Here is a 72,089-nt window from a genome sequence, read left to right on the forward strand (position 1 = left end):
ACATATAACATTCCTTCAGATCATTTCTTCTATACCTCTGAAGTGGAAAGGGGAAGTTTATAACATTAATGTATGGAAGTGAGAAGTTGAATGGTCTCAGGATCACTATTTGTCCCCATTATGTTCAGCTTGTGTCACAATCAAAGACAAGTGGAAACAGAGAAGAGTAAGGTATTATTAACAAGAACTACCAGTTTAAGAATTATAGCCCCACTGTACTCTACTCAGAGAACAAGTGGGGTTCTTTGTGATTTGAGATTGGGGCACTAACCAGAAAGCTGGAAAAATCTGGAAATAAAAATACTTGGCCTGCTCAGGTTGCTCCTTCTTTAATTGTGGTGGATAGCTCTGTAAACAACAGGAGCTCAGTGCATGCAGCAGCATGAATTTCTACTCATTTTTTTGATGCTACAAGGTAAGTGTAGAAGAACATGAGCTATGCTGAGAGTTGAGAGACTCAGGAAGGAGGCACTCCTGAGAAGACAGGTTGCTGGGACAGTTCTGGGACTTTCTGAAGTTTGTCAAGTTACTTTAACAGAGTATCTTCTAATTTTTTCACCTGTAGATTGAGAACTGCAAAGGGTAATCAACTGAGGCCAATTAGAAGTTTGAAATGTCATAGCTAGACATTTAAGAGGTGAAATTTCTCATTGTATTTCTTGCTGCAAAGACCAGAATGAGTTTGTTGACAGCCGGCTGAACATGAGCCAGCAGTGTGCCCAGGTGGCCAAGAAGGCCAACAGCATCCTGGCTTGGGTCAGGAATAGTGTAGCCAGCAGGAGCAGGGAGGTGATTGTTCCCCTGTACTCGGCGCTGGTGAGGCCGCACCTGGAATACTGTGTCCAGTTTTGGGCCCCTCAATACAAGAAAGACATTGAGGTGCTGGAGCGTGTTCAGAGAAGGGCAACAAGGCTGGTGAAGGGTCTGGAGCACAGGCCTTATGAGGAGCGGCTGAGGGAACTGGGGTTGTTTAGCCTGGAGAAGAGGAGGCTGAGGGGAGACCTTATCACTCTACAACTACCTGAAAGGAGGTTGTAGTGAGGTGGGTGTTGGTCTCTTCTCCCAAGTAACAAGTGATAGGATGAGAGGAAATGGGCTCAAGCTGTGCCAGGGGACATTTAGATTGGATATTAGGAAAAATTTCTTTACGGAAAGGGTGGTCAAGCATTGGAACAGGCTGCCCAGAGAGGTGGTGGAGTCACCATCCCTGGAAGTGTTCAAAAAACGGGTAGATGTGGCACTTTGGGACATGGTTTAGTGGGCATGGTGTTGTTGGGTTGATGATTGGACTGATGATCTTAGAGGTCCTTTCCAATCTTAATGATTCCTCATTTTTACTTTCATTAAAAAATAATCCAGCCACCACGCCAGGAAACATGAAATTTTTACTTGACTCTTAATTGGTTTAGTGGTGGACTTGGTAATGTTAGGTTAATGGTTGGACTGGATGATCTTAAAGGTCTTTTCCAACCTAAACAATTCTATGTTTCTATGATTCTATGATTCTATGATAAAAAGCTCTGAGAGGAATAGGAGTGTAGCAGCGACATTCTGCTAAAACTTGTAATATTATATCACAGAGCTGACCCGTCACATCCATCAGCTGATCTGACAGTGATGGTTTCAGGCATGGAGTTTTACTGAGTTCACACAGAGTGAGTCTAGAGATGTTAATACTGCCATAAGCTATATCAAGTCATTTGCAGGTAGGATGAATGCAGGTCTAAGTAGAAAAAAAGTCCACCTACCATTTAACCAGATGTCCATGCTCTTAACTTTGGAAACCATGAAGTGCTATGGTTATGTAAGACATGACCTTATTCATAAAATGTCTAGATACCTATGCCTAGTTATATCTTTTACCTATATTGATATATAGGAAATAGTCATTGTCTCTGCCCACTGCTCTTTGCCCCATGTGTGTCTGTTCTATAATGAGAGGTTGGTCCCAGGTGTGTCAGTCCAATACTGCATCCATTTCCAGTTATTCACCTCAACAACTCACTCTGGTTTGGAGGAAGAAACTACAGCAAGATACTGCCATTACAACTCTTATGAAATTACTTTCATAAAGATCTGAAATGATTTATAGACTATACCTTGGAATTGTATACACATGCAAACACTTCCATATAAATGGCAGAATTTTTTTCCTTGACATGAAAATTGCAAACTCCTGGGCTGCAGTCCAAACACCAACTCTCCCTGGAGCATAAAGACTGCCGCTTCACCCTTCTGCCTCAGTTGTCTCGTTTACAGCTCGGAATTACATTTTCCATTTACTTCTCAAGAGGCTCCCAAGGACCGACTAATAAGTATAGAAAGGTATATCAGATACTCAGTGATTTTTATATGGTTACATAAAGCTCTGAATAAAAGCATTATGTAATAGCAACTGTTATTATTAGAATTAGAATTAAAAGCTAATACTGCATTTGGTTGTGTAACTACTTCATAATCAGAATGTGTGTTAATACAGCTTTTATTTTTTTCTCAAGACAAAAATGCTATTCCAAGTTATTGACAACAGTATTGTTTGGAACTTTCATCAGCTTCACTAGTTAAACAATTCGTAGCTGATAACTGTGAGGACATGGAAAACAAAGGAAAGCAGTGCAGTTCTTATGGGAACAGACAGCATCTTCCTCTGGGTTTGAACAAATCCACACACAATGATCATGACCTCTGGACGCTTCAGTGCTATAAATACCAAATCATAAGTCAAAGCCTAAACTTCTCAAACCTTCTCTGCTGTTGTGTCAGCAGAATAAAATGTTAAGCCTTCTGTAATAAGGAAGAAATTAGTCAATCAGGGACTAAAAAAAATGGTTTATGTGGTTAATGTATGGTACTAATTTAGGTTGCTGAAGCTGGCAGCAAATGCTGCTGCTCTAAGGAGGGTGGTACGAAGTTTCAGGTTGATCCCGTGGTTCCCTCCCACCACCTTCCAACATGTATATAAATTGTCAGCTCTCCAGACTCTTTGCCAGTTTTCTCTTCTAGACTTGCCAGAAGCAACAGAGGACTAAAGATGAAGATCTTTTTCTTATTCACCTTTTCCACTTTTTTGTTTTCTGCTTTTGAACAAGCAGCTGCTTCTGCTCACTATGACAAGATTTTAACTCATAGTCGAATAAGGGCACGCGACCAAGGGTAAGTAACTGGGTTTTATTTCTCTTTTAAAAGGGAGCTTGTTAATCTTTATTCTCCCCTTTCTTCTCGCAGTATATTAAATGTGATTTTTCACTATGAATTCTTACTATCATTCAAGTAGAACTTCCTTTCTCAACTAATTTTACTAGAATTGTTCCTAAATAAAAAGCTTTCTAGGGAGTTTCAAAAGGAGAGAGATTAACATTAAACTTCACAAAATGTGGAAAAAACTAAAATCACCACTTCTCAATGAATAAAATACATGTGGCTTAGAATCACTTAAGTTATTTACAGTTCACAATGTAATGGGACATCAGATATGTTTAATATATGTTTTCAAATGTTTGAATAGAGTTGACACCTATGCTACAGTATTTGCTGTCTTTATTCCATTCTAAAATCATGAACTCTATTTAAATGCTTTCTACCATGAGAATATATACTGGGAGCCCTTTGTAAAACTTCTGTTCCTACTAGAGCAATGCAGCAAGCTGCTCAGCAGGGTACCCAAAAGACAATGCTTACAAGCCAGGCTGCTCAGAAACATGAAAACAATTCGGACAGCTGGTGCCAGAGAGACACATGTGTCTAAACATATTTTCCTTCAGTCTTCTTAAGTAAAAAACATTCTGTGAATAAGAACTTTTTACCACCCTAGCTTCCTTTGTTGAATTCCCTCTGCCTGCTACACACATACAGACACACACAGACTGAGCTTTCCAAATAAAAAAGTTCACTGGCTTCCCACTGATGTAAAATATATGTTCTAACTTTTGAACTTATTAATTTTTTAAATTTAGAAATATAAAAATTAGTGACAAAATGCCCTTGTACCATGGAATTTGCCCTTAAGAAATTCCTCTGCTGTGCACTACCACGCTAAGGAAAAAGTATTCCTTGTTTAAAATCTGTGACTCCTTTTATTTACATGCCAATTTACCCTTTGGTCCCCAGTAATTCCCAGAATGTTTACTTAGGTGCTTGCGGTACTCCAAATGGTTGGTTATCAAAATAGCTGATTGATTTACAGAAGAGAGGGTTTTCTTCTACAGAAAGAACAAGGCACTTTTCTTCCCCATCTCCCCATGACCTCCAGCTGCACAGATGTGTACAAGACAAAAACTTTAATGAAAAAAGCCTGATGGTATTCACAGCTTGGTCCCTGGTGGCTGGTAATTAATACACTTCGCAGGGGGAAGGGAGAAGCGTAAGGCATATTGAGACTTGACTAGGCACAGCTGGCGATCACTGCCTATCAGAGACAGAGGGTCAAACCAGAATGGAGGGGAACCTTCTGTCCCTGCTGGGAGGGTGGGCTTGCCAAGGAACCCAGCTGGGACCTTGCACCATGCTTGCTTGAAAACACACCTGCCTTGGGAACTGAAGCCAGATGTTCATTTCTTACTCAACAGAAACGGTATTTGCTGCTATTTTATATAGAACTTTTCAAAAAATATACAGAAACTTCTTTTTAAAATGTTTCTTACTCCCACCCATAGCCCAAATGTCTGTGCCCTTCAGCAAGTTATGGGAACAAGAAAGAAATACTTCAGCACCTGCAGAAACTGGTATCAGGGAGCCATCTGTGGAAAGAAAGCGTAAGTATGCTCTGTTTCAAAACTATTCCCCATTCATTGAGATAATATAATATACGATTAGAAAACTCTCCTTTTCTCTGAGACAAACTAACTGTTTCAAATGCAAACACAGGAAGAATTCAGTTTATAATTTTACAGGTTTACAGCTTCTCTTAGCTGCTTCTAAAACCACCTAGATAACTGATCCAATAATTATTGCCAGAAATAATCACAAAAGGAGTGAAAAGTCTGAAAATGACAGCATAGTATATAGTCTTTTTTTAAGTTTAAGAGGCTTTGAAGTCCTAGTTTCAGCAGTGCTTCTCTGAGTTAAGTATTCATAGCTCTATTTTAAACATAGAGATATGAGGTTAAATGACCTACCCAAAACCACAGAGGGACCTAATAGGCCACTTGTGAATAGAACTCAACACTACCGAGCAGAGCTATATGCTCAGATTACACCTCTCCACAAATTAAAAAAAAAAAAAAAAAAACAACGGTCGTGGATACAAATTAAATCTGGATGAGTTTGGCATTCTTTTAGAATCTGTGTGTGTATTTCAAATGTAACTTCTTCTCACAATGCAAGTCATTGTCTTCTCTGTGATGAAATGTCAAAGTCACTACTGCTTCATCAGCCGTAGAGCAGCTTCAGAGTGTGAACACATACAAAACACCCAGTCCTGAACTTAGTCTGCCCGACTTCTCTCACTTAGAATGAAGTAATTTAACAGAGACTGACATTGTTTACCCAATGCAATAAACTGATGTTTTTCTCATGTACCACATTTTCTCTTGCTGTTGTGCAATTACTTGGATAAATTTCTCAGCAGTTGTGACAGGAAATCATTATTTTTATTTTCCCATTATTCTCTTACAGGGTCCAAATAGGTCTGGGGTGACATTTTCAGTAAGGCTTGAGTGAACAGGGAGTCCAGGCTTCAATTACAACTCTGTCTTAGGGTATTAGGAATCTCATAGCGAAAGCCTACAAAACTCTTCCAAGTGCCCAAGTAATATTTAAGTACACAATTTATATAATCACTGAGAGAGTGTATGCCTTAAGACATAAAAATGTTAAGTTATATTGATACATGGTGCAAATTATACGTATGAGGAACTTAACTCCATTTAAAGTAAGATTTGTATTTAAAACTTTTGTAATGAACATCAGCCACCGGTTTAGATGTTAATGCAATGTGGAATAAAGTTTTTTTGTTTCTGTGCCAAAGGCTCCCTTAACAGAGGTTAATATGGAAGAAAAATATTCACAGTGTTAGCAACATAAGCCAGTTGAAGATGCCTCCCTTTGTAAACAAGCTCTTAAATTATTTTGAAAATGTTTTTCTGATCAACAATAATTCACTAAATAAACTAGAAAGAAGAGCTTGAACAAGAAGTGACTGATAATTTGCATTTGGTTATTCATATTTTTATTCTCCTGATTGTCAAAGTCACAAGTAAATACAATCCATATTTTCTAGTCCATTCTTCAAGTTTAAAAAAGTGTTTCTGAATATAGACACAATGATAAACTCTGGGGAAAAAAAAAAAAAAGATATATTTGACTTTAAACAATTACACATAGGTCATATTGAATCCAAGTGAGCATTTATGAACAGAATATTTTTAAGTTAAAACTGCAACTATAAGACTATGTAAACTTGTATAAAATTCAATGAACCGTTCTTTACAGAAATTAAAAAAATTCTGTGTTAACAAAGAATTAGATGCAGACACAATCTGGGTTTGTGCTGGGGAATGGGAGTGGGGGCACAAAAAATGGTGCAGAGTGTGCATGGACCACTAGCAGTGCTAATACGGCTACAGTCTCTCATGTTCTCTTCAGTGCATCTACATATATGACAATTTCATAATTAAAAAAGTATCCTTTTCCTGTTTATTTTTTCATTTCTTTTCAAAGCCAGTTTTACATTTTGTTTAATTTTTTTTGGCTGTCCTGGCTGACAATTATATTCATAGTTCTTTTTGAGCATGATCCCTATACTTACTAATGTAAAACTGATTAAGACTCCCAAATGACTATGTAAGAAAAATGCCTCCAGTAACGATTTTTGCACTGTTAAAATTGGACATGTAAATCAGATAGTAGTCAGGCAAGGACCTGAAATGGGCTTGGATTGCAGTTTCTACTGCTCCTGTTGGGTGCCAGAGGCTTTGCATTTTTTGTGATTCCTGAAAGCTGCTACATGTCGTAACACAGTGTTGGAAAGGATCCTTAGGAAAAAGACTGAGGGAAGATGTAGTAGGAGGAAGTTTTCTTCTACTTTCTTTCTGCGAAAATGTTTTCAGTGCTCTGACAGCACACCATAAATTAACGGAGCTGAGTTATACTTCCAATACCGTGAGACACTGATTCCAACACACAGTCTTGCCTTTCAAGCACTGCAATGGCTTTGAAGTCTCAACTCTAAAGTCAGTCTAGACATGAAGAATGGTACCATGGCCCCACCAGAGCCAAGGAAAAGACCTGATTTTCATGGGCCAAGCTGTCACCCTAAGCTTTCTGCTATTGTAAATTTTATTGGTTACTAATTACTTACTTAAGGAGGCAGAAGAAAGTAACAGCGGTAAGTTAGAGTGGACATAGCACAAATTATAATGACCAGATGAGCAATCTGATTGTTCTAAAACCTCAGAAGTTTCTTTGGAATGTGATTGACTGTCTGGAATCCTAACCAGAGTCTCCCATTTTGACTTCGGCTTTGTTTTTATAAGCAAATCCAGGCAGGTTAGAACTCATTTTTCATACAAATTGCAGATTTGTATGCATTTCATGATGGTAATAATGATCGATTTCCAGTCAAACTAGATTGCGTGTGGTCATTTGCCCCACCTCTACCTTTAGTTTGTTCAGGACCTGTAGGTTTATAGTTTTTACCAGAATCTTTCCTTCTCCTCCAGGTGGCATTATAATACTGGCTTCCCTTTTCCTTCAGTGGACATGTTACAAATCATCCAAAATACTTAACCTTTTGAGTAAAGTCTGCCATGCCACTGACTTTGGCACTACATTTTATTCCACTGCAGACACATTGGGAAGAAGAATATTTCCTGAAAATTACTTAGACTGAAACTGAGATATTCTCAAAGCCAGTTTTGGAAAACAACCTACTCCTGTGGTTTTATTCCTAGATAGATGTCATGTCTTCCCATGAGAGAAAGTCTGCTCTCAGCACATATCTGACAAGGAATTCATCACTTTGCTGAGCTCCAGAAGTAAAACGAGTTGTGCAGTGGAAAAAAAAAAAAAAAAAAGAGTTTTCAGGAAAAATGGTTTGAAGCAATAGGCAGTTTGGACTCATTGAAAGAAAGTCAGGTGGTGACTTTTTTCTCTTCACTGACTAGAATTTAGAGGAATATAAGCCGTAAAACATTTTACAGAGCCTGTGTAAGGTCCTAAGCAAGAAGTCTGCTACAGCCAACCAGAGGAAGACATTGAGCAGTGGGGCTGGGTGGATTTGGGCATAAGAGTCTACACAGAACTACCACCTATCTTCTCCCTCTTCTTTCAACACTCTTACCATTGTACAAGCACTCACACAGCAACGCTAGAGGGGGAAAACAGTGTGTATGAGAGTAAGTTAAGTCATGGAATGCCTGAGGGGTTTTTTTGTGGCTGTAATAAAGCACCTGTTATAACTTACTCTTAGCTGTTACTGGGAGTTTTATACTCTATGTACTCAAAACAGAAATGCAGACATGACTAAAGAGGTTACTGTAATACTGTAATAACAATCCAAAGGACAATGGCTCTTCTCATGTTAATATCTGTTAACAAGTCCTCTCTAACTTGTATATATGATCTATAAAATATTAATTTAAGAATGCTTTTATCATTTACACTTCCTATCCACTGCTGTAAATTTCCAATTGGGATGCAACTTAAAGATTTGTTAAAATCAAAGTCTATTGGACCGGAAGTCCAACTGTTTCTCTGCAGTTTCTCTGCATTTTATCTCCATGCCAGCAAGGAGTAGAAACAGATGAGTTGATCTAAATAAATTAAGCTGATCTGAATAAACTGAAAACTGGCTCTGTTAGCCAAGAATAATAGGGACATAAGGTGGTGTTGCTCTACCCCTTTTTCCTTTGGATGGAGGTCAGAACAACTGTATACTAAAAAATCCCCGACAACCAAACAAAAAAAACCCACCCCAAAACAAAACAAAAAAACCCCACCAAAACCTCCAAAAACTCAGGAATCCAGCATTGCTTGTTGTCTGAGTAACTGCTTGCTTTGCTTGGGCACCATCTTATATTGAACTAGTAGGGAGATACAGATGAGGGTAACTTACGGTGTGAGATGGTACTTCCCCTGTGCACTATGTCTGTACATGAGTGGTACTGAGGAACTGCACTGAGTTTTACCTGGTTCTAACCTCATATTGGGATCTTCCATACAGACCCCTTTTCTTCCATTCCATCTTTCTCACTACATTTTGAGCACAGCTGATACATGACCTTCTAACTGCAGGTAGATGTAAGGGAACATAAATACTGTAAGTAGGAACTTACAGTAACCCTTGATGACTGAAAAAATAGCCTGGGCTGTACATAACAAGTTACATGGTAAAAAAGGCACTGATCTTGTAATGCTTGGCTGAAGAAGCATTTTCTTTCTTAACTATGTTCTTCAGCCAATTTTCTGCCTTTCATTAATTGTGTCATTGTTGGATATGATAAGGACACTAAACTTGCCATGTCTTATTCTATGCTTATAACCCAGCTTCCTCTTTCCTTTTTCCAAAATCCAGTTAAGACTGCAATCTTTCGTAGTTGCTCATGGGCTGAGGGGGAAATATTTTGTATTCCATGGAAGGAAAAAGTATTTTCTCATGACAAAGCAGTTCACACAGTTGGGAGAACATTCTGACTCCTATTCTGCTACCCAGTTTTCTTTATTTTTTTTTTTTTTTAAATTAGATTCTGGCAGGGATTCAACAAGTAGGAAGAGCATAAGGTTAATTTCCTCATTAGTTAGAAAATCTGTAGCCTAAGCTGTATGCTATTCTTGCATTCCCAAGAAATAGCCATTCAGTGAATTGCTTTAAAGATAGAGATGTATTAAAAAGAACTATACAAATACTTTCAATATATGGCTTCTCAGTTGAAAAGATGATGGCAGAAGAGTGAATATGTAATGTGTGTATATGTGTATGAGGGAATAGAGACAAAGTATTTTCACAGCACAGAGAAATGAAAGACTATGTATTTTTTTAAAAAAAATCTTTAATCTTCACCAGCTCTATCAGATTGCTGTCAATTATGGAATTATAATCCTCACTTTTAAAATCATGCTTTGTAATCCTAATGTTCTTCCAGTCTACTTTCATTTTTTAATCTCTTCAAGTAGTTTGGATGTTGAAGGTCTTAAGTTCAACTTTTCATTTGAATAAGCTGTTCATTTTGATGTGTTTGTGCTTAATGTTTTGTCAGCTTTAGTTTATGAAAAATGAGAGAATTGTACTCAGCTGCCACCAAAGAGCCTACAAACTAAAAGCTGGAATGTAGTGGTAAAGACTCAGCAAAAACCTTCAAGGACTTAGTGTTCAGAACTCTAGCACTGCCAACATCAGGCACACCTATAAAAATAAATCTATTATGTAAAACCATGACAGCAATTTTCCCTTGTCATTCATAGTGTACCATAGTTTGAAAAGTAATATCAGAAGTCCAATGTCTTAAAGTTTATGTTTTAGAATTTGGCAAGATTGTATAATTTGTTGGCATTCCCTCTCCTGAGGAGCCAAAATCAACTCTGCAATAACTTCAGTGAATTTGCAATTTCATGTAAGAGAGGAGAATTTGTCAAGCAGATCTATGGTAGTGCTTTTATTTCTGTCATATTAACTAAGAAGACATTATGTTTTGTAAGACCATCAATACTAAATTGAGTGTTACAGAACAGAATTATCAGTTAGCCCTGTTTTGCTGTTATGTATAGCTTACACGTATTCAAGAATGAGAATATTGACCTCATTATATAACAGTTCCTGGTCCCCAGTATTGCTAAATTCTACGTATGCTGTGATGACATACTCTTTTAATTCTGTTTTTGATTTCTTGTAGTCTGGTTTTCATCCTTACTGCATTTACTAGTGAACTTTCCCTTGTGTCCATCTGTACAGTCTTTAGTGTCTTCCTTCTCTAGAACTTGCTTTATGTCTGTTCTTTTTTAGTTTTCTCTCTCATTCCTAAGCTTCTTCAAACTCTTCCTTGAAAAACTGAGGCTCTACCACCCTACTTTATATCACCACACAATCCACAGGACCTTGTCCTAAATACCTGTTTAGTTCCTATATTCAGTATGTAGGTGACCTCATGTAGTTTTGTCATTTTAATTTCTGTTCAGTTCATTTAATTTTTTTATTCTTCCTTTACAACCCTGCTGTCACCAGTTTCTCTCAATATCCTCACTTTCTTTAATTTTCCCTTTCTTCAATCCCACCTAATCTTTTCAAAACTGACCAGTTAAATTTTCTTCAGCTGCTGTTCTAATCACATCATCTTTTAATAACTCTACATGAGTTCCACATCCCTTCCATGTTCTTTCCTAGCATTTAAACTTAATGATGGCAGTCATTCTGTAAATTCAAAAGCCTTGCATTTAGTAAAATACAATCAATTTGTAGTCTATACAGAAAAGGTGGAATGATAAAAAAAGGATGAAGATCTGGAGAGTGTGTACTTAGCAATGAAAAATTAATAATAAAAAAATGAAAAATTAGACTCAGCTAAAATTAGTATACACTTGTCCTGTATACTATTTAATTGTGCTTTTGTCTATATCCCACAGAACTGTCTTATATGAGTGCTGTCCTGGCTATATGAAGATGGAAGGTACAAGAGGATGTCCAGCAGGTACAAGCTTATTTTCATACAGATGAGTCAGTATATGAGAAACATTACAACACAGGGGACTTTCAAAGGTGGTCATCTTGAGAAATGATTGCATCTTTTTAGGAATTACTGCCTGGGAATACACAGCTTCATTTGCATACAGCCAATACAGTTAAAAATCAGCCAGCACTGAATTTGATCATGCAGTTGAAGTTGCATTTCCCAGCTCCTTCCAGTTGCTGGATTGGAGAGGAAAGATAGTGTCTTCAGTTCCCAAAGCTGCCAAAGAAGAACTTTTACTCCTATTCCCATCATGTCCCAGAAAAACCTAAAACATACCAGCAAGGTCAGAAACCCAGGACATGACATGTGGCATATCTAAATTCTGTTTATTCCTTTTCCTGAGAAGACTTGAATCTGATTTACTAAAAGAGTGTTATAGGCTTTAAATAAACTAAGGAGGAGTGAAAATGAAGACAGGAATTCTTGATTTCTCCTATTTGTGCTATTGTTTTTTGCATAAATAAAACTAATTGCAGCAGGGAAGAGTAATCTGAGAAGAAATATATTTCACAACTTCAGACCCCTATAGTGAACTAATCCTTTTATATTCAATAATAGTTAGGCATATCTAAGGCACAGTTCAGTTTGTTTAGATTAATTAATTTCATTTTAGATGTTTACATTAGGATGAGGTCAGTCACACTGTAGAATTGCCTGTTCCTCTCCATGACTGTAAAAAGAGCCAACAACTAGCTCGCGTGCAGATGCTTCACTTCTAGATGCCTAGAATTAGGACATATTAACCCTGTTCTCATGTAGGAGTGTTTTAACTGTGAGACTATGGCCATTATTACTATCTTGATGAATCAATATATGCACAAACCACACACTGAAGAATAATAATTCTGGTCCACCATGACCAAATGAGACCCAGTCTATTGAAATTTTTGTCTTTATAGATGGAATTTACTCTTGTCCTCAATGGATAGCCTCCCATTTTAGGTTGGGTTGGCACAAAACAAGACAACTCTTCTAACGAAAACATTACAATATTCAGTTTTGTTTGATCTAAATTTTCATTAAACAAACAAACAAACAAAAGCAGATGTATTTGGATGATTTTTGAGTAGGTTGACAATGGAATTTTACTCCAAGCACATTGTTTTAATATTGATTTAAACAGTTTCAGAAAGTTGATACTATTGTCCAACCAGAAGAAACAAAGTAGGTTTGATTGTGAGAAACTGAATTACTTTACTGTATTCTTATCTCATGTTTATTTTAGTTGCTCCTATTGATCATGTATATGGTACACTTGGTATTGTGGGAGCTACCTCCACACAGCAGTATTCTGACATGTCAAAGCTGAGAGAAGAGATTGAGGGACGAGGATCATTCACTTTCTTTGCACCAAGCAATGAAGCCTGGGAGCAATTAAATTCAGTAAGTGTGTGTGTGTGTGCACACGCGTATGTGTTGAAGAGTGTTTCTCTTTCACTTAATGTTGTTTTAGCTGCAACAACTAGTCTATGATGAGGTAGACTAGAAACAATATTGATATCTTAGATATAAAAGGACATTACACAAATTATAATAAAACAATTTTCATGTTTAACAGGCATTGCTGAGGCTAGAGAGTCTGAATTTATTTTCAGGAGTACTAAACAACAGTCTTTAATTTTAAGCATATGCATGAGAAATACTAATATTGTTAGTGTTATTAGAATAGTTTTAGGGAAACTGACAGGAATTCCAACAATTGCCTGTTGTAGAGTATAACTGCACTTTGTCAGTGATTCAGGTGTCCTTCTTTTAGTAATGTTTTTAGTAAAATAAATATTGAATCAAAGTTCCTCCAATGACTTGTCTGTGATGAGACCTCTTGTCTGCCATTTGTGAGCATATCAGACTAATGCATCGTTTAAGTAGACACAGATTGATAGGTATCAAAGTCATACCTCCTAACAGGAAATACCCATTGTTGAATATATCGAAAGCATATGTTAAGGTAAAGCAACATGTACATCTTTCTGCCTGAAAGAATGTTTTGAAGTGTCTAAGTAATTAAAATACTTTCTTCTTCAGGAAACTCACAGGAATTTGATTGACAATGTAAATATTGAACTGTATAACGCTCTCCACCACCACATGGTAAATAAGCGCATGTTGACAAAAGATCTTAAGAATGGCATGACTCTGGTGTCCATGTATAATGACCAGAAATTGCTTATTAACCATTATCCTAATGGGGTAAGTCTATTCTCTTTTTCTTTTTCCCCTAATATAATTTTTCAGTTATAGCTATGACTCTTTCCTTTATTTCCTTATATAGCCAAGAAAATAGGCTGTAGAAAGTTTAACATCTAGCAAGTCAGTTGCCACTGACAAAAATAAATAAATTTTTTCTTGAAGAGATTTTGTCTGCTGTGTAGACTATCACTAAGAAGGAATTAATGAACACGTGCTGTTTGCTGTTTAGAAATCAAAGTTCAAACAAGAAGAAACTTTATTCCTAAAAGAAAAAGCCTTTTGTGGCCAAAATATATGATCCTAATAAATATGAGAGCAAAATCTACGATTAATCTTCATGTGTTTACAAAATAATATTAAATCAGATCTTTTATTTGAATTAGAGTGCATAGTAGAAGCATTTAAGATTATAGGAGACACACACCCATTATTTGGCTGGAAAAAAAATCAGGTTTATAAATATTAGAAATCTCCCAGTCAAGTCACTCATCTTTGTTGCCTTAAATGCATTGAAATGTTTATGTTGGACTACAGTTTGCATCAGTAAAAACCAATACAATCACCATATTAACCAGATATGGAAAACAAATCTGAATTATTGCAATAAGAAATAAAACATGGATATGGAATCAATGTAGCCTGAATAAATCTGCTGCTAGCTTTCCAGGAGCTTAGTCAGCCTTTCAAATCTTGCAAGATTTTACTTAAAATTTAAAATAAAAACTGAAAGAACAACAAACACATTATGTACATTACATATGTTGCCAATCTGTAAGAATCAGTTTCCAAGTATATGATCAAATTAATGATTAATCTTCTTCTGCTTGATTCTTCAAATATAGGTTGTTACTGTTAACTGTGCCAGGATTATCCATGGCAACCAGATTGCTACCAATGGTGTTGTTCATGTTATTGATCGTGTCCTGACCGCTGTTGGAAATACCATTCAAGATTTCATTGAAGTCGAGGATGATCTTTCATCTCTTAGAGTAAGTGGACAAAAATAAAAACACTTCTCTGTTTTTTTAGTTTCTTCTTCTTTTCTGTTTATGTATGATACCTGGAAGTAAGAAGGGTTAGTTCTGTAAGACAGAAATAAAGTAAATTAAGAACTCCAGCTAATATTGCAAATTAAGCTCTATAAGAAGGCAGTATATTTTACATAAGGAGTCTGCTTCTGCTCTTCTGTGGATCAAATAAGACCACATCAATAGCACAGAATGTGTCCCTGTACATAGAAAACTCTGTCTTCTCTTCTAGCACTCACAAGGTAATGAAACGTGACAGCATAAGTTACAGTGTCTGGTGCTAGATAAACAAGAATAATTTCAAACTGGATGACAGAAAATGGTAAAGAAACCAAATAAATTCCAGAATCTGACTTATAAGAAGTTTCAGAACACCAGTAGATACATGTAGGTAGGATTTTTCTTGCAGAGAGGAAACAGGGTTATTCTGTGCTGGAGTATGTTCAGAGAAGGGCAACAAAGCTGGTGAAGGGTCTGGAGCACAGGCCTTATGAGGAGCGGCTGAGGGAACTGGGGTTGTTTAGCTTAGAGAAAAGGAGGCTGAGGGGAGACCTTATCGCTCTCTACAACTACCTGAAAGGAGGTTGTAGTGAGGTGGGTGTTGGTCTCTTCCCCCATGTAGTTAGCGATAGGACGAGAGGAAATGGGGTCAAGCTGCGCCAGGGGAGGTTTAGGTTGGATATTAGGAAAAATTTCTTTATGGAAAGGGTGGTCAAGCATTGGAACAGGCTGCCCAGGGAGGTGGTGGAGTCACCATTTCTGGAAGTGTTCAAAAAACGGGTAGATGTGGCACTTTGGGACATGGTGTAGTCTAGTCTACCCTTGATTGGTTTAGTGTGGACTTGGTAGTGTAGGTTAATGGTTGGACTGGATGATCTTAAAGGTCTTTTCCAACCTAAACAATTCTATGATTGTATGATTCTATGTCCAAGTTTCTAATTTCTCCTTCTAGAAGATTTGTCTGCTTCATGTAATGGGATTTCATGCTGCACATGTTTAAAAAATTATGCCATGCTTTTGCAGATAGCTGTTGTCCTTTTCTCTCCTCCATCTCCTCAGTTAATACAAACAAGTATTTTAAATGCAGAGGCATAAAGGTGGAAAGGATCCTGTGAATCACTCAAATCCAGTCCATTACAGTTATAGGCAACCACATCATGTAATGCCTTTAAAAAACTGAATATAAAAGCCAACCCTTTCTCATCTCCAGATGAAAAAGAAGCACTCTCTATTTCATTTTTTCCTGTGCATTCTTTCTTGTATCTCTTCTATTTGGGTTTCACTTTTGTGAACGCTAAACAGACATTTTCATCTAAGCCTAGATAAGGTCTTACCTATTCCTTTTATATTAACTTGCATACCTTACTAACTCTGCTTCAAAATAACTTACTGTTTTCCAGGATACATGCTAGCATCATGCTGGGTTTTCTTTCAGTCGCATCACACTGCACTCTGCCTTTCTGATTTTTCAAAGGGTGAAGTCCCTGTTTATAGCACATGCACCTGCTAATTCCTGTGTGCATGCCTCTGTACTTCATACTGCTTTAATGACTTTGGCTCCAAAAGCAAATATGCTAATAAAACCATTAAACAAAATAAGCCCTGAGACTCTGATATGACATTTCTTTTAGGATGGCTATTCCCATCTTCCAGTTAGACAGTTTCATATGCACTTTATCTTTCTGTCTTAGGTTGAGCTAATACTATTTCATATTTAACTGAGCAAATTCTTAAGTCCAGATATGCTCAATTTTACATATGTTCTTTTTCTAGAAAATCAGATCATAATCTATATTGGCCTACTGTATCATATTATGCTTTTAATCCATCATATATTCTCACAATATCTTTGATTACTTTTCCTGCATTGTTCTTTTTCTTCAGCCATTGATTCTAATAAGGACACCTTGCAGCCACCTAAGAAATATATATTGTTATAGTATTCTCTTTTAGGATTAATCCAGTAATGGAAACACCTAAATTGTGAGACTGTACAGAGGAGATTTATAAGAAAGTTAAGAAGATTTATTTAAGGAATGAAAGGGAAATTATATTTTTTAAAAATATATTTAGTTGGGTTTTATTTAGTTCAGACTGCTTACCTCTTCCTCATTACTAGAAAGTAGAGAATTTTTCATCAGTTGTGTTTAACTTTACTTTTTTTAATGTCCAGAGCTGAGTAACATTTTAGGGATAAAAAACCTGGAGATAATTTTCCTGGCTTCAAAGCCTGAGATGGAATGGAATGGAATGGAATGGAATAGAATAGAATAGAATAGAATAGAATAGAATAGAATAGAATAGAATAGAATAGAATAGAATAGAATAGAATAGAATAGAATGGAATGGAATGGAATGGAATGGAATGGAATAGAATAGAATAGAATAGAATAGAATAGAATAGAATAGAATAGAATAGAATAGAATAGAATAGAATAGAATAGAATAGAATGGAATGGAATGGAATGGAATGGAATGGAATGGAATGGAATGGAATGGAATGGAATAGAAATTTCAGTTGGAAGGTATGTACAATGATCATTTAGTCCAACTGCCTGAGAGCTGACCAAAAGTTAAAGCATGGTATTAAGGGCATTGTCCAAATGCCTCTTAAACACTGACAGGCTTAGGGTATTGACCACCTCTCTAGGAAGCCTGTTCCAATGTTTGAGCACCCTCTCAGCAAAGAAATGCTTCCTAATGGCCAGTCTAAACCTCCCCTGGTGCAGCTTTGAACCATTCCCATGCATCCTATCACTGGACACCAGGGAGAAGGTACCTCCCTCTCCACTTCCCTTCCTCAGGAAGCTGTAGAGAGCAATAAGTCACCCCTCAGACTCCTGTTGTGATTAAAAACCTCCTCCTTCTATTTAATCAAATTAGTCATACACTGTAATACATTTTTTATTATTTCAGGGGCAAATTATGAGCTCTGATAGACTATTGCTTTGATCTAATTAGTCAAAAACTGTATGTTCACATTTTTCATTTTAAAATTCAGGCCATAATAATAAGAATTTCTGTCCTGTTGTCACCTCTGTCAGAATTTATTGGTTACTGTGTGCTAAATTAAGGAAGTACCTTGGTATATCAAGACACTTTTTTCCCACAAAATTAATTTTCTTTTCACTTTTGTCAATTCATTTTTTCATCTTTCTATAACACTGATTTCAGTCTAGCATTAAAGTATCTGTGGGCACTAGGTGAGACTAGGGAGATAATGTATTTTGGTAATATTTTAAATAACCAACATTAAAAACCAAACTTATTTTCTAGGCTGCTGCCATCACATCAGGTGTCTTGGATATTCTTGGAAAGCCTGGTCATTACACACTCTTTGCTCCCACTAATGAAGCTTTTGAGAAACTTCCAAGGGGAGTCTTAGAAAGGATCATGGGCGACAAGGTGGCTTCTGAAGGTATGTAACCTTTTTTGCAAATAAGAAATACAGGTGAGTAGATCAGGAGGCAGAAACTATGTTATCATAGTAGCTCTGAAATTTAGCACCTGTACTTTCATACATACAGGAGGAAATATTTCTTCTGTCTTTGATTTTTTCAGTTACCTAAGGATTCAAATTTACCGAAAACTTCATTTCTAAAACAGTTTAAAGGAAACTGTAAAAATATAGGCACATTGATACTTCTAATAGTGCAGCTGCATAGTTCCGATAGAGATTCCTGCCTCTAGAAATGCATGACTGTCTGAATGTGGGATTCTCTCACAGCTTTCTCATGAACAGCTTTTTCATACAAAAAGGACATGTTCTTGTAAAAGGCCAGTTCTGCCCTGCAAGTTGAACTGAATTTGTACTATATATTCTGAGAAACTATAACAGTCAGCACACTTACTCTTCTGAGAACTACAATAAAAATAAATAATAACTGAATCAGTCTGTTACATGAACAGTAATGTAGTGGACCACTAAGAAATGGAAGGCTACATTTCTGTTCTCATTTATGAGCTCCACTGCACGAAACAAATTCTCCGTCATTTCATTATAGCCTGATTTAAGTCACTGTGTAATATCTCAATGGAGAATGGTGAAAAGAGGGATCTGGGCTAATTTTAATGTAAGACAATGACTAAAAATGGAATCCTGAAATAACACAGCATTTTTGTTGTGGCTTTTTTTTTTTTTTTTTTCAGTTTGCTTTCAGGAATTTTGGGTGATGCTTTTGTTACCCATAGAGGATAGTACACTGAATCTCACCTATATAGTAAGGTATAACAAAACATAAATCCGGGGCTGACTTTGTGTAGCCTATACAGTTTTGTACTCAGAGGTTCATTTGGAGCATATCATGTGCATTCACTGAGTTACATGCAGATTACAGCATAATCAGTATAGTTTTCATAATATAAGGGATGCCAAAGATTTTTGACCATAGATGTTGTTTAGAGGCCTATAGTATCAATTTTCATATAAATAGCTTTCAGTAAAGAATCTGAGTGCAAATAAACAAATATGCTAGATAAGCTAGTAAACTATTAAAAATAGTGTAGATGTAATAATTTATCCCACACCTATATGTGAATTTTATATATATATATGAATATATGTGTCCAAACACCTATATATGAACTTCCTGATCTTTTCTCCACAGCTCTTGTGAAGTTCCATATTTTGAATACTCTCCAGTGCTCTGAAGCCATCACAGGTGGAGCTGTCTATGAAACCTTGGAAGGAAACACAGTTGAAATTGGTTGTGATGGTGAAAGTCTGACTGTGAATGGAGCGAACATGGTGAAACGCAAAGATATTGTGACAAGCAATGGTGTTATCCACCTCATTAATGAAGTGCTAATTCCTGATTCTGGTCAGTGATATGTATGAAAAAACTTCTTACACTGAAGATGTTTTCTACAAACTTACCCAGATTCCCTCGGATATATTGTTATGGATAATCATGGAGAATCCAAATCAGGAAAAGGAATAAATTGTGTGTTAAAATACCTTTTCTCATTCCTTTATTTGCAGCCAAGCAAGTCATTGAGCTTGGGGGTGCCCAGCAGACTACTTTTACAGAGCTGATGGCACAGCTAGGACTGGCATCTTCTCTAAGACCAGAAGGACAATACACTCTCCTGGCACCACTGAATGGTGCTTTCTCAGGTTAGTAGCCTTAAAAGATTATGCTCTGAATGTAAAAAAACCCAAGAACATATGCTACCCTGACAATTTTCCAAGTAAGCCCCAGTACTTAGTCCCAGGACTAAAAATCCCAGTTCTAAGTCCCAAGGAAAGAGAGCCATAGAGAAATAGAGATACTTCATCCTTTCAAAATACATACCATGCAGAAAGGCAAAATGAGCCTAACCATCAGGCTGCACAGCTTGTTTTTAGTGGTATCATTTGTTAATGGAAATAGGATCGCTAAAATATGATACAAAATATGCACAGGCAGATTGGTGGGAAAGGACAGATACTAATGAACTGTCGGTTCCCTTGATATTTTCATTACTTGCATCAGATTCACAACTTATTTGTTCTCAAAAAATTTATACAAGAAGGCTGGTATTTTCCAGTACATTAAAGCAGAGAGAAACTCAAACAAATATACTACAAAACAGGTGTTTGCATATTTGCAGAAGTGACCACATGGGCATCCTGCCCTTCCCCCAGGAATTCGAGTGTTAACTCAACAGCACAGAAACAAATTAGGAAAGGTTTTAAGGTGCACATGCAGAAAGGAAAATTGTAATAAGAACTTCAGCTGTAATTCAGAAGATGGAACAGGCTCGCATATAAATCATGTGCCATATTATTTATAGTAATTAATTAGGGCTATGTAAAAAATGCATGTCTGAATTTAAGGAATGGCAATTTGCAGAAACTACTTAACAATTCATTTTCTGTGTACATAGATCTCTCCAAGCCTTAACTCAAGCATTTCAAATAAAGATTCAGTATTCTTATGGTCTTTCAATATATCATCCTCAGTTAACCTTATTTGAATGAAAATTCACTATATAAATCACTATATATTAACATCTAAATGGCTTTGTAGATGACACCTTAGGGATGGATCAACGCCTTCTTAAAACAATCCTGCAGAATCACATTATAAAAGTGAAAGTTGGGCTCAATGAATTGTACAATGGACAAGAGCTGGAGACAATGGGAGGAAAACTGCTTAGAGTCTTTGTGTATCGCACAGTAAGTGAATGGGGCTTTCTAACAATACATATCCCAACTATGAAAATGAAGAGTCATGAAAGAATAAAAGGCAAAGCTGAATGAAACCTCCAACATCTACCATTATGACTAGCTAGCAAAAATCTTTAAGCTAGGAAAAAATGAAAATCTGATCTTTATCGATGGGAACTTTATTTGCATGGAAGACTCTTTGGTAAAACAGAAGAGGATTCTAGATTTGGCACTCCATTAATTACTAATTTTTTTAATTTTAGTTTTTAGAACTAATTAAGAACATTCTCAAGGGAAACAAAAAAGTCAAGTTTGGAAATATTTTCACCATATTACTTTACTCCAGATTTTGCTACTTTTGCTTTCTCAAGCCAGATTTCCTGGAAAGAACACACAGTTTGACTGTAGGAAATACATATGAATATTATTTTTAAATTTAGGACCCTGTTGGGAAGTATGCATCCATCTCATTTTGTCAAATATGTTTAAATGTGTATCATTGTGTGAATAGCTACACTTGTTTCTCTTTTAATCAGGCTGTATGTATTGAAAATTCATGCATGGTGAGAGGAAGTAAAGAAGGAAGGAATGGTTTTATTCACATCTTCAGACAGATCATCAATCCAGCAGAAAAGACATTGCATGAAATGCTGAGAAATGATAAGCGTTTTAGGTGAGTAGCAGTTTTGACAGCACTGAGATTTTCCTACAGAGGGTAATAGTATGTACAGCACAGCTAGTCTGAGAAATAGTTGTGAAGTGTGGGTTGTTGGAATCTGGGGGGCAGGGAGGGCAGGGAAGGGGTTATTACCTCCTCAAAAAAAAAAGGGGGGGGGGGGGGGGGCGGGAGGAGGGTGAGAAGAAAAAAGTAAGTGTTCTTCTCCAGCTGTGTACTGAAAGGGCTCCCAGACTTTATGTTAGAATGGTTGTTTACTGCACATAGGAGTCAGTAGAATGAGGTTCCTCTCAGAATGAGAGGAGTAAGAGGACAAAAGGGATTGGATGATACATCCAGAGCTATAAATGCAGCAGAGACTGGAGGTTTAATTAATGAATAGTACAATTCCATATGGGTGCAGCATGATTGCATATCCTTCCATTACATATCTCAGTCCCCTTCCTGCAAGTATCCCAATATTCCTAGACAAAGCAACTACCCTTGGCATCTCTTTGATCTGTGGGGTTTTTATTCAGTGAATTCTGCTCTGATCCAGGCTGCCAATATCTTTTTTTCTCAAATAATTTTTCCTCAGTCTGCTACTCTCTTAAGACTGCCTCTTTTTTTCTCATTTTTCTCCTCTGCTATCTATATTTCTGGGAAATAGTGAAAGTGTTTGAAGATTGATGCACTATCAGAAAAAATGAGGGAAATAAGTGCCTGGACAAAGTATAGTTACTACACTTCAACAGAACGTATTTGTGTTTTGTCTGTTTGTTGTAAACAGCATTTTCCTCAGTCTGGTGAAAGCTGCAGATTTAGATGATGTTCTGTCACAGCCTGGACAATGGACTCTGTTTGTTCCAACTAACGATGCCTTTAAAGGTTTGACTGATGATGATAAAGACATATTGATAAGTAAGTAACATAAGAAAATTAGAAATATAAGCAAAGGTAAAATCAATGGCTAGTGCACTTCTTACACAAAAGATGTCTGATAAAACAGTTTACCTTTTGCATAGAGCAAGTCATAGGACTTCCCTAAATTAATTCCTTCTTGGGGGATAGAGAAAATATCTTTTTGGAAAAAAACATGCAAAGTGAATTTAAATTTAAATTTCAATCCTTGATGTATTATTCCAAGGTGTAATTACCTTCCAAGTTAAAACCTGCGTTCATTTAATTAGCTTCAACTTTTCATCATTCAACCTTGCTATAGATTTTTTAGTCTCTTATATCATGTTTCTTTTCTAGTTGTGACCATTGTGTTAAAAGATATGTAGTATTGACTTTCCTATCTTTCCTTTCCTTCCTCTCCTCTGCCTCCACCCAGTGATCTCTGATATCACCTGTGCCCTACAAGCTAAATATTAAATATATATTTCTAAATGCCAGTTTATGTAGTTTTTTTCCATCTTACACTTCAGAATTATGTAGATTTATAGTATATATATAGTTTTATATATATATATAGTGTGTGTATATATAGTTATATAGTTATAATAATACGTGTGTATATTTATAGTTATATAGTTATAATTATATCCATCTTGCATTCTGGTATTATACAGATTTTTCACAAGATTTAAAAGTAGTTTCTTTAACATCATGCTTTATTTCTGTAAGAGAATAAAGGCACAGTGAATACTTCAAATCTCCTGCAGAATTTCCCACTAGAGGGGTAGACTGTGGCCACAGCACTATAAATATTTTTAGTTTATTTGAGAGTACTGTGAATCTGGCCTCCGCACAAGTGCGGGAGGCGTGGTTGCCTTGAATCGCACACCCAGAATGTCAGTCACATTTTCCATTCCTGCACTTTTCAGATCAAAGTTCAAAGCCATGAAGCCAAATCCCATGAATCCTTAATGACTTCAAAGAGTCCAGCTCAGAGCATTGATAAGCAGCAACCCCAGCTCTATACAGCCTTTAACTCACTAATGAGGCTCTGTGAATTTGAATTATCTCTTCAGCCATTTAAAGTTATGATAGTGGTCTAAATTACCTTTAGTGTGGTGTGTCTCTAGTGACTAATAGTAAATTAACAGATAGCCTAAATGATTAACATTAGATAGCTATCAAATTAAATGAAGTTTGTCTCAAGGCTATGAACTGAAGTAACTGGATAAATGCCATTGTTCTGTTTTTACTGGACTATATATTTTATTAACTAAGATTGAGTTTATCAGGTCTATTATTTTTGTCTTCAATTCACAACTTGATGTTGTACCCAAGGCCTGTGCCATTTTGGATTATTTCTATAATTAAGAACACAATTATATTTCTCATTCTGCTTTTCAAGGGGCTTTATGTACTACCTTTTCCTATCATTGTGACTCAGTTTCTACTTACTTTCCTTGGCAGATGAAATTTTAATTTACCCTCATTAATTTTTTGCAGCAGAATGTCCATTTTTTGTGTCAGATTACTTTCTGGAATTCTGTCTTTGTTTTCTTTAAAGGCATTATGTTGCTTTCTCCATAAAAATTAAACCTTAATAATAAACAATTTTTTTAATGGAATATAAAGAAATACTTTATTTAGTATTAGGAAGAGAAAGAGCATTTCATTGCATTTCAGCAGTAAAGTGAATTACAGTAATATCAGTGATCAAAGCAAAAAGCAGAAGAAGGAAAACGTTCACTGAAGGAGACACCAGGAAAAAATGATAACCAGACAGTATTTCCACTGCAGTTTCATCAAGGCTGAAACTCTTAATAACAATCAATATCAATCAGCACGTAGTGCTAACATGAATAACTGAATGGTCAATATTCCATGTAATGGCAAACAGATGTGTTTTAAAACTGCTCTGCTTGGTACCCTGTCTCATGGGGAGGTGGTGGGTATTCCTACAGCCCATCCTATGCCTCTCTGAACCTCCATGGACCCTGAACACCAGAGAGCCCTGCCAGGACACTAACTTGGGCTCCTGTGCTGGGTTGACCCTGGCTGGATGCCAAGTGCCCACCAAAGCCACTCTATCACTCCCCCTCCTCAGCTGGACAGGGGAGAGAAAATATAAAGAAAAAGCTCATGGGTCGAGATAAGGACAGGGAGATCACTCATCAGTTACCATCATGGGCAAAACAGACTTGACCTGGGGAAAATCAGTTTAACTTATTACCAATCGAAACTAAGTAGGGTAATGAGAAATAAAACCAAATCTTAAAACAGCTTCCCCCCATCCCTCCCTTCTTGCCGGCCTCAACTTCACTCCTGATTTTCTCTATCTCCTCCTCTGCATCAGTGCAGAGGGATGGGGAATGGGGGTTGCGGTCAGTTCATCACACATTGTCTGTGCCGCTCCTTCCTCCTCAAGGGGAGGACTCCTCACACTCTTCCTGGGCTCAACTTCACTCATGATTTTCTCTGCCTACTCCCCCCAAGTGGCACAGGGGAATGGGGAATGCGGGTTGTATCACACATTGTCTCTGCTGCTCCTTCCTCTTCACAATTTTCCCCTGCTCCAGTGTGGGTCCCTCCCATGGGAGACAGTCCTCCACAAACTTCTCCAATGTGGGTCTTTCCCATGCGCTACAGTTCTTCATGAACTGCTCTAGCATGGGTCCCTTCCATGGGGTGCAGTCTTTCAGGACCAGACTGCTCCAGCGTGGGTCCCCCACAGGGTCACAAGTCCTGCCAGCAAACCTGCTCCAGCCTGGGCTCCTCTCTCTCCACGGGTCCACAGGTCCTGCCAGGACCCGCCCCCCTACCCCCCCCCCCCCCCCCCCCCGCTTCTTAAATATGTTATCACAGAGGTGCTACCACCGTCACTGATTGGCTTGGTCTTGGCCAGCAGCGGGTCCATCTTGGAGCTGTCTGGCATTGGCTCTATCGGACATAGGAGAAGCTTCTAGCAGCTTCTCACTGAAGCCACCCCTGTAGCCCCCCTGCTACCGAAACCTTGTCACGTAAACCCAATACAACTCCAGGATCCATTTCCTTTTTAAGAGTCTTGAACATGTTGGCTTTTTTCCTTTTCTTCCCAAGTAGGAATGTCAAACTTGGAAATATGGAAATCATCCCTAGAATAGGTTTTTTTTCCCCTTTCCCATCTTCTCCAAGATGCATCTGTTCTTTGTAAATACAGACAAAACCAGCACTCCAAATGACTCTTACTTTTCTGCCCGAAGTAAATAGCAACTTTCTCCTGCAGCAGATGGGAAAAGATGTGTGTATATAAAGAACTGTGAATTATCCCCAGTCATCTCAGGGGGTCTTGCCACAAGGGAATAATTATATTAATTGTTAGCTATGGTTCCCTTTAATTGCAACAATGCTAAGGCTGGAGTTTAGTAGCTTGTGAAATTTGATATTGCCAGCTGCTTAGTGATCCTGAAATTATTGTGTTTGTGAATGATTTGTGGAGCATATTTAAGAAAAAGGCAAAAAATTCTGATGTGCAAGCAAATAAGAGAAAATAATACAGAAAAATAGGAACATGCTGGCCACTTGTCTGAGTTCTCATAACATCTTTATGATTATCTTTTGAGTGCCTCTTTGTCATTTTTTTTTTCCCTTTATCATCATTTTAACAGATTCAAATTTTATGTGTTCATAGTAGTTTCATTCATCCTATGCTTAATTCTGGCTCAAGCCTGTGTGAATCCTTAGAATTTCCAGAAAGAACTATCCATTACCATTTAATTTTTACTCCTACTTTTGTTTTCTTTTTAAATAGGAGACAAAAATGCTCTCAGGAATATTCTTCTTTACCACTTGACACAAGGAGTTTTCATTGGAAGTGGCTTTGAGCCTGGTGTGACAAACATTCTTAAAACCATCCAAGGAGGGAAACTCTACTTGAAAACAGTTAAGTGCTGAAAAAGAAGTCTCCCTGATACAGCCTTGTAGCAGGGATTTGGCATTCCATGTCTATCCACATTACAGAATGGGATGCATTTCTCTGAACATTGTACTATGGTTTGGGGTTGTTTTTTAGTGTCCCTGATAATAACTTGTGGTCTCTTTTCATCCTTTGCCAGGTGAATGATACTCTGCTGGTTAATGAACTGAAATCAAGAGAATCTGATCTCATGGCAACCAATGGTGTCATTCATGTTATTGATAAACTCCTATATCCAGCAGGTGAGTATTATTTCATGGAATTTATACACACTCTTCTGAATCTGTTTACATGTCATTTAGGTGCAATAACTTTAAAAAGTTAATTCCTTTAAAGAGACAATTCCTATGTGGAATAAGAAACAGAAAATATACCTCACTACTCATTTGTGGAAGAACCTTGCTTGAAACCATGGCAACTCTTTAAAATTCTGTGAAAGTCAAGTACATGGAAGAAAAGATGCTATAGGCTATCGTTTCCACTAATATGGAAGAATATATATGTACAAGTACATGCTTGTGTGAGTGAGAGTGATCAGATCTCCTGATCACTGTAAATTAAAGTAATATTAACAAGGATGTATGTTTCTTCTTACATGCCTATTTCTTTTGTCAGATCTGCCTGTTGGAAACGATCAGTTACTCACAATCCTGAAGAAGTTGATTAAGTACATTCAAATTAAGGTACTCTTTAAATAATGATCCCTTCATATTTTTGACAGGATCTGTGAAACTATGTACATTATAATTCATAAGTGATTCTCTGGTCCCTCTGTTTCTTCAGCAAACAACACATTCAATAGCTCCCAGTTAACCAAATATAGTTATGAATGATACACTGCACTCAATAGTTAACATTTATGTTTTTCAACACCAAATTGTAGAATATTTGCACTTGGATAACTCCAGTGTGAACGGGCCCAAATCTGCTCTTTGGTTCAGGTACGCTTTATCACTCCAGAAAAATAAATCAATTCTAAATCCTGGAGGCAATCCCTCTTTGAAAGAAATATTGAGTGGCTAAATTGGTATGTCATTAAACCCATCAGTCTCAATAGCCTGTGGAGAAAAATAGTTGTCCTTATCTCAGCTATCCTCCTGAGATTACATTCTCCCTCAACAATGAATGAGAGGACTAGGCAAATGGCATAGCCTAACTTTTAGATCAAAGCAGAAGTGAATCCTACCCACACTCATTAGGAAACTAGAAGGCAAGTGCTCTTTTAAATTTTAAAATTACTTTTCTGTATTTATAGTTTGTTCGTGACAGTACCTTCAAAGAGATTCCACTGACGTTTTACAGTAAGTTCATTTTAAATACTTCCAGATGGGTTTCAGATTGCTTTTTACACGTTGCCAATTCCAATCTTGAATTGTACATCTTTTTTTCAATCAAAAAGAAAGCAATTTCTGGGAAAGTAAGATGTGCCAATAAAGCACAGGAAGAGAAAGACTCAAAGTAAAATGTTTCCGGCTGTTGTGCTACTGTATGTATTTTTTTCCTTTTCCAGATGTGTGACAGGAAACTAACCCTGAAGTAAGCTGTTCAAACTCTTTGGGTTAGGCAAGTTACATATGGAAAAGATTGTTTTTCAATTTTTAGCCAAGGTTCAGTGCTTGGTGCATAGCAGAGTTGTACTGCCTCTCTCTCCAAGATGTAGCATTGTACTGTACTCTCCAAGATGTAGCATTGACCAAACTCTGCACTGAGACGGGTTTTTTTTTCATAAATTCTTCCAGAGGGACAGAGTGTACCTGTTCCACCTGTTTCCCCATACATGCAAATATGAGGCTTGTATAGGAGGCAGTTCTGACCATTTTCTTTTTAGGGAGTAAGTGTAAAAAAGGAACCTTTTTTGCCCCCTTGCAGCCTTTCTCAGAGTTTTCATTTAGTTTCTCCTTATAACGTAGAACCTGTTGAAGCAAACAGTTAGAAGACATAGATCTTGCTGAAGCTTTGGCTTGTGAGGGAATATGAATTTAGGCAGATGATTAAATTTCTATAGGATCCTACCCACATTTCTCGGTAGAAAAAGAGACAATCACATTAGGCTTTTGAAAATTGAGATGGACACATTGAAGTTAAAAGACTCTTGGAACAAAAGAAGGAATAATCTATTTTGACGGCAAGTTGAGTATGAGTCAACAGTGTGCCCTGACAGCCAAAAGGGTCAACCATGTCCTGGTGTGCATCAAGAACAACATAGCTAGCCAGTCGAGGGAGGTAATTGTCCCACCCTACAATGCACTGGTGTGGCCCCACCTCAAGTACTGTGTTCAGTTTTGGGTGCCTAAATATAAGAAGGGCATCAAACTATTAGAATGTGTTCAGAGGAGTGTGACCAAGATAGTGAAATGTCTTAAGGGCAAGACTTATGAGGAGTGCCTTAGGTCACTTGGTTTGTTCAGCCTGGAGAAGAGAAGGCTGAGGGGTGACCTCATCACAGTCTACAACTTCCTCAAGGGGAACAGTGGAGGGGGAGGTACTGATCTCCTCTCTCTGGTGACCAGTGATAGGACACAAGGAAATCAAATGAAGCTGTATCACAGGAAATTCAGATTGGACATTAGGAAAAGGTTCTTCTCTGAGAGGATGATCGACTACTGGAACAGGCTCCCCAAGGAAGTGGTCATGGCACCAAGCCTGTTGGTGTTCAGGGAGTATCTGTACAATGCTCTTAGTCATATGGTTTAGTTTTAGGTAGTCCTGCGAGGAGCAGAGAGTTGGACTTGATGATCCTTATGGGTCCCTTCCCACTCAAGATATTCTGATCTTATGATTCTATCTCCCACAACCAGTGAGAGTAGCATGAGAAGCAATGCCTGTAAACTGAAGGAAGGGAGGTCAATATCAGACACTAAGAAAGGGGTAACTGTTGATTTAGTTGAATGCGGGAACGGGAAAGCTGGGACCTCTACCAGTGAAGGCTTCTCTACCAGTGAATGGATATGCATCAAATAATGATCTATCAGAGATGTTCAATGAATACTTGAGTCTGTCTTAGGTGTAGAGGGACAACTTGATCTCCCAAGGGGATCACAGTTGTGCTCTCCATGACGTTCTATCAAGTGTAAGAATAGTTCTGAATGTCAGAGGGTTTCCTCTGTTTACCAGGTCAGCTCCCTAGAGAAAAGAGCAAGTTTCAAATTTAAGATACATCAGGGGATTATGCAAATCCTTATGTGGGGAATTATATGAGCCATTATTCTTATGTACCCATTAACATGAGTTTCATAAGGCACAAACAAAGGCGAATAGCATGCCAGCAGACTCCGTCTGCAGGTGACTTGTAGATACCACCATTTAGTAACTAGAACAGAGATCCATACTCTAGATCTGTTAATATCTGTGATTTTATCCACATCTTTATGACCAGACCAAATCTAACTGATCATTATCATAAAGAAACTGTAAGAATGGAATGTGCTTTATATTCCATTTTCTATACTTTCAGAAATTAACATAATTGAAAGCAACGTCCAGCCCATCATCAGAAAGGAAGGTAAATGAGGCCCTTAGTATATATATTACTGTATATGTTCATATACATACACAGAATATATATTGTATATATTTCTTTAACAGAAGGAATGCATTTTGTACATAACAACTCCAGGATGTTCAGCACTTTGCTGGAAAAGCAAAGATACAAATATTGCAATTAGAACTGGCTGAAATATTTTGTACAAAAAGCATTTTTAAAATGTTTTTTAAATAATCTTTTTTCAAACCATGTGTTTTAAGTACCCCAAATATTACTATACTTTCAATAAAAACATTTCCTTTTTTTTAATTAAAACAGTTATTTTTAAAAATGAAGTAGATTTGTTTCTTATACTTTGAATAAAAAAAAATTGGTTCATTTTTCTGTAGTTTTCAATCAGTTCTAAATACCAATATCTGTCAGATGCCTGGAAAAGACAGTTAGCCAAACTTTCTTTTTCAATTTCTCGAGCCAAAAGCATGAATTAAAGATTAGTGGTGGGACTGAAGAGAACAAAAATTGGGGCTGGGACTGTCAAAATCACTTGTGATTCATAACTTAACTAAATCACTTATTAGTTTTGCTAAACCAGATACACTGCTAATGAGCTCCAGTTTCCTATTGACATAAAAATGTTCAAAGGGAATCTGGTTGAGCTCAACTGAGAAGAAAGGCAGTTAAAAATGTCTTGCAAAAATTTTATCTAGACTGTTTAATCATTGTTTCTGGGAGGACTTCCTTTCTGCAGAAGTGGCATGAGCTTGCTTTTTCAGCAGCTTGTCTGTGCTTCATCCCACTTAGCATTAGAAACCATCTAGCATGTATGCTGATCTTTGTTGCCTAGTCTCCATCATTAAATCAGATCCACAGAGCAATATAAATGGACAGATGATTCCATATGGTAATTCATCCAAGATATTTTAGAAATCTTCCTATGACGAAGGTGAATCACTCTCTGAAAGTACCTGTTCTTCTATGTTAAATACAGAGACAGGGCATACAGTTTAGGTGATTTACATGATGTTTGGAAGCTGAAAGTTAACTGGAAAAAAAACCCCTCTTTTAAAGAAAAAATGAAATGTCTGAGTACTTCTATAGTACAACTAAGTGTTATTCACCAGAGAGAGAAAAAATAACTTTATAAGTTAGTGAGTATTGAAGAGTTACTCCTTTCCATTGCCAGTAGAGTGTTCCTGCTTTGGGACACACTCCAGGGAATGATCTCTGGCCAATACAGACTTTCTGCTGATGATTCAGAAATAGACCAAATAAAGCCAATTCTGGCCATTCTGAGCTTGCTAGTAGTAACAGTAGTGAGCAGCAGCTCCCATCAAAACCACATAAGCCCACAACTGTCTGTAGAAAAAAGCTGGCAAAGCTGAATGTTAAGTTTCACAATATATGTCAGGAAGTTCTAGATCATCATGATGGAAAGGAGATTTAAGTAAAAAAGGAAAAACTACCACCACCCCCAAGTTTAGAGGGTGATATCTGCCCTTTTCTGTCTCAATATTTTCTACTTGAGTTTTGCTTCCATTGTCCATACATAGGCAAGTTAAAGGGATCTAAAGAGTTAAATTTGATTGAAATCCAAATCTTAATGGATTAAATGTTCAAAGGATTGATCCTAGACTAGGCAGTATAGTAAACTATGGCTTTACCTTTTGTTTTGCATGCATCTGCTGTATCAATCACATAGGAAGGTACAGTAATTTAGAAATCTAAACAAAATAAAAGAATTTATAAACTTTCATAAATATTCCTTTGACATGTTTTCATTAATATTCATCACTTCTATCAATGTATATTGCTATTTAATGGATTCTCAACATGCAAAGGCACCTCTAAATTTACAACAGAAGCAAGAGAATGAATCTTGTAAGATTGCTTCTTTAAAATATTTATGAATGTTTTTCAGACAGACTTGTTAGAATATAAAAGAAAAAACAATGGGCTGTTCAGCTCTTTAAAACTCAGAGTAGATGAATAGAGCTCTATAATAACTGGGCATCATTATGATCCTATCATACCATCTCATCTGCAACGAATAAATGAATTATTTGCTCTAAAGTCTAATTTATACAAACATCTTCTGCTGTAAAAGCAAACAAAATGTATGCTTGAATTTGTTACTGTTGAAGGACACTAGTTAGCCTGAATTGTACTGTTTTCAACAATTAACACCAGGCACATGTATTCAAAAGCTATTGTTAAATCCTGATCAGTAATTTAAAAAAAAAAGGATTTTTAAGGAAGGTGAGAGATGCACTGTGTTAAGTTTCTACCTCTGAATAGGAAATAGAATACTTCTTAAGCAGGTGTTGCCATAACACTTCTTGCAGAAGAACCATGTTATTCCTGTTAATTGGCTCTGTCAATGGTATGTTCCTAATTTATTTAATATGTGCTGCTCCAGCCTGTCAGACAGAGATACATTTGGATCAGTGTGGTCTATAAGGATTGCACAAGATTAAGAGGTTTGTTTTGGCCATTGAAATCAAGATGATATCTCGCATGCAACTCAAAGAATGATAGCCACTTATGCTGACAAATATCCTTACAGCTGTTCCAGTTGATCTATGAAGTTTTTTTTTTTTTTCCTTTAACCTGGGTGACCACTGGCTAAGTCTTGGTAGCTTGGAAAAAAAAATGAAAAAAAGCCAAATTAAAAAAAAAAACCCAACACAGAACAACAAATTAAAAAACCCCACAAAACAACAATTAAAAAAAACCCAAACAACACATAAAAAACCACCAAAACAACATAAGGGAATTCTGATTAAAAGACCTAGTTTTCTCTTGGATATCTATACAGTTAGTAGGAAATAACATGACAAACATTTGTCTCTCTAGTTCTCTTCTAAACTTGCACACAATAGTTTGCACACTGATCACTAGTGGAGCGATAGCTATAAGATTCCAGCAATGCTGCAGGGTACGTTTCTTACCAATGTATATAGAGGAAGACTCCCTTTCACCTGCTGAGGATCTGGTTTTTTTGCCTGAGACTTGACAACAGATGTTCAAAATATCAGATATACAAAAATAAATAAAAAAATTGTAAATAGTAAGTATGCAATAGGATCTAAATTTAAGATAGCATGGGAGGAAGTGCAAGATGGTACAGCATTGTTGCAAATGGCTTCTCAAATTTAAAAAATCCTCTGTTACAGTCATCTGGTTTGTTTAGAGTAGTGGGGATAATGGTAGCTTCATCTCAGCCCCGTAGAATACCATAAATATTTTTATGACTATTTGTAACATGTTGTTTTTTTCCTATGTCACAGACCCATCTATCACACAGCTCACTAAGTTAATTGAAGGGGAACCTGAGTTCAAAATAGTCAGGGAAGGGGAGACAATAACTAAAGTGATTCACGGAGGTTTGTATGCTTTCAGCAACTCAATTTGTATTAGTTAAAATTTGGAATATTCATTATTCCCAGTCAGTTTCTACTTTATGTAGGCAATTCATGTGACATGTTGGACAACTGTTCTGTTTTTAACAAGACCTTCTGGAAGTGTTGTAATCTTATTACATCATTTCATTCTCACTTCTCATGCATTTCAAAAAATTGGGATTTTTTGCCTAGCTGTGTCCCATAACTACAGTCAAGACAGTGTTAGAAATGCTCTGCATGCTGACATAACATCTGTCCAGTTAAGTATTATTTGCTGGTTGTTATCCTGCAATCAAAAATGCAGTACATGATTCTGTGATAGAATGGCATTTTTATCAGACAGACAGGTAAACTTTGCCTTCTGCTTTGCTATGGGCATTGAGAAGTTCCCATCTAGGGTGCTTTTAAAGGAAAAACAGCATGTGGCCATCCTAAATTTGGAGGAAACTTAGTTCTTGGTCTCCTCTGAACATTTTAACTTTAGCCTGGAAAAGAGGAGGCTGAGGGGAGACCTTATCGCTCTCTACAACTACCTGAAAGGAGGTTGTAGTGAGGTGGGTGTTGGTCTCTTCTCCCAAGTAGCTAGCGATAGGACAAGAGGAAATGGGCTTAAGCTGCGCCAGGGGAGGTTTAGACTGGAAATTAGGAAAAATTTCTTTACGGAAAGGGTGGTCAGGCATTGGAACAGGCTGCCCAGAGAGGTGGTGGAGTCACCATCCCTGGAGGCGTTTAAAAAACGGGTAGATGTGGCACTTCGGGATATGGTTTAGTCTGGTCTACCCTTGATTAGTCTAGAGTGGGCTTGGTAGTGTAGGTTAATGGTTGGACTGGATGATCTTAAAGGTCTTTTCCAACCTAGATGATTCTATGATTCTATGATTCTATGATTCTATGATTTTTATTTTTCATAAAATATACTGTGTTATTTCCTTGTGTGCTTCAGTAAGTTTCAGCATCTCAAAAACAGCACTTGTAACACTGTTCATCACTTGATTAATGTCTTCAATTTAAAAATCGTTGTAGAACCAATTATTAAAACATACACCAAAATCATTGATGGGCGACCTGTGGAAGTGACAGAGAAAAAAGTAACAGAAGAAAGAATTATTCAAGGTAAATTATGCTGGGCTATTCATACTTAGTAAAGTTCACCATTACATACAAAAGTAACTCATCTGAAGAGTTCTGTTCTAATGCCTAAACTGCATTTCCTGGAGAGAAATGCCTAAATTTAATTTCCTGGAGAGATGAATTTTCACTAATGCTTCCCACTTCCTATGTATAGCTCAAACTCTGGCTGTGTGTGCTACACACACATATACAGATATGGAAACAATACTTTAACAGCATGCAAAACAATGAAATAGTGTCTTTTTTTTTTTTTTTTTTTTAATGTATTTGCAAAGAGTCTGCTTTTTCAAGTTTCTTGATACCATTTCGGGATGAACCTGCTTTTATTGCATTTTTGTAGTCTGGCTTGCTTTAGAAAGAAGACTTTTTGTGTGTGTGTACTTCTGGGTTGTATATCTCCAGGTAGGTTTCATTTGACCAAAGGTAGACCTTCAGTATGTAGATACCTACTTTTGCATGTCATCCCAGGCCCCCTTGACAATCATTTCAGAAAAAGACCTTCTCTGTTTCTTTGCAAGTAGGGGCCTTGACTGATCTGACATCTACAAGTTAAACATTTGTATTCAGCTAATGTAAGATAAAATCGATGTGCATCTGTGTCCCCTGATCTTCTCCCACAGTACCTTTCAAACCCTTTGGCTAATTTCAATGATATTTGACCTACTACAGAGACATTTCTTTCAGAATCCTAGAAACTTCACAGAAATTGAAAAGTGGATTGAGGCATATTTAAGCAGTCACAAATTCTCTGCTAACACTTTTTGATTCCCTTGGTTAAATAGCAGTTTGTATGCTGCCATTAAAATTCTGTCTGCCAGAGCAGTTGTAAGGGAAAGACAGTGTTATAGGAACATACTGACTCAGCAGAAAGTCTTAATATTCAGTTTATTTAGAAAATCTTAAAATTCAATTTAAGAAGTCATTCAAGCAAGAGGGAAATAAAGAACCAGACTTAAGTTATTCTCATACAACTATTTACTACAATGAAAATAACTGGATGAAAAATATTGGTGGTTTTTGAATAAACCTGGGACTATTTTTCAACCCAAAATTTCTGGGGGAGAAAATAAACCACCATTTTCTCATTTCTCAAGTTCAAGTTTCACTAATATCCCACATAAAATGGTCACTATAATGTAAAATGCCAGTGTTTCAGACCTGATATTTCCTTCTCTTCCTTCTGCAATAGAAACTGATAAAGAATATCAAATGTTAAGCTCTCAAATGATACATAGCATTAATAAAATCAACAACATCTATTTACAACAGTGGATCCACACTCTTTTTGCACGTAGGAAATACCTGATCTATGACATAATACAACAAAGTGTTTAAAACTGTGTCTTAATTTAAGAATGTGAGCAGGTATTTACTATGACTGTGTTAAATTTGTATAAGTACTTTCCTTAATAGCTTTAAATACTATTTGTAACCCTCTTTCAGTGTAATTTGGGACACAGTGAAAGATAAAATGAGCATAAAAACAGATTAAAGCATGTTAACCATGGAACCATCCTAAGTGTTAAATAGGAAAAAATAACTTAAAAGGAAATCGTGTTATATCTGATTAAAGTCACTGTCTTACACATCTTTTTTCCAGGTCCTGAAATAAAATATACCAGAATCACTGCAGGTGGTTCAGACAATGAAGAGAAGTTAAAGAAATTGCTTGAAGAAGGTTAGTATCCTTCTTTTCTTTCCTTCCTAAAAAAAAAAAAAAAAATAGAAATTATATTACTTAAGTAATTACTGTGTGGATCAGCAAAGGTGCTCATACTGCTAAATCATACCCAGAGATTAAACCTCTTAACATGAGAAAAGTCCAAATCTAATGTTCTAGTTTGAGTCTCTGATCTTCACACTTCAGTCAGCTCCAGAGTTGAGGCTGCCTGGGTCTAATATATACTATGTTATGTTCATCATAAAATATGGTGTTTTCAGTGATTACATGGAATTTAATATCATGACAGATGAATTTTGTAATTCAGCAAAATGCTATGACAGGATTAATTCAGTAATACTCTGTTATAGGACTGTCAAATATTTTGTGTAAATCAATTTTTTGCCATAACCTGTATCCTATCAGAGGTTACCAAGGTGACCAAATTTATTGAAGGTGATGGTCATTTACTTGAAGATGAAGAAATCAAAAGACTTCTGCAGGGAGGTAAATCAGTGTAATATAACTAACCTTTTTGCAACAAGGTGTGATAACTGAAACCCCTCTCAGATATGTTGATCTCAACATTTTAAAGACTGACCTAGTGGAAGTGTAATTTGAATGGGAGAAAAAATAGGATGCCATATATGAAGTGCCAGATGTCTGTGAAGTGGAAATAACTACCAAAGTTTGATTAATCAAGTTTTTTATAACACTGATCATGAAAAGAAAATACTTGGGTTTTTTCAGTCTTTAAAAAGTTACCTAATTAAAACTCAGGGGAGCAATGAAGATTTATTCCACTAGCTGTGAACTTTTTTTTTTCAGCAAATTTAAATCTGTGAAAAACACTTATGAAGTGGAAAGTATTGTAACAGGCCAAATTCATCTTATCAGTTCTTCAGAAATGAATATTCATTGCCCTCAAGTTAATAATTAAAGGCATGTTTAGCATCCGTCTTTCAATGCTTACAAGTGATGGATATCAAGGCATTAACTTTAATTCTCTTCAAATATAGCATTCCAAGGAATGGTTTTCTTTCCTTCTTGCTCTCTTAATTCTAACAGTTTTGGCAATATATAACCGGTAGCTGTAGAAAACTGGTAAAAGAACCTGTGCTTATGAAATTAATCTTTATCTATGAATTTGGAATGTTCTCTGCTTAATGTAGATTAGAAAAACTATCTATAATAGCAATGGGGAATAAAAAAAGAGAATTCAAGTGTTGTGTTTTTAGTAAATGTTAGTGTAAACCTGAGTCAGAAGCTCAAAAATATGTATGGATGTTTCTCTTGGCATACATGAGCTGAATCCTCTAAGTTACAAACTTGAATACCAGTGAAGTAGTTCACAGCCCAGCTGTGTGTTCACTGAACTAAATCTTGTAGTCATTCAAAAGCACTATTCTGTGGATGAGACTTAAACTTCAGTTAGGTAAAAAATTTAGTGATGGCTGAACAGCTGAACAGCTTTCCACCAAACAAAACCAGGCTAGTTGATAATGCAGTGAGTCTTAGAGAAAAGCCAAGATATGGCTACAAATACTGTTGACTATTTCTTTATTGTTTCAAACATATAAATCTTAGTTTTACAGATCTAAGCCAGGATTTGCCTATAATCGTTGAAGAGAAATAAGAACTTCTGGAGGGTTTTTCATCTTAACCTATCTTAAGTATCCCAGCTATGCGAAAAGAGTTGCTCTCTGGAGATGCTTATTTCAGTGATGAATATTTAAAAGGAAAGTTGACAATGAAGAAAATTATAGCAAGAAAATCCCTCCATATACTGACCATGTTCTATTGGTGTCAACCAGGCAATAAAGAGCAGGATCAAACTTTATCTGTAGAACTGTTCAAAATTCTGGTGACAGGTCTGAAGCCAGAATCTAACAATTACAATTGTTAGATTGTTACAGAGGTATACAATTAAATAGACATAATCTGTAGAGATACATCTTAAAGTGATCCTATAGGTGTATGGGAAAGAGATAAATAGTTTCTTTGCAGTAAATTTGGAAAAGACAATATCGTCTCTTGAATTCTTGCTCTTTTTCCTTGCTATTATATGTTAGTTTGCATAAGCATCCTGCTTTACAGAATGGACCAAAAAGGCAGACTTTTCTCTTGTTTTAATTTGATTTTTCTCTGTCTTTTCCATGATTTATCCAGTCAGCTACCCTTGGCTGCCATGATAATACCTTGCCATACATTTAGCCAATAAAAGCAGATACACATGCTGCTTTGTGGCTGATGGTAATAATGTTTTATGTCCCTCTTGTCTACATCAAATTACTTCTGGTTTACTGAAAATTTCCTAAGTACTTAAATCCAAGTACAGTCACAAATGGATGTATTACCACTGTCTATCATAAAAGAATGATTTCATATGGGCTGTAATTCTACTTATACAATATCCAGCACAGCTTATTACAATTGGCAGTCTTTGCTCAAACAAAAATTCAAGCCAAGATTACAATGACTGACTCTCAGCCCTAGATAAGGAATCACCTGTGGCAGGGCCAAGGAAATCAGCAGGACCTTACAGTATGAATAGCATGGTGGCCTGCATACACCTATTCCCCCAAAATGACATTGTTTCCACTGAAGGTTCCTTGCATATGGAAAAATGCTATGCCAGATTTAACTCATTTGTTTTTGATGCTTATCATAGCTGGAACTGAGTACACCAAGGTTACTAAAGTAATTGAGGGAGAGCCACAGATTATCGAGAGAGAAATCAAGAAAGTCCATCTGGAAGGTTAGTTTGTCTAAAAGTCCAGTATCACTAAGACCTGCTTTGTCTGAAGTGATCATTCCAGGTGGGGTTTTATAGTATCTATTCACAAAAATTACTTAGGTCTGAAGCCAGTATTGTAGCAAGAAGGGGTTTATAACTGGTTTGGAAAAGAATTCTTTCACTGACATTGCAGAGAAAAATGCTGAGGCTTATCTTGTGGCTAAAAGTAACTAAAAGATTTGGCAAACATGGTAGACAAGAGGAAATGTCTAACCACAAAGCTTAGGTAAAACATTTGAAGGAACACGCACCATAAGAATTGCCTTTTCTCTAAGCAGCACATCCAGAAGAAGACCACGTGAGTTGTTTTTAACTTGAGTTATTTCTTGTTGGTGTTAATGTGATCTGTTGATGTGAGGGGTTCTCAGCTTGGTGAAGGGTGGGTAGGGTGGAGGGAATATAACCTGTAGGGCTGAGTAAATATCTCACAGCATCTTGGAATTTCTCTACCCTTATCCTGTTGTTAAATGAGGGAAGCTCTTGGGCTTGAAAAAGCTGAATGGTGTCAAGGTCCAAAATTAATCTCTTAAAGGAACCAAATACAATTCCGTCTGGCTTTATACCAGGAATTTTTTCTTCAAGTTTAACAATAATTTTTTAATGATCTTCATTCCAAGTTAAGAAGTAGCTTGTTTAGGGTTTCTTTTGTATTTCTACATATGTCCTTTTCCAGTTCTAATTCTAATAATGCAGAATAAGTTATTCTGTCAGCCTTTGAACTAAATTCATAGGAAAGAGTATTATGGCTTGTGGAGAATTAAGTTAAATAAATATGTTTCCACTTCTTAAATTTTGAAGTTGGGGCTAAACCACAACAAGTCTATGCTAAATACTGAAGGTATACCATAGTGTTTGTATAACTTCAACGTTCAGTAGTACAAGGCATGCAGGGAAGTCGACTATTGCCTGAAAATAACAGACAGGTGTGATCTTGGACCATGAGGTTGCCTGAAAGCATAATTTTATGGACAGCATATAGAAAGTATATGAAAGTATATATAGAAAGTATATGAAAGTATATATAGAAAGTACAGAAAGCATTCTTTGCATGCACCATGTTCTGTCCTTGCCAAGGCAGTGCAGAGCTTGAAATTCTCCATCAATCACATTGGTGCAGATAAACAGTGTTTAGCCTCAGCTGTAATGAACTGAAGCCTGTATCTCAGGGCTACGCATTCATATACCCTGTACCTCAGGATGGAAAGACAACTGACAGCAGCTAGTTAAGCAAAGATACAAGTACTTCATGGTTGTAAAGAAGGAAAAATATGACAGTTGACATTTCTGTGACAGTAACAGAAGTATTATCTTGTATGCTTGTGAAATGTTTTTCCTCCCAATGAGGAGACATCTGGTTTAAAAAATGTCTCAAGGTTTGATGAGAAAGAGGAAAAAGTGTCCGTAGTTTCACTGGGTCAGTATTTTGGAAAACAGATGTATCTGCTAATGAGGGTGGTACCTATTCAGTAGCCCTTGCTCTACTCTACACTTTAAAACAGAAGTCTCTGAGAAAATTAACTGGACTATAAATGTGGAATCATACTGTGGACTCACAATGCAGTTATGCATCAAACCCCAAACACAGCTGGAAATGTGGCCAACATCTTGTGATGGTTTCAAGCATATCACTTATAATTCCTGAAGTAATGTCTATAGAGCAGACCTGGACATCCTTTGCCAAAAGCTGAGACTGAGTCCTGGGCTGTACGTCGCTGACAGTGTCAGATGGTGTTTGCTGAATGAAGAGCATGGAAAAAACCTCCTGGTACCTGCCTACATCATGTAACCATCTGTAGGAGTTCAGTGTGAATAATGGATTAATTCATACTGTTAAAATGTAATAATATTTTTGAAATATTGGTTAGATTTGATGGATGACTACACATGACAGGAGTGTGTGAATTGTATTATAAGCATTCATGTTTCAGGTGATCAAGTCAACATGCTAATGGGACAAAATTTTTAATGTACTGACAACCTTAAAGAACAAACTTTGCAAGCCAGCAATGGGTTTCCAACATTTCTAATGAGTTTAATTCAAAGACTCTTACAAATAACTTCTGACTGCAATATTTCTGTTTTCTAGAAGCACCTGTAAGGAAAGTACAACCAACCAGGAGGACACAAGGTAAAAACAAAACATAGATTCAAACATTTTAACATACATCAAATATTGTTCTCAGTTACATTGAACATCAGGAGGGAAAAATACTCTTAAGAAAACAGAGTTCAAAAGGAAAGAGTTGCTTTTAAAAAAAGAAATTTTATCAAAGCTTGGTATTGTTAATTGCTGGGTTTCTAGATTTTTTTCTTATATATATTTCTGTCTAAACCCCACTTAGATTATGTGCTTTGGTCAAACAGTCTTTCAGATTAGAATAAAGCTGTCAAAGTGAGATATGACTCTGGAGTCTAACAGTGTGAAAATGGTGTTGTGGGATTCCCCACCATAGGATTTGTAACACACTGATTCTACATTATTTTGATCAATTAAGAAGCTGAGAGATCATTGTAATTTCCTAGCTGCCAGCACAAGAGGAAAGATTCAGTATCAGGCTTCATCTTTCCTCTTCACATGTCTGTTTCACAAGTAAATACACTATATAGTGTAACTATATTATGTATAATTATAGGTAATAATTATGGTTCTTTTTCCATTTTTCCCAGGGGGAACACCAAGAAGGAGGACAAGGCTAGCTTATCTCTAAACGCTTTCCAGGATAGAATCCACAGAATTACAAATTAACAACATGGTCTTTGAGAGGATGAGAAACTGGTTTTAAAAAAACGACAACATTAGAAAATGATGTTGTTTTGATAACTTAACGTAAACTGAACCATGAATCCAGAAAAAGATGTGAAGCTGCAGATACTCACTGCTAGCACAGTGCTCACTAGGAGGAGTAGTCCATTGAGGGTGCTTTAACTGCTCTTGATGGTAAGCACTATGCAAGGTGGGATCCTGGAACTGCTAAAGGCCATCAACTTCTGTAGAACCAGGATTCCTTCTTATGCTGGCTAGTAAGTGTTTGCAGGACTGGATTCAAAAGAGCAGGGAACAATACAGAGTGTATTTTTTTATTATTATTATTTCCACTAAATAAGAAATATAAAAGAAATTAGATCATTTCTAGAAAAAAATCACTTTAGGTGACTTTTAGAGTAATTAAAGGAATATGAGATGTTAAAATAGCACTTTTGGTTCAGTAGTATTGTATGCTTTTTATAAGTCAAAATTCATCACATGTTTAATGTCATAATGACACCAGTAACATTACCTTTTCTAAACAAACAAATATGCCTTATATTAAATGTATCCTTTTTTTGTTCTACATTGCATATCCAAATACCTTCTAGTAACGTGGCTGATGGAAGCTCTTAAAAAGAAAAAAAGCAAACTTTATGAGCTTCTTGAAATGTATTTGAGAACATGTTGACTTCTTTATTTATAAGAAAAATCATTCCCATTAAAGGAATCCTATACCAATACATATACTGAGACTCTTAAGTGTTTTCCCACTTTTCCCTAAATGTGTCTTTTGATTATTGAAGTGGATTATAAAAGAGATAAATAAAATGCATGCAAACAGTTAACTCAGCATGGAAAAAGGTTTTACAAAAATGAGTCTAGGTCTGAAAGCTTTTATATCAAAATATGCTTTGCTAATATCTGGTACTAATGTGGAGTTGTCTGTAAATTATGTCAATTTTATAACTCTAGTTTTGTACTCATAAAAATTGTTTGACTTTATTAACAAAAGTTGGAAAACAATTACTCATGGAGTAAAACAAATGTGTTCAAAGTGCCTTAATTCTGCAGACCAAAGTTTCAAAGGAGTTATCTAATGTGTTTTTATACTTCTGTTTTGAAACAAATACTCAATAAAGAATTTGGATGAACTGTGTTTGTTTTCATTGGTAAATATTTTTTTGAATAGCAAAGCAAATTCTAAATATTCTTAAGCTTTTAGTGTAGTTTTTAGTTAAAAAATGTGCTTTCACAGAAGCGAAGTGATGCTTCCCTTTCTCACACAGTGCATGCTAATGCACTTGGACTGCATCACTCTCCTTAAACACAATTAAAAACCTTCCCTAATTCCACAATCACATACCACAAGCACTACTCCCTGAATGGTGTAGCTATCTGAGCATTGGATTGATACACTGTGTAGCCTTACTGGGCTGTCAATACTCTGTCAGGTGACCTCAGTATCTACTGTCATAGTACTTTGGTGAAAGGACAGCTTTCAACCCTGGTAAGAGCTAGATAGGTTTTAGGTGAGAATGAGAGCTCTTAGGACTGCCTAGAGGGTGAACTGAAGCTGTCACCTTTCCCTGGGGCCTTTGACTGTCATTAAGTCATTAACTTTAACCTGCTTTCTTCACTGCTATGCCACCATGAGCTGTCAGTCAAGTAAGATTTTAAAGAACAGTAATTATGTTAGGGGAGGAATGTGTCTGTGCTCTCGTCTCCCAAAAAAGGGTAGGAGATGGGGTGGAGCTGACAGATAAAGTATGTACAGGAACTGGGGAGGAAGCAGAAGGAGGCAAGAAAATGGATTAAAACCTATCCTATGTTAGGACATTTTTAACTTTTCAAGTGGGAATAAATTTGTAACATACTAATTTTGATAACATTTTAAATCCTCGGGTAGTCACTAAAATACCTTTCTGTACTTCACCCTCCATTAATATAATCCAGATGAACCACAACAATATATAAAGGGCACTTCTCCATGAACACTTGTTTCCCTGGTACACTCCATCCCTCTGAGTCTTTCCGTGACCACCGAAGGTGTCTGTCCAGCTGCACTGTACGCTGATGTCTCTTTTGATGGAGTAGCTTTTTCTATTTATCTGAACAAGAATCCTTCCACAACCCAATGTAGAAAGAAAATCAACATGTTTTTTTAATTGCTTTTCATATAGTTAGTCATTTCTGTCTCAGCACAGTCTTCTACCAAAGAGCGGATTTGGGGAACTTTTGTGACTACAACTCCGCTCATCCCGTTATCTGTTTCCCCTCACCTTACAGTAATTTAAACTAATATAATGTGATTAAACAAGGGATTAGCATACTACCAATTCAGAATGCTTACTAATAATAGAGAACTCACTCTTTTATTTGATGTTTCCTTATAATCTCTTGGCGATTTATAAACAGGAATGTCGGGTTGAGTTGGTGATAGAATTCTCAAAGCACTTTATCTGCTTTATCCTTTGGTATCTCCTTTGGTATCTTGTATGAAAAACTGATCCCAAAGAATTTGTAACTGGCAGTGCTCCCAAATCTGTCAGTTTTGCCAGCAGTAGGTGCACACAAGTGATCTATAAGATCACTAATTTTTCATGTTTGCTTTAAAAATAATAAAATTTTAGAATTAGACATTTAATTGTTACCTTGTGATATTCTGGAAACTAGGACTTGTATCTACATGCTGTTCCTCATGATATAAGAGGGTGAATATTCATAAATATTCATAATTGGACAAGTATTGAACAGAGAAGACCATGGTGAATATTTTTCATATATTGGATAAGGTGAAAAGAAGTGGAAGCTACAAAGCAGAGACATAACAGGTGCATGACAAAACTGCCCTGGAATTAACAATTCTTCACATTTAAATAACACCATATATTATTTCTTCATCTTTGCTCTTCATTATCAAGACCTTCATTGTCTGTATTTGTCAGACTCATAACAGTGCTCTCATCTCCACTCATTTAACTTATGCCATATAAGCAACAACACAGGAGAGGAGGAATAAAGGACACTAAGGTATATCTACATTGATACCCATGAGAGAAAGTCAATCATAATGTTCCAGAAAATGACAAGTAAGTCCGTACCCCAAAGCTATGATAATATAGGGTTCATCCATAGGCCACTAGAACAGAGCAGCATCAAAATGTGACAGTCCACAAAATGGATATCATCACAACCCCTGGGTTGATGGAGAAGGACCTCAAAATTGTCATAGCAATAAACTCTTTTTCAATAACACTGAAATAATTCAACCACAAAATTGGTAAGCAGAAAGGAAGCCCTAAGGAGTAGAAAAAATATTGCTAGGGTTGAGATTAATGAGTGAAGGTTTCAACTAAGAAAGTTTTTTGGATAAAGTTAAAGCTGAGGTGCAAACCGATGTTTATACAATGAATATGTCAGAGGAGAAGACTGAAAACTTAAGCAGCATCTTATGACCGTAATTGCTGTTGGAGGAGACTTGAGAGGTGAGCAAATACCTGACCTAGCAATGGCAGAAAATAGGCCTTATTCTAGATCACTGAATATGCTTTTTTTTGAACATAAAATGGCCACTTCTGTCCTCTCTTCCTCTTTCTCTCATCTCCCATGTGAAGTGACCAGCAAGGATGCCTGAACACTTCTTTGGCATGGATCTATGTGGTCAAAACATTCCTAAACTGGTGCCCTGACCTTTGCAGTCATGTTAGCTCTGTTTAGTTTAATACATATAAAGCCTGCTTCCCAAATTTGCCTGTGATAAAGAACAAGACAAAGTAACTGAAATCGACTTCTCTGAAACAAAATTTTGTTTTTTCTTTCCCTTAAAGGTGAAAAGTAAATGGATCAAAACCATAAAAAACCTACCCTTAAAAGCAGCACCATAAATCGTATGCTGTTTCATATAGATTTCTGTCTTCTGTGTTCAATACCCTCTGCCAAATTGATCTGAAATTTCCTAAGAGGTCCAAAATTTAATAGATGACTGACATCCATGTACAAATCTTTCCATACTCTTATACACATTCCCATCATTGTACCCTCACACATGACCACAAGACTGATGAAATAAAGCCTAAAAAAGGAGAAAAAAAAATTCTTAATAATGCCTGATTCTTTCTTTACATGATTCAGCAAAAAGTTTCACCCAGCCCTATTTCTTTCTCTTTAGTTTGAACAAGAGCACTGTATTGTACAGCCTGATATCTGCATCACATGGGTGTCAGCCTTAAACTGCTTATACTACCTTTGCCTTTTAGGGTTCAGATTTTTAAGCTCAAATAATGTTCTGTTAAACTTGATACTGTCTGAGGAGAGTAAATTTTTCTATCTCTATAGACACCAAGCTTTGGGGTTTATCTTGCTTTCTTACCCTTTTGTTGTTTCTTTGAAGATCCTTAGAATTACCTATGATGCCACCTCGGTGCTCTCACCATGGACCACTCACACAGCAGCTTCTGGACACAAGTGTAGGAGCTCTAGTAGTAAAGGCACATGTGATATCTGTAAAAAGCCAAATAGAACAAAACTCCCATTACTTTAATTCAGCCCCTAAGAAATACATCAAAAAATGTTACAAAATTGAAAAATGTCAATGGTGTTGAATTTTTTTTTGTAAAACTGAATAGGAAAAATGCCATCTGTGATATTCTTTCACATGCAAAATTGAGTAGCTCTATTCATTAGTGCATTTTAAATGTCTACTTCAGCTGTGAACATTCAGTGTTGGCTGTCTTTTTTTTTTTTTTTTTTTTTTTTAACCAGGAACAATTTTCAAAAATGTTACTTTTAGAAAGATTAAATGGACGTTTTATGAAGAAATGTGGTTTGTCTTATCTCATGGACTTTGTGTTTCAATTAAATGCCTTTTGTGTAAAGTAGAAGCTTTCAAAATTAGTTATACATCAAAAAAATGCAGCAGTTTTTTTAGGAAAATGCTAGACAGAATGTTTTCAAGTTATATGTTAACTGAAAGAAGAGACAAACCAAAAGCCTCCTTATAACAAAACTGTGTAGTTAAACTTGCATTCTTCTTGCAGACTCTCTCAGAGTGGTTAACAAGTATTGATCAAACTGACAAAAACTTATTCCTTTAACATTGCTACTAATTGCCAAACAGTGTTTATTACTAGCAATAACATTGGTTAAAACACTCAAAAATCCATTTGTCTAATGATCTAATAAACCTGGAAATATATAATAAAAAATCAAAGGCATACCTTCCATTTTAGTACACGTGTTTTGAGATTATCTTTTAGTAAGAGGAGTATTAAATAGAAATTAAAATAGCTGTTCTTATGCTTGCAAAATACAAGAAAATTAGTTACTTTTTCTAGTCAACAGATCCCCAAGCAGCTTACAAAAAAACCAACATCATTGTCTCAGCTTTACAGATGGAGATAGTTAGTCACAGAAAAAATGAAATCCTCTCTGCTGAGTTCCAGTTCATTTCACCATTTTCCAGATCACACTTCTCTGGTTTCCTCATCATTAGCTAACATTTGATATCAAAATGCCATAAAAAATTGACATCTTGTTACTCTGATGGTGGTACTTTTTGTGGTTTTATGAAAGCAGCTATACTAATAGGACGATTAGTAGAGGTGACATGCCTCCTTATTTTCTGCCTCTGATCCATCTCGGTGCTCCATGGACTACATGCAGACTGCCTGTCTTGGTGTGCTTGGCAGCAGATTGTATCCTTTAGCTGGACATACTGTCATTAGACAGGCCTACATTTCCTGAAGTTCTTTGTCAATGGATGCCAGATAAATATTAGGTACCTCCACATGCCACTCGCAGTGAGAAATATGTTCATATATATAAACTGGAGAAGAGAGATGATGCTATGGTAGTGTCAGAAAGCTCAATGTATGCAATACTACTGCATGGGAAGGGGAGAGTGCCAGGCTAATACTTACAGTTGTGTCTATGCTAGCAAACTAAACAGAGAGGGGAAACAAGCTGGAGCACTGACATTTGGTGATCCATGTTATTTAGCTGATAGTACGCTCCTTGTGCTGGGTTTTGCTTATGACAATCAGGCAGTGCCTGGACATAGTTCAGGGTACAGTGAAGAGAAAGGACGGTTCCCAACAGGAAGCATAGACAAGGCCGTCTTGATTTCAGCAGAGTGGAGTACTGAGCCCCACAGAGAGCCATAAAGTGCCACTCTCCCCCACAGGCAGGAAAGAGGCCTTCATCTTTTTTATTGGCTTGTATAAATGGTGTGTATAATGCCAGTCTTGTGACCTATTCTGGGCTAGCTGGTCACCTTCTCACTCTATTCCTTTCCTTAATTCCCTATTTTCAGTGTTTTAACCGTATGGAACCTGAAATAACGTTTCTGCCTTAAAAAAGATAGAGACTGGATAAGACCTTGTTTGTACTTCCTTCCCCCCAACTATAGGTCCTCATCGCTCTCCTTAGCCAAGTGCAGCAGCTGTGCAGAGTTACTGCTTCAGGAAGGCCAAGGTGCATCTCTGCTTCTTAGGAAAAGAGTGCTAATATATTTTAAAAATAAAATCCATCACCTGTGCCAACTATGAATGGAGATTAGGTTCCTCTCACCTAATATGGAGTGTCTACAAGGTGTATTTCTACATCTGAAGTAATTGCCAGCATTACCCTCCAGTGTGAATCGCAGCCTTAGCACAGTCAATGGAATTTAGCAATTTAGGTTCATGTGAGCAAAAGCAAGCATCTGCTCCAGGGTAGAGGGACTGTAACCTAGACTATCTGAACAACCATTGGATAAAAAGGGGTGCTAAGGTTGCAAGCTCAGACATGGACTGCCCCTACATTGTAGCAGGTCTCTGTTCGATGAATAATGTTCAATGAGTTTTACGTCTGCAAATCAAGTTTCTTACATGCAAGATTCTTTCTTTTGCAGAAATAACTATAAAAATCTACCAAGTAAAATCAAATGGATAGCTTGATTCATTATAAAGACAATGGTGTGAAATCTTAAATAATGTCAGGAAGGATTTTTTTACTATTTCCTTTTTGACAAATGAAAACATGCTATGCAAGTGACAATCTTCAATGTAAAGCTAGTATCTCTTTTCATGTCATTCATCTGCCAAAGATCTAGAATAGCAACACTGAATTAATGAATTCCACTTTTTGTCCACAAAGTATTTCAGTAAGATAATTGGTGGAGGCAGCAGTCCTGAGAGACAAATGTGTGTTGTGATTCGTTATTTTACCGCCTGAAACTCAGGATTGCTAAATGCCAATCCCAGATGGAGGGTCTGAGTAGGGATACCAAAGTCTGGGCACAGTTCAAATAAAAAAAGACCTGATTCCTTTGAGTACTGAGCAGCAGAAATTCCTGGTAACAGCATGAGATGCCTAGGGACTCCTCTTTGTAATTGGACTGTATGTGATGTAGAAAGTCATTTTGAAATTCACAATGGCACAAGGCTTCATGTTCAATTATTAAAGAAAGGTTTGCCTCTGCTTCTCTTTGCATAAACCACAGGTGTGAAGATTTCAAAAGCTCACTTTCTCCTTTGTGTCACATTTGTCCACATGTGTTTTCACAGCATTTCAAGAAAATGCAAGTATGAAAGTATAAAAGCTTGCCAACATCTGCCAAGGGTTATTTTTTCAGTATAACAATAATCTATTTTTGACATATACAAAACTTTTTGCATCAGTATATCACCTTTTTTTTAACCAGCACTAATTAAAAATTCTGTGATATACGAGTTTTGTGTTTAACTGCTAGCGCAGAAGAGGAAATATTAGCTACAGATTCTACATGGGGAGGAGAATAATTCCTTGTGGTACAAGTAATTAGCAAAAGATCAGGATGACACTATCATTAGGAGCCCAGCACATTGCTGATTGAAAGGTAGCAGTACTTTTTATTCAGGAGAATTTTCAGTCTCCTTTACAGACATAGAAATTTTTTCCTAACGTCATACTAGATTAAAATGCTTCTTTACTTCCTGCTTTAACTGGCATCATTTAAATACCACAGAGCTCAAGCTTTCTTTTACAGATTTCTTCCTTGTTAAACCGAAGTAACTTGTATGATGGAACGTGCAATGCAGAGGAATGGTATCAGCACTTACACTTTGGATCATAAAGTCCACCCATCCACATATGTTGGGTTTTGCATTCTTGCTTCACTTTCTGACCTGATGCATCTCTTGCCTGCTCACATTTCTTGACCTTTGATTTTAATTTCCATATCTATACTGGTAAATAAAAACAGAGGTAGTGACTTTGCTCTTGTATTTAGATTCAGTGGCACATGCAGTCTGAATTGCACTACACAGCGCTTTGTCCTCAGCTTCTTTTACCAGCTGATGCCCCTGTCATTTAATTCGATTGGCAGGAGCTGGGGAAGAATGCCTTTTTTTTCCCCTCCCTGTTTTAGAGTGTGTGAAATAACATGGTGTTTTGGGGGATGCTGTTTTAACATGCCGCAGAAGTTTTGCAGTATATGCACTCTGCTAAAGTGTACAGAAGTTAACTCAGAGTGCAAAGCCTGCTGAGGCAGTGTTGGAGGAAGAGAGAAAGCCAAATCTGTGCAGCCTTGTCTATGCTGTATGTTGGAACATTTCCTGGAATCTGTCATTCACAGATTAATGCATGAGATTGGCTCAAAAAGTGCAAGCTGGTGTGGGCCAAAACCATGCTATGGAGTGCTCTATCAGCAGAGTAATGTGTCCAGTGCTTCATCGCGTTCCCATATACTATTTATAATATAGATGTAGCTATGGACTAGGATAGTTGGAATTCCCTCTTTATATGCTGTACCTCATGTTTGACTTCATCTGAGTCAGTGTAAATTAGGTGTTGTAATATTTGTATAGGTCTGGCATGCTCAAATGTAAGGGGGGGCATGGAACAAAAAATCAAAAACTACTAGTTTCAGACATCCTTTTATCATCCTATTATTTTATTTGCCTTTCTTTTTTATTTCCAATAATTAACTCATCTCTGGTAACAAATGTTACCTGTGTGAGAGGTGATCACTTTTATCCACAAACCACATTGTTTAGGTTATTTGTAGAAAAAAATATAAACTTTACAATTCCCCTGAACATCACAGAATCACAGAATGGTTGAAGCTGGGAGGCACCTCTGGAGATCATCTAGTTCAACCCCCCTGCCTAAGCAAGTGCAGCTTGGGCAAATTGCTTGGGCCTGTGTCCAGTCAGGTGTTGAGTATCTTCAAGGATGGAGGCTCCACAATCTCTCTGGACAACCTCTGCCACTGATTGACCAGCTTCACAATAAAAATTTTTTTCTTATTTTTAAATGGCATTTATTTTATTTCAATTTTTGCCCAATTGCCTCTCATCCTGTCATTGCTAACCTCTGAGAAGACCCTGGCTCTGTCTTAGTTACAGCTAGTCTTTATTTATGAAATTTGCTGAGATCTCCCTGAGCCTTCTCTTCTCCAGGCTGAACACTCCCACTCTCTCAGCCTCTCCTCATATGTCAGATGCTCCAGCCCCTTCATCATCTTAGTGGCCATCTGCTGTACTCACTCCAGTAGCTCCATTTCTCTCTTGTAGTGGGGAGCCCAAAACTGGAGTCCACTCCACTCTAGGTGTGGCCTAACCAGTGCTGAGCAGAGGGGAAGGATCACCTCCCTTGACAGGCTGACAGTGCTTTTCCTAATGCAGCCCAGGAGGCTGTTGGCACATTTTTCCATAAGGGCACATTGTTGAGCTATGCTCGATGTGCTGTCCAACAGGACCCTATGTCCTGTTGCAGAGGTCTGCAGAGCTGCCTTCCACCCAGTTAGCCCACAGCCTGTACTGGTGCCTGGGATTATTCCTTCCCAGGAGTACAGCTTGGATTTTGCCTTTGTTGAACTTCATGAGATCCCTGTTGGCCAATTTATCCAGCCTGAACAGCAGAACAGCCATCTGGCATATCAATCACTCCTCCTCATTTTGTAGTCTCTGCAAACTTGCTGTGGGTACACTCTGTTCCATTGCCCAAGTCATTAACATAGATGTTAAATGACATTGGGCCCAGTACTGATCCCTGGGATATACTACTATGAATTGAAAGATGCTGCTGGTCATGGTGTGTTGGATGTTTAAGCTATGAGGAGCGCTGCTTACTGCATGCCTGCTTTATAATAATTTATTTCATTATATCCCCTGCTGATACTTTTTAGGGTTGTTTTAATCATGTCTGGGTTGAATCACAGGCATTTATCCCTCTAATTGCTAGTCCATTTATCTTTTAATTTTTTTCTCAGCAAAATAATTAACAGTTATTTCAACAGCTGTATTTCCCACAATTGAACATGTGGCCTGAGTCAGGGCCACACTGAAGCCATGTGATGTGAATGTGATGCTAAACAGAACTAAAATGGCATTTATTAATCGAGAGAATACATCAATGCAACTGGCAAGGGATGGGGATATTTTCAGGGATATAGACAACAGTGACTTAAGGTATGATTTGCAGAAGTTTACCCCAGGCTCTTCAGGCTGTTAACTGTACTCCAAATGAGGTCTAAGACACCTCTTAAGGTCATCAGTGTCCCTGGAATCCCCCAGACCTCAGGTGCCTGCCTGTCACTGTCAGTCTGTCACCATGATCTATAGCAAATCCAGACCCCACAGTGCTCAATGGCAATTGCAGATCCATCTGTCTACAGACACCTAGATCCATATGTCTGGAGGATTTAGCAGGACTTGTTTCTGTTTATGAAGACCTTGATTACAAAGTGCCTGTACAGTGGTGGAAGATATAGATGAAGTGGTGAGCGAGACTGCTGAGCCCCCTTGTTCCATCTCTAGAAAAAAGCAGCTATGATTTAATTAGGAAAGACTGTTCTTTCCAAGGAAGACAGAAGGAAAACTCATTTCTGGATCCCAGCTGGTCAAAGACAGGAAATACAGTAAGTACAGTTTTTAAAGAGGAATCCTGGCAAAGAGCTTTTTAAAATAAGACGTATATCACTGTATTTTTTTTTTGTTCTGCATTTTCATATAGAATTGGGTATGGATGAGGTTGTCTTTGGAATGGCTTTTTCTGTAGTGCCAAGACCTTGTCAGAAGTGCGTGTGACCGCTGCAAGGCACACACCTCCTGTACAAGTCTGCGGAAGCCCCAGGAGCATTTCCGAGATAGTAGATTCATGTGTGTGTCCCAAATAGGCCCTAACTCTATTGGGACAATGCCTGAATGTATACTCTCCTCCATCTTCAGTGCTCAGAAAGGACTCTGAAAACATGAGCCAGGGAGGTGTCATGCCACTATCCAAACAGAAGTGAGTCTGGAACAAAACAGCTGTATATCAAATGTGTATTTATTATTTCTCCAGCTGCAGATCAGAGACATTACAGATGGAAAAGTCTTATTAGATCATGTTATTGATCTCCTTGCCAAGGCTGGGTTGTTCCCCACTGTTACAGCCCATAATGCTTTGCCCAGGCGAGTGGTACCTTCCCACAGTCATTCTCTCACACCCTCCTCAGAGCCACTTTACAGTATTTTGTTCCCCTTTCTGGCTTAGCTGCCATTAGACTAGGCAGACATATTCCATCAAGTAGTCCTTCAGCAGGAGAAGCAGCTGTTTTAGCAATAACAAGGATGAACATCCCTGTTAACGTGACAGTAATGAACTTGCTCATACTTTCCTGAAACATCTGTATGATTGGAGATCTGTTCTGGTGTTGAACAAACTATTGATTTTGATTCAGTTTGTGGATGGCCTCACAGGTCTGCCACTTTTTCTTTGCCTTCTTAATGATTGCATAATAGTTCAGGATATGTGTTTCATGAAATCACAGAATCAGAGAATGTTTACGGTTGGAAGGGACCTCTGGAGGTCATCTGGTCCAAACCCCCTATTCCAGCAGGGTCAACAAGAGTTCTAAAAAATACCTAAAGACTCAGTTGCATTTGTGAAAGATTTCTTACAAGCTTGAAAGGCTCCTATGTATTTCCCTCCTTGTCCCAAAATCAAAGGCATTTTTCAAACACCAGTGCAATGAGAAACTATTTAATGTAATTGTTGACAGTCCTCATGAATCAAGTAGAGTTATGTCAGTAGAAGTGTGGCAGCAGATGACTATAAAATTCAACATTCTTTTCAGTTTCATCCTTGAAAATCTTACTGGTCTGAAAGTCTTCATCCACTAGCAGCCAGGATACCAGGGCTGCCCTCAAGAATCAGGCAGCAGAAAACCATTTCAAGTCATTTGGTGCTTGGTATCTAGACCCTGAGATTCAAAGTTCAGAAAGCCCCTAAGCTTCTGTTTCACAGCCAGAGTTGCCTGTGAGTAGGAGAACAGTTGACTGAAATAACAAGAGAAAATCAGGCTGTATTAGATGATCATAGAGAGACAATAAGCCATATGTGCAAAGTATATGCATCTGCAGTTTGTTCACAGGGAATCTTTAGATTGTATCTGCCTCATCTATCCATACAGATCGTGTACACAGTGACGATGAATTTACCATGTGGATAGTTTTGTGCATTTTGTAACTGTGTACTGAACTGTAAATGTCAAAATTAGCAGCCCGGTTCTATAGTATGATTTAAATGAGCTTAGGACAGCAACCAAACACTCTGAAGTGCTAAGTGAAAAAAACTCCTCTAAATTTTATGTAAGCAACAAGACTCAGATGCTACTTATGTACCTGTGGCTTAGAAATGCTAATGAACCCAATCAAGCCATTAATCATGGACTGTACTCCTGCTCAAGGATAGTTCAATGGTAGATTGTGTTTTAATCGTTAAAATGCACTACACTGACAACAAGTTCCTAGTTCCTAGACCCAGTGCTGAACAGCTCTTTTGGATCTTTCCTTTTCTCCTTATCCAAAATTCCAGGTCAACAAGGATCATGATGGGGCTTAGTTAGTGACATTTATGACTCACCTTCTAGTATTGCTAACACACCACCATCTAATCAGATTATGAGGCTATGATCTAACTGTTTGTGGTTTCTCTGTGAATGCTATTAAAAAACTTTTTGCAGTGGAAAATTACCACATAAGGAGTAATAAATGTTGAAGATACAAACCAGACTTTTTGTATGTCTTCTATTCCTGGATGCTCTTTTATTCATTCATGGGTGATGAGGCACTATCAGAAGCTGACCTGTCTCTGCTCTCCCCCTTGATCACCACGTTCCCCTCAGGGAAACCACAGCGTGGGGAAGAAATCCCTGTATGACCCAGGGTTACCTGAACATGAGGGTGATGGCATGACATACACAAGCCCAGCACCTTAGAAGTAGTCTCAGGTGATAGAAGAAAATCATGATCAGGTTAACTAACCTCCTCCTTAGTACATGGCAGAGACTCCCCTATGTTCATTTCTCTGCACTATTCAATGTGGGAAACCTTTACTTCTGTAATTTAATTATTTAGGTTTCCCACTATAATACCATTATTGCTTTTTTATTCTGTCACTTTCAACAATCTACAGGAAAGCAAGAGATTTTTCTTTGGGCAATGGCTGTAGCTGCAAGTAACAGACAAGCTTTCAGGTACACAAGCCCTTTGTCAGGCCTGAAGTGGAAGCATTCATTAACTGACCCACACAGTACCAGAAGGGTAGGTCACTTCATAAGCTTAATTTGGGAGATGCAAAAAGTATGGCTGGGACAAAGATTTTACCAGCTGTTTGATTATAGACAGTAGGTCGATATTATCTGGGAGGACACATCCTATCCCTGCAGACACTGGTGGGAGTTTTGTCATTAATTTTAGTGGATGCAGGATTACATCATAGTCTTTTTCCTTTCTTCTTGTACTGTCTCTCCAATCTTAATTTATTATATTACCTAAAGAGGAGGAGCCACGACTCTGAATCTGAATAAAACTTTTAAACACATGGTGTGAGTGGGTTGGTATATCAGATAGTCTTGCTCCCAGCACTTGCTAACTACAAGAAAAGGAGCTGTGAGTGGGAGGTCCTGAAGGGTGGGTGGTTTGGATCTATATCACTCTTTTCTTGGACATAGAAACTGAGGTAAATGCCTAAGTCTGTCATCTGTTCTGCCGTAAATAGACAGATTATGGCTCTTGGTTTTTACAGTATCCAGGAAAAAGGAAGGTCTGCAGTTATGACTATCACCTATACAAAGCTGCAGAAGTGTCTGGCCTTCAAATACCAGTGTGAGAAATGGAAAATTTGGGTTTTGGTCTAAGATGCGGTTAGTTAAAACACAGCTTGATGTAAATTACTCATGTTCAGTGTTTCTTTTCAAGGGAATAACTTACTGAAACAGCAGTGTAACTGGGGAATCTGATTTACTGATGTTGCTTCTAACAAAGAAAGAGTCTCTGTTTTGGGTGATAGCATTCCAGAGCTCCCTTAAACAGGCCCAACTAATTCACTCTTAGGATTTTTTTTCCTCCTAACCCAATCATCCTTTTCATCACATCAGAAATCCTTAGCATCTTGGCAGTACATCACTTCTATATTTTCAAAAACTCTTGTAAGAGGTTAAGGTGAACATATCAGATTTCAGTCAGGTGACAGACATGGAACTGTAACAATTTATGAATACTGGATGCAACCTCATTATGGGAATTTCTATGGTGGGGTTATGTAGGTTGAAAGAATAGTGTTACTGAAAAAAAAAAGAAAACAAACAATACTTCAGGATAGTCCTTGAGCATTACAGGCAGAACAACTGGAGAGCCACTGGTAAGCGGACTATGGACTGATTATTTTGTATTCCTATGCAATCAAAAACTTATCTCAGCAGGTCTCTCTGAGTTCCCTGATTGTCCATTGCACAGAAGTGTCAGTCCACTCCTAGAGTTTCTTTGGTGCTCCCTCTAAGACAAAAACTGGCTATCACCAGCTGATAGTTCATTCTGGGTCCTCAGTCCATAAGCACTACTGAGTTGGCATACAAGGTGTGCTCTCTCTGCCCTATGTACAGACATCCATCAGGCTTTCTATCCTTAGTCCCTCTTACATGATTTCATATCATACCCCACAACATTCAGCACCTACCCTCAGTTTCATGACACATTCTGCTGGGTTGCAACAGAGATTTCATGCTGGGTTTGATGCTCTGGACTGAAAGGCCAGAACAAAGATTTGCAAGGTTGAGAGAAAGCTTGGACTGATTCATGCACTGTGTGCATGAGCCAATCCACTGTAAAGGAAGCTGTCTCTGAACAACATGGATACAACCACTGCCCTCATACGGCATGGCATTCCCGAAGCAGATTCATTCACTTGTGTATAGCTACTAGCTAACAGCATAGTCAGAAAGCCCATGAGCTGAGGAAACACAGGTGCTCAGGCTTGATAAGAAATCAGCAAGAGGCTGTTCATGCAATCACACAAGGCCACACAGAGCTTCCTGTGGAGACCTGCCTGGTTAAACATTGCTATCTACTACAGCTTTCAACACCACAGACATTTGTCCAGCTATTTTTTAACACTTTTCTCTTACACTAGGCCTTCTTTCTGCTTTTAAAATTAAGCAATGCTTTGATCTGGAGAACATCATACATATACCTGAATGGAGAACCTGGGAGAGCTTTCTCTTTCCAGACCTGACATTGTTACTTAAGCTGGGACAAAACCTGAATATATACCATCATCTCACAAGCACAGGTTTTCCAATAGAAGGAAATCCAAGTACATGTGCACAAGAACGGTGATGTGCTGTATCAGGTAAACTGGTGTGGACAAGCAGGGAACCAAGACTTTGAGAAGACCACAGATCCCACCCACAAAATTAAAATCCATCTCTACCCACAAAAGCAGGAAAGGAAGGGTCTCATGGGCAAAACACAGCTGAGGAAGTTAGGTTACCAAAGCCTAATCTAAGGATAGGTGAATCCTACAAGTCTTCCCCGGAAAAGATGAAGACATGATATTCGCTTGATTACAAGGGTACTTTCAGGCACACTATAACATAGTCAGCCAGACACGTAGTAAAGAGACCAAACATCCCAGATCATCCAGTACAATCTTCATATGCAGAGATAGTTCCAACACACTGACTGAAAACTCTGGGATATTTTGCCCTAGGGTTTTTTGCCAGGATAGATTTTTAATACTGCAGCAAAAGACAAGGAGGCAGAAACCATGGCCCTGATCCCATCCCTCATGGCAGGTTATAGCGTGATGTATGTCCTGATCGCTAAAGTGCTATCTCCTTCCCCAGGCTTCACTTGGGAAAGATTTCTGTTCCCTCTAATCCAGCTTAATCTCAATATTATTAGATTACTTGTATCATTATATTTTTGTTAGTAGTTAGGTTAGACTCAAAGCACAAGTTGGTCTCAGCTGAAAATGCACCATACATTGTGCTAGCTGAAATGGCAGTTTTGAGTGATTTGCAGACCAACATGAATGTGTTCATGTAAGCATTCTCCAACACTTTCTGATTATATCCACCAGCCAGTGGAAATGCAGCTGCTGGTATGATCGCCCTGTGTGGCAGCCTGGACCACAAGAAAGCCTTTGGCACACTAACCTTTAGTAATAAGGCTTTCAGCTGTGCGTAGATCTGCGCAAGAGTGAAGCTCTCTATAGTGAATTCAATCTCCTTTTCAGTAAGTAACAGAAACACTTGAGTTATCCAGGGAATATTTTATGTTTCTAAATTGGGAATTTTCTTTGTCTCACTTATCCTGAGTGAGTGCTCTTCACCCAAAAAAGGAAGAGACATTGTAATGAACTTAAGCATGATGCACAGACTGCACAGTATTTGGCTATCTTCATTAAAGTCTTTTAAGGTATCCAGTGTCAGAATTAATCTTTAGTATTTGGACTTTATTGCCAAAATATTTAGGCAGTCTCAATTTTTAACTAGCTGTAAAAATATAAAAACGTTTCAGGGAACATTTATAATTTGAAATTGTTTGAAGAAAGGTAGCCAACAAATCCTACACACATAATTAATAATAATAAAAAAGCATTGTTTCTGTTGTTTCTGGTAAAGAGTATTATCTTCAGTGTAATAGTAATAACAAATCCTCATGGCCTCAAAAAATACCTGGAGGTCACTGATACAACTACATTATATACACATTACATGTGCAAAATTTATGACCATGTCTGGTTCATGCATTGTCTTTTCTTGTTAAGGAGGAAAACTTCAGAAGATACTGCTTGCCTTCTTATTTAAAGGAAATGCTGCTGAACCGTTCACAAGATACGTGGTCTTCATATTGAGTAAGAGAGTATATGCTACATGTAAAGAGTAAGAAAAAAAAAAAAAAGAAAAAAGAAATCTCTGTGTTGCTCTGGAGAAAGAGCAACAGGAAGTTTCTATTATATTTAATTGGCAGCTGTGCCATAAGGAATATTAGTTTCTACAAAGATGTGAAAAAAACCCCAAGACTGTATATAGAAACTTTAGTCTAAAGCAGATATCATAATGGACCAGTTTAGGTAACATGCCATATTGGCACTTTTCAGAATATTATTTATGGATATCACCATCTTCCAAAGAGGGAAAATCTATTCATAGCAAAATTCTTAAATTATCCTCATGACCACAGGATATAAAAGGAAGATTCTGACATTTGGCATTTCAGGATATATGTTTTGAAGGAGTGCAGAAGATTTAGGCACTTAGTTCTCACTGGCTTTCAAACGACAGTCAAGTTCCAAGAGTTGTGTGTGCCTTTAAGGTTAAATAAAGGAAGAAAAAGACTAGAAAGCACAAGCTTAAATTTAGCTAAGATAAAAACATCAGTATCAAAATTTTTTTCAGGTAGAAGTCCTAAGCACTGCCATCTGCAGACAGAAAAGCATGAGGTTCTCTTTAATGAGACTTTCTTTGCCATATTTGACAACTGGTCAGCTTATGTGCTGTAGATATGTCTGACTATTCACCAGAATATCTCTCCTCTCTTTCAGCTCCTCCCTCCTCCCTTGGCCTTCACCTCAAGTTCCACAATGGCCTGCCAGTGGAGCCTGAGTGCCCAAATTCTCTGTGAGAGACAATAAATCTATTTTTTTTCTCGAGCACTCTGACAATAAATCTCAAAAAAGTCAATAGACAGAGTATACTTCACTAGTCAAGGGTCCTTCTAGTGGGGAGGATTTTAGACATGGCACTAATCAATTGGATAATAGCCAATACACAGACTTCAACAAAAATGCAGACACCTGCAGTGTTTTCGTTATAGTGGTTTCCACTACTATCAATCTTTCTGTAAAGAAAAATCACTATAAAAGATGCAATTTAATTCACATGTTGTGTAGTTTTGATTTGTATATTTTACAAGTTGTTCAAGCTTTTAACCTAGGCAGTAATAACAGAAAGCTTTAAAATAAATCACACTGACTTATTTGGACTAAAACTGGGTATAAGATATCAGAGCTGATATGTTCACAGAACAAGTCTGAAAGTTTCTGTTTCAGTATAAAGGCTGTCATTTTAAATTCTGTTACTACTAAGTATTTTATTCATTTAAATAACTGGTGATTATTTCTTAACACTTTCACCTTCAGCCAGATACTCTTTTTTTTTTTTGAAGTTCACTGTTTGTTACAAACTGATTTAATTTCCTTCATGACGTTGAAGCCGTTTCTCCAAGACACAGGACAATTGGGCTGAACAAGTGATCTGTCTATATTTTAGTATTAATAGTCTGCTCTTCAGCCTCTATAGTGCATTTAACTTTCATAGTTCTCATTTATAGTCACATCCTGTCTGTCGTGAGAAAACACCTCTTTAAACTTAATTGGCCTCTGAGATTTTGCAATGCCTGAATAGCATTTGGTAATGGAAAAGGTCTCGTATTTACTCTCATCCAAAAAAGTTCTTATCTCGTTTATATAAAAAACAAGTTATTTTTTCCTCTTAGATCATATTCTTTAAACAACTGTCTTTATAAAGAGAACAGTTCTTTTGATTTACATTTTCTCCTTTCGTAAACTATAAATATTTAGCAACAAAATTAATATTTCTTTACCAAATCACAAGTTAAAACTGAATAATAATAATAATTAAAAAAACCTCTTAGAAAAGATGACAGCCAGCTGGGATCCCAGGAGATTCATGGGGCCATTGAGTAGCTTGGAGTGTCTTATTTCCATACTTTCCCACAACTGTCCATTATCTTGTCCCTAAGATGTTCAAGAAATGGCGGTCCTCTGGGGCTGCTTTTCCTTTTCAGTGCAGGAGAGGGTAAACCCTACGGCAGGCAGAATCATTAATTATAGATGACTAAACGCAGTCTCCCCATAGCAGTGAATTGTAAAGGAGTCACCAAGCAGTGGTCAAAAATTGCTGATGGGAACAGTTTCTATTGCAACACTTCATGGGTACTATGAGGCTATGTTCCTGTCATTGGCTCAGGAGGACAGTTGTGTGAGGTACCTACACTCAGTTTCCAGGAGAGATCACCATGGGAGTTTCTCAGCCAACGTATTTTGTGCTTGTGCAGAATTATTCCATTTTTCTCCTCAAAGATATCAAAACTTTCTATGAGAAAATGTATTTGCACAGCTTTATTTTTCCCCTGCATTTTAGACAAACAGATTGTCACCACAGGTATTGCAATTTTACTTCTCCACTTTGACAGAACTTTTCTGTGTAATGATTCCCTTTCCATCTCTAGGGACTATGGGGAAATCTATAACCTTGTTTTCTGATTTTACATGCCACAAAAATAATTTCAAAGCAATGATTTGTAGTTAATGGTTTCACACTTGAAAGCAGTAATATACCTTATAAAAATACTGTATTGAACTGCACTGAAGAGTCTCTGGAATTATTTATATATTGTCAAAGAATACATCAGGACTAAAAAGTATCTCATTAAATGTTTCTCTGCTCAAAACTTGGGATTCATCAAGTCATTATGAGCTGTATATTTGTTCTGATGTGATTTTTTTTCAAATTATTAGCATGAATTTGCATGATTTTAGTGCCTAAAATTCAATTTTGTAGTTCCAGAAAATACAGAAAAATCTGTCAGTACCCTAAAAGATGCCTAGTTTTTCAAATTTTTCCTTCATTACTTCTTATTTAGTATTTTTACCTAAATCAGTCATTAAGTCATCCTCAGCCAGACTTCTCATCACAGGAGCTCAAAGAAATGGGAGAACATATTAACTATTTTAACCATAAAGGTGTATGATCAAAAATACCCAGTTTACCTTTCCAGGCAGGCCTAAACCAGTGTGATTCCTCTGTTATGAATTCAAATATTTCATTATACAGATAGATTTATAACCACATTTATAACTTCTGGGACTAGTGATATACCACATCTGCACACATCTTTGTCAGAAGTACACACTTCTGCTGTGCAATGTGATGGGTACCTTCAGCTGCTGCTGAAACACTATCCAGGTCCTTTAGAAGTTTTTCATTACTTCATATACGTTCATCATCATCTTTTAGTTTCTTGAACAGCCAAATCTGGCAGTTTTCAGCAGTTTTTGGTTTACAGTGTGTGTGTTTGCTGGCTTAAAGATATAGCATGAATAAGTTATAATAGGTAATAACAGTGTAATTTAATGCTTTGTTATATTTGTTCTTCTGCCTGTTTTGGGTTGTACGGTTCCCTAAGTCATAAAAATTGCTTACTGAGAAATGTTATTTTGGTTTTATATCCATTATTTGCATTTAAACTCATTTTTCCTGTTTGTTGATGTGTGTTATTTCATACCAATAAAATCCTTCACTGTTCAGGATTTTCATTTTTGCTCTCAAAGTACTTATCTATAATTTTTTTACCCCTTGGGTTTCTATTCTCTTCTCAAATTCAGCAATGATAAAACCCACTTTATTTCAATAGACCATATGAGCTTCAGGTCTAAGTTTATTAACTGGAAAGCAATGTCTTTGCTCTCATCATTTGAACAGTGCCAAGTTACAGTATTGATAAATGAAATATAAAGGCATGAAAAATAAGCTAAAGGAGCTGGTGCTTCCATAGAGAAAGATAAAGGGAACAACACAAGTACAAATTATTCCTATGCTTAAAAAAATAGAAAATGCAGTAAGACAGCAACTTGACTTGCATATAAGCTCTTCATTCCCCTTCAGCACAGGAAGCAAACACACAGACAGTGGAAAAAACAGGAATTTGCTAATAAGTATTAAAACCCGATCCAACCATGAAGAGTGAATATCAGAAAAGGCAAGGCAAAAAACTAAATGAGAGTTAACACCATGAGAGTACCAGGATGTAATTTCTGAGTTCCTAAGCAGCTAACAGAGCAATGGAGGTGTTGGTCTACAGTCACACTGAAAAGGAAAACTGCCAGCCAATGTGATGCTTTTTGTAATCCTTTGCCATAGTGCTCCGTTGGTAGGTCAGACTAGTTGCTATCAAAAGTAACTCCAGTCACAAAAGGAAAAGGTCTTTCTCTAGAGTAGAATGAAAAAATACTTTGAGAATTTAATGTCTTCAGATTGGTTGGACCTGATTAATTTCATTCGAGGAGATAAAAGAAACTGACATAACCGCAGAAGAAAAAGAAATTATCTTGCAGAATTTTTGGAGAAGGGTGAAGTACCAGACACAGGGAGAAGTGGTTTTAAAAAAGGGACAAAACAGAAAATATGAATTTTCAGTCCTTTTAATTGGACAGAATTCAGTCCAATCCTGGAAAGGACTTCGATCCTGGAAAAGTTCTGGAGGAAGCAATCTTTTTGCACATAGTAATGTTGCAGAAGGCACTACGTAGCTCAAACAGAGTCTAATACAAAGTGTGAGTAGCAAGGCCTGTTAAAGCCTTTGGCTGCAAACTGTGAACATTCACCTAGATACGCTGACTGTATGCTGAACTCCTACTTGGCGACATGGAATAAGGCCCTGAAACCAGTGCAAACCAGAAGGGTAAGGGAGCCATAACCACTAGCAGAAGCTGTAGCTGTTAAGATAAGAGAAGGAATGTCTCAGCTGGAGACAAAGGATCCAAGAAAGAACAAGAAGACCCCAGACCCAAATATTGCTATTGGACCGAACCGTCGCATGAGGGGAGGGGAACTTAAATTATAAGGGTATAATTGCCCAGGGATTTCTTTGTGCAGGGTCCCTCTCTGGAGGCACCCAGCTAGAGCTGTAATTTACTGCTGTACCACTCAGTAAACCCGCCTGGCATATGTCGTGTTGAAGACTGTGCTTCGGGGAAAGCTAGGGTCGAGCCTGAGGGGAGAGAATGTGCCTGAGAGAGAGTGAGTGTGTGGGGAGTCAAAAAAGGGGCACCCACCAGCTCCATGGAGCCGCCCACTGCCAAGGGACTCCGGTCCTAGCAGTTAAAATCTGGTGTGTGTGCAACTCCCTGAATGGTGTGTGAATGCTCGGGCAGTGGCTGCTCCTTTAACAGTTAACAACAAAGAGAACCATAGCTGAGAGCATGGTCAATTACAACTCATGTTAAAAAAATGTGTCTTTCTTCTAGGTAACAGACTTTCTGGATACAAGGAGAGGGCCACATTAAAAATAGCATTGCCACTAGTCTCTTGTAAGGTCTCTAAATCCTAAAACAATTTGCTTATGTAACATATATAGTGCACAAAAAAAATGCAAGATGGTGTGTTATGTAGGAAAGGCTTTTATTGACATGCCTTCAAAATAATCTGCGCTGATTCAGTCTCAGACTTACTGTTTTGCTTCCGCAATTAGGTATTATATGGGCCATTTATGGACCATTTGAAAATACATTTATTTTGTGAAAGGCTAGTCTTAGCACACACCCATTAGATCATACACATCCCTAGTACAGGCCAAATATTTTACTCTAAAACAAAAGATCATCCAAATGTTATATTTATCCAAGTGTCTATTAGTTTACAGAAGTAGGTTGTAAATTTCACCAAGTACAAGATTTCTTACACATATTCTGGCATTTTCACTTCTATTCTCAGCTGGGAAAAATCTAAATACAGCACCTCATGGTAGTCAAATATTTCCTCTTTTGGCACCAATCCAAAATTCAGAGGTCAAGAAGAAAAATTCGAGCCTCAAAAACACTGAAGGATGTTCTGTTTAAGCTTGCCACTGAAGAAAGAGAATGAGCTCTTGATGTTTTTTCGGCATTCTGGCCCAGATGCTGATGGTGGTGGGCAGGACAGAAATGTATTCCACACTGTGAAGGGGAATGTTCTTCCATACAGAGAGATCAGTTGGACATGGCTGGTGGACATTTCTGCCAGGTAAGTCTTGTGGGTTTTATTTTAGCTTTTTCAAAGAAGGTCACTTTGTTAGAACTTAACTGAAGCTCTGGTGGCTCTCTTTATACAAATTCTGATAATTCTTTGGGAACTGGCTGAAGCTGGGACAGTCCCATTCTGTGGCCAGGCAGCCTGGTGTTATTCCAGTCACACTCTCTGTACAGCCATTACTCAGTCATTCAGCAATTCAGCATTGACACAAATGTGGTCAAGCAAAGCTGACACAAATTATTATACAAACAGCATCATTGTTGCATTTAGCTGTACCAGGAGATTTATAGCTTCACATAAACCCATAAATCATTCAAAGAGCCTGCAGTTTCTCAAATACAAGGAAGAGATTTCAGCTGCAGCACTTGCAAAGCCAGAGGAGACCCAGTGAGTAAGGTGGCAGGTGAATACTTCAGCACAGCTCTCCCTCCAGCCTGCAGCAGTCAGCTGCTTTCTCCCACTGGGCCATGAGGTACCAACCCAAAGGCTGGACTAGCAATGTCTTTCAGAGTGCGTAGCTTGCTGGCCCAGCACACCAACAGCAGTCCTGCATCCAGCTCAAAACACAAGTCATGTTAGGTCTCTCACAGGGCAAACAGGAAACCAGCCTGAGTCTTCCCGGTCCAGACAGGATCCTCCTTACCCATAGGGGCCAACATCATAACTTCTCATCCAAGAGCCAGGAACCAGACTTCTAGGCATTGCAGCATTAGGCACAACAGCAATTTGTCCAGTTTTGGCTACCAATGTATTTCTCAAAACACTTGACAATTCATTGGATGAAGAGGCGGGAAATGTTTTAAAAGCCAATGTCCTGCCTATAGAATAAAATGTAAGTGATATGCTCCCAGCTTATGCTGTTGAGGAAAATGAAAGCAGGAAAGCAAAGAAATAAATATGTAACTTAAATGTCCTTGCTACTAACTGGACATTTTCTAGTTCATGTGGGGCCCGTCAAGCTAAACTTTCTTACCTGAAAGTGTAGTGATTATAAAGAAAGCACAGAGTGCAGTAAGTGTGCAAAAAATACTTTGAGACAAAGCTGGTCGCCTTCTAAAAAAAGAGCCAGAAATCTCAGGTGGTCCATTTTAATGGTCAGACCAATAGCTCTGTCTCATTAATTCCATACAAGAGTGTGTTGAGATACAGAAAGCTTCATGAGTCATTCGTCCTACTACTGCGGATTCTTCACAAACCTTGTGATCTCTTGTCTCCATGTATCTGTAGTCCCATCAGCTAATCTGTGCATTACTGATTTTATCTTAAAATGTCAAAGGACCAAAATTAAAGAAGATAAAATGGTGTTTAATGGAAAGGGGGAAATGTATTCAGATGAATAGCAAATACAGTAAACCAAAACCTGTTATTTTATTTTGATTAATCCTGTACATAAATCCATATGAAGCTCACACAATGATTTCTATTATAAATGGAGGAAAGGTTTATTTCAGCATTTTCAGATCTTTCAGTCTGTGTTTCAAAATGACTTTTCAGAATGAAAAGTGACAAAAAAAACCCTTAATTGGTTTAGTGTGGACCTGGAAATGTTAGGTTAATGGTTGGACTAGATGATCTTAAAGGTCTTTTCCAACCTAAACGATTCTATGATTCTATAAAAATTTGATTAAATAACAGCTGAAAATCATGAAGGATTTTCTTATCAAATATTTTTTGATGAACCTGGACATGCTATTTTTAATTTTTGATTTGACAAAGAGAACAAAAAGAGCTCCATTTTATACTGATTCATTCCTTAATAATTTTTCAGCACAGCTTATTAGCCAGAAGTTAATCATTTATACAGCTTTAACTGCATTTTCATAGTACCATGTGAAAAGACACTCAGTTACACAGACGGATAGAGGACCTGACTGCTATAATAATATATTATAATGATTGTTTATCCAACAGCTATAAGGGGAAAAAATCAAGTTAGGTTATAGTATGACTGCAAGTACAGTTTTATGTATTTTAGTCACTCAATCACTCACACACCAAGAATTTATTGGTGGTCCCATCATAGTCTAATTAGACACTTCACCTACAGAATGAGCAAATTTCTGGACACAGAACTGTGCAAACACATTTTAAGTACATTGGCCTCACCTCAGCACCAGAGGTTTCAGAGGTCCTTTAAAAATCTCACGAAGTTTACAAAGTTGGCAAAGGTAATGATATTTAATTGTCATTTCACTAAAGAAGGACACAATCACTTTCATTTGAAATGATCTGCAAAAATGTTTAACTAATGATTAATAAAATCACATGGCTGAATTTTCCAGAAGCCTTAATAAATCAAGATTTGTAATTCAAAATGTATGTCTAGATTGAAAAATTCAAAGTTACAAGGGTAGATAAATATTCTAACCTTTCATAAGACAATATTTTTACAAATAGTATCACATTCCCCGTGTCTTAGTAGAAAAGAAATCAATTCCTTTCCCATTTAAAGAGAGGTAAAAATAGCATTTACCCTTTTCTAAACACCAGCAAAAGCGAATGAACTAATGACACTGTAATGAACAGCATTTGCATTACTGGCATTGTCTGCCAACATTTTCTAAAAGATTAGCAATGTAAATCAGAAATCTCTATGCTAGCTGACAGTTTGCCAGTATCACTGAACTCCGGATCAAGTGTTCACTTATGAAAAATGGTACTTGACCAGAATTTAGGCCCCTATATCCAGAGTTATCATTCCTACCTTCATCCTAAGTTCCTGCTATGTATTGAAGGCTGCTAAACTTCACAGTAATTTTTACTATACAAATGAAAAATTCCCCAAGCATGTGAAACTCTGAGTAGGTCAAAAGATGCCTCAGTCTTGGCAAGGTAACTGTCCCACAGCTGACTGCCTGCAATACAGGGATGACATGTTCCTTCTAAACACCCAACAGGCCAAACACGTCTGAGATGATGTGACACATCAGACTGAATTCCTCCCAAAATACCCTGGCAACTGCAGCTTTTACTTAGCAATACGCATCACCAGCAGGTTAAGGGAGGTGATCCTTCTCTACTCAGCACTGGTAAGACAAATCTGAAGTACTGAGTGCAGTGCTGGGCTCCCCAGTACAAAAGAGACATGGACATACTGGAGATAGTCCAGCGAAGGGCCATGAAGATGATTAAGAGACTGGAGCATCTCTCATATGAGGAAAGGCTGAGAGAGCTGGGACTCTTCAGCCTGGAGAAGAGAAGGCTTCCTACTGTGAAGGAAGGTTGCTCGTGTTTACTCTGCATCTCTTACACTGACAATTTCAGAAAATAAAAACATGTACATTTGGAGAGGGTTGGGATGTCTCAAGGTGTCACTCATTGAGCTGTGTGATCTTACCAGGATTTCCAGTCCACTGCAAACTGCTGCAAAACTTTATGGCTGATAAAAGCATTCATTTAAGCCTTTCCATCAGACAAAGGTACTGCTAAACTTCAACAAGTCTAACACAGCAGAGGCTAGCAAAACAGAAGGCTTTTTACCTTTTTCCTGACTATCACCCATCATTCTCTGTCACATTTGACAAGTTCACCAGTTGGGAATCTGCCCCCTCACTCTTAGTCTCTTTTGCCTACATTATAGTAAGGTTCAGATGTTCTAATTGTAACTCCGTATAAGAATGAGGTCAGAAGATTTTTCTGCTGACATTCTTTTTCGGACATTCTCCAGACAGCCCATTTCATAGAAGGGAGCTCTGTGCTTTCTCAGAAATTAAATAACTTAAATACAGTTTCTTTACATAGCTGTGCGCAGGGCTACCATTTCTTGGAGTGCATCAGTGAAAGCATACTCAGAGATGTAACAGTTTGTATCTGGCATATCTCTGACATATGCATGCATCAGAGCCATGCAAACACAGCATGCTAGGACTGGCTTTAGATATTACCAAGGTACCTGTTACAGCTTTCTTAGAGTCTCAAGACATAATCTATTAACATTTTCTTTAAACATGAATATACACCATTAACATATAGTAATTAGCTCTTCTCTTGCCATTTACCAAAGACATGTTATAAATAAGCTTGTCAAAGGAAATTACTTAACTGGGAGGGGGGAGAATCTGATCCTAGATACATCAGTGCAAATGTAAAAGGGCTTCAGGAGGTTAGGGGAAATTTTTTGTGGAACTGAAAGAACTTGGCTTACTTATTCTGCTTTACAGGGTGCTGATAACTTTCACACAGTGAGATACCCATTAAAACACTAGGCCAAATAGCTTCCTAGCCTGGAGGCTGGCTGAAATCCAGGAAAAGGCTTATGCATCTGACATGACACTTAAATGGAATTTAGCTTCATAAATCCTAAGCTATGATCCAGAAAAACCCATTTCAGTGGTCAAATCACCTAAAGCTAAAAGCATGCAGGTTCTGTAGGTAATTTACTCTATTACTTTGAAGTTCTCCAGGTATCTGGGTTCATATTCCCATAAACATTTCAGAGCTGAGTAAACTGACACTTGCCTTATCATTCACTTGAAATCCACATGTTCATCTGCCTAAGCTGCCTGACAGATCTGATCTGTCAGGTCTGATAAGTATGAATGTGCTTTGGCTAAAACATGTTAAGGAAGAATAGAGACATTTTCTTCTTTTAAAAACTCTAGGAGGCAAGGAAGTCTATGACAGTGGCAGTTGGCTCTTACCTAGCAAATGCCCTCATCAAGGGAAGAAAAGACCTGAATTTCATCTCAGTCTGAAGAGCTTTATATCAGTATCTACCTACCATGGGACTTGCTATGCTAGAGTGAGGTACTCAGCACCTCTCCTTTTGAAGCTTTACTACCGCAGAGTAAAGCACACAGGGTACTGGAAAGAGAGCAAGAAAGAGAAGATACTCTGGGTCAGTCAATTGGAGGAACACCCCACTGGGAGAGGGGAGTCCTGTACACAGGTCCCTGGTATCAAGACCATTTTATACACATTTCATGCATATTCAACAAAGCTTTGAGAAAATAAAGGAGTTATTCTAGAAGGTCTTCCCTTCCCAGCTGAATGTGGTGCTGACCTACACAGCCTTGCTCCTCCTCAAACTCATCTTCTAGCACAGTGGTTCCTCAAGCCTTTGCTGCCAAATATTAAGTTTAAAAAAAAAAAGGGGGGGGGGGGGGGTGGTGCGGCAGCAAGTCATGAGTCATTACACAGAATAATCTGTACCCTGGTGCTTAAGACCTCTGTTTAGAAACGTAAGCATGAGTTTGTGTATTTGTATGATCTGCCCTGCAGTGGTGACCCCTGGAAGCACTGCAGCATAAGGCCAGAGGTACGTCTGCCAGAAAGCTAACAAATGCTCCCTAAAGCACTGGGCTTGAACTCAGAAAAAGTCCTTGCTTGGACTCAGTCCAGTGTGTTAACTTATAAACTGAAAAGGGTCTGGGAATCTGCTGCATGAATCCCAAGCTAGTAGCAGCATATGCATATGCAAAAGTTACACACATAATGAACTTTAAAAATTAGGTACATGAAAACCAGTTTCTTTCATATACAAAATTCAGGTAGCATGATAATTTCATTAATCCCGTGTGGTTTTCTCATACCCAGCCATGAGGATTTCCCTTTTACTGGTGTTGAATTCAGTGGTAGGAATGTGCCCTTGCTGCTTTCCTATTCTTCAGCAGCCTACCTGGCTCCACTGCAAGATACGTGCTTAGATTGCTGAGAAGCTAAGCAGCATCTCTTCCACATACATTAAAGCAGAGAGGTATGTTGTCTTTCTCCTCCCCGTCCCATGCCTCCAAAATTAGTTGCTGTGCTCAGTGTAGGCAATTTTCCTCAGCATTGTGACTGATGATGTTCAACACTTTGTAAGGCAGAGATGCCAGGGGCAAGCATCCTCAGTTTCCCTGCCAACATTTTGTCATCTTGCTTCTTTCACTATGTTATCCAGCCTCTAGGAGATGTCAGGTCACCTTAAACACCCCAGAAGTTTATTGGTTTTACAAATCTATGGAAGCCTTGATGATTTCCAGAAAATAAAAGGAAATATGTTGCACTTCTTTGGATGTATGTCACAATTCCTGGGCTAATCTGGTCTATGAATATGCTTAACAATATTTAATAAATAATAAAATTAGATAATTAGGTGTCACAAACAAGAAAACAGACTGCACTGCCATTGCTTAACTGCAGCACCACAGCAGAATGGGAGATAAACAGAACCCTGATTCAAAACCCAACTTGTGCTGAACAGGATATTGAATGACAGTTCCCTTCTGCCAGCAGCCTGATCTGTTGATAGAGTATCTGGACATTTAGAAGTTTGAAGTTATTACTTGTACGAGTGCATATAAAAAGGGTCCATCTCTGCATACAGTTCGTTTTAGACTCAGAAAGATGAACATCATAGGCCTCCTGGAGAAGAAAGATGAGTGCACCTGAAACAGTGCCTAGTAAAAACAACAACAGCAACAGAAGGAAGTGACCTGGTAACTGTGTAGGACTTAAGAAAAAGTAAGGTAATGAAATACTATGGAACATTTTTAATGGGTGTTGGAGAAGATGATTCTAAAAAGTGAAAAGCAGTTGCAGAAAAAACTGAAGAAGCCCTGGAGATTTAATGGTGTGTTTGCTGATAACAATTTTTGTAAAAAATTATATGAAACATCAGTCTAATGTGTGGTTACAGTTAAAGGAAAATAAGCTACTGGGATATATCAAGGACAGAAAAATGCGATGAAACACAATATTTGCTGTGCAAAGCAAAACCTGATTGCAGGCTGTACTTGGGTTAAGTTGTGGATATTTTTGTTTTCTGTTGGAAAACTTGCATTGCTTTGGGGACAACGTACCAGTGAGAAATCAGAGGGAGTTTGAAATTTATGGTTATACATAATAAAGGCAGGCTAAGAAATGTTCAACTTAATTTTTACTAGAAAAGCATTCCTAGCAGCCTTATAGCAGTAAAATTTTTAAAATAAAAACCAAATCACCTTATGAAAGATAGAACTTATATAGAAAACTTACACCATCTAAGTTTCTGGGAGGAATTACATTCCAGAAGAGTATTCTTCATAAGATTATTAAGAGTAAATGAAGAAATCGTGAAGAATGGTTTCACTGTGACTACAGCAAGTGGGTGGAACCAGCAGGACTACCAAAAGAGGCAGCTTATATTAAGCAGAAGCATGGAATGGCTCATGGCCTTGGATACTGAATCATATTCAAGTGTTATGTTTTCATTGGTCTTATATCTAACAGCAGTGTGTTTGCTTCCCAAATCCTATTTATAGAAGTATT

The 72,089-nt window shown here is 37.5% G+C and overlaps 1 protein-coding gene across 1 annotated transcript; it reads left to right on the top strand.

Annotated features, from left to right (window-relative positions):
* The first annotated feature begins 3,031 nt into the window (after positions 1–3,031).
* POSTN (periostin) lies at positions 3,032–41,717 on the top strand. Its single transcript, XM_075719789.1, has 24 exons — positions 3,032–3,153; positions 4,653–4,751; positions 11,554–11,618; positions 12,886–13,043; positions 13,686–13,850; positions 14,693–14,839; positions 18,155–18,296; positions 19,486–19,698; positions 19,860–19,994; positions 20,890–21,038; positions 21,566–21,702; positions 22,475–22,605; positions 26,372–26,502; positions 26,676–26,778; positions 27,152–27,219; positions 27,792–27,837; positions 29,991–30,038; positions 33,308–33,403; positions 34,445–34,534; positions 36,153–36,230; positions 36,639–36,719; positions 38,884–38,970; positions 41,096–41,137; positions 41,677–41,717. Exons 1-24 carry the CDS (start codon positions 3,032–3,034, stop codon positions 41,715–41,717), a joined length of 2,574 nt encoding a protein of 857 aa, XP_075575904.1.
* Positions 41,718–72,089: the final 30,372 nt, after the last annotated feature.

The sequence above is a fragment of the Pelecanus crispus genome, chromosome 1 (genome assembly GCF_030463565.1).
Source record: "Pelecanus crispus isolate bPelCri1 chromosome 1, bPelCri1.pri, whole genome shotgun sequence".
In the NCBI taxonomy this organism is placed as follows: Eukaryota; Metazoa; Chordata; class Aves; order Pelecaniformes; family Pelecanidae; genus Pelecanus; species Pelecanus crispus.

Coding starts and splice junctions, on each gene's coding strand:
- POSTN (XM_075719789.1), top strand. CDS start 3,032: ATGAAGATCTTTTTCTTATTCACCTTTTCCACTTTTTTGTTTTCTGCT. Junction 27,220..27,791: donor TTAAGTACATTCAAATTAAG/GTACTCTTTAAA, acceptor CTGTATTTATAG/TTTGTTCGTGACAGTACCTT. Junction 36,720..38,883: donor CAAAAGACTTCTGCAGGGAG/GTAAATCAGTGT, acceptor TGCTTATCATAG/CTGGAACTGAGTACACCAAG.